Source organism: Hyperoodon ampullatus (assembly GCF_949752795.1).
Source record: "Hyperoodon ampullatus genome assembly, chromosome: 17".
NCBI lineage: Eukaryota > Metazoa > Chordata > Mammalia > Artiodactyla > Ziphiidae > Hyperoodon > Hyperoodon ampullatus.
Window position 1 is genome coordinate 57,041,862 of NC_136930.1, and position 72,089 is coordinate 57,113,950.

A 72,089-nucleotide genomic window follows, 5' to 3' on the forward strand; every position below is an offset into this window, starting at 1 on the left:
ATTCTGGAATCTAGTCCCCAAATTTGGATATGTAAAACTTTGTCTTATGGGTTTTGGTTCTTTCCTTTAAATTTTTCCATTCTCCTATACTTTCATTATTCCTTCTCTACTTCACATGAAGAGACACCAGCCCAGATTTGCATGACTCTGATGTGGTCAGTGGAGGAACCAGGAGTTTATGCCACCAATATTCATTTCTACATCTGGAGTCTTAGATAACATGTATATTTTAGGAATTTCTTTTCAACTCAAAAAAATTCCCCAAATGCTGGTATAACTGGAGATGCACATGGAAAACTAGTGCCATCAATGGGGTGACATTATGGAGAGGAATGACTTCTATCACAGTGGTTCTTGAGGCTTGGGAAGCCAATGTGGCTAGGATGCTGGGAAGTGCAAAGCTTCCTGCTCCAGATTTTGCCAGGTGGTTGTGCCCTCTTTTAATTTCAACTGCAATTATAGGATGATAAAATGGAAAAACAAATATTTGTGCAATGAATGGGAAAAGCCAATTAGTTCTGCACCAATGAGAAATAACGCAGAACTCCTCGCGTCTTATAATAAAATTGGCTCTTTCCACATACATTTTTTAAATGCATATATACTGTCCAAATGTACTTAGAAATTTAAATAGCACTGGGATAAAATATATTCTGCAAGTTTTTTTGTTTTTTTGTTTTTGCGGTACGCAGGCCTCTCACTGTTGTGGCCTCTCCCATTGTGGAGCACAGGCTCCGGACACGCAGGCTTGGTGGCCATGGCTCACGGGCCCAGCCGCTCCACGGCATGTGGGATCTTCCCGGACCGGGGCACGAACCCCTGTCCCCTGAATTGGCAGGTGGACTCTCAACCACTGTGCCACCAGGGAAGCCCCTGCAAGTTTTATTAAAAGAAATCAGCAATAAAGTTTCTGAATTTTAAGAAGAAAAATAATTATAATAGGATCTAGGTGTATAATAATTTAGTAAATGTCAGAGTTGTGTTTTTTTGCTTCCATAGTACGTTCTCACATGATCTTCTCTTCCCTCTTGCTGTCTCCACCCGCATCCAAAGGAAGCATAGATATATCTAAGACTTAACCAGTTAGCAGTGCAATTTCAAGCTTAATACCCCTGCCAGCTCCATTTTTTTTTTTTTTTGGTGGTACGCGGGCCTCTCACTGTTGTGGCCTCTCCCATTGCAGAGCACAGGCTCTGGACGCGCAGGCTCAGCGGCCATGGCTCACGGGCCCAGCCGCTCCGCGGCATGTGGGATCTTCCTGGACTGGGGCACGAACCCGTGTCCCCCGCATTGGCAGGCGGACTCTCAACCACTGCACCACCAGGGAAACCCTCCAATTTTTTTTTTTAAGGTAGAGAAGTCCAGTCTATTATAGCTTTTTCTCCGACTTAGTTGAAACTTGACAACTAGATCTGAAAGTACTTTGTGGTTTTTTTTCATATTTGATAAGACAAAAATTTCCTATGTGACTACAGGCTGGTTTTATATTTGAAGTATTAATGTGGATATCCTTTATTTACTAAGCAGTTACTATTAGCTTTATATGTGAAATTCATTTTATATAAATTATTGCATTTAATCTTTATAACAGTTCTATGAGAAAAATCTAATTATCCCCAATTTACAGATAACAAAACAGGTTCAGAAATGTTATGATAACCCAGCTACTGAGGAGAGAGATACACAAGTCTACATGAGTGCAAAAGGTTTACTCTGAATCACTAGTACGTACATTACTCTGAATGTAATTCTTACTAGTATCTTCTATCCACCCATCCATCCAATCATCCATTCAATCATTCCTTCATTTATTAATTTCTAAAAATTGTATTATTCACCCATGATATACCAGATACTGTGTACCAAGAACTGGGGATACAACAGTGTGAAACAGCAAAGCCCCTTCCCCCAAGAGCTTACATTCTTATAGGAATAGGTGAGGCCAGAAACAAAAAACAAAGAAGGTAACACAGATAGTGATAAGGGCTCTGAAGGGAATGAAGAGTGCACTGTGGAGGAGAGAAACTGGATACGGCTGAGACCCCGCTGCTTTTCACAAAAAGATCTGAGAAGGACTCTCTGAGGAGGGGATATCTGAGCTGAGACCCTCAAGATGAGAAGGTGGCATCCACATTCAGGGCCAGAAGGAGGAGTGTCCCAAGAAGAGGATACAGTCTCGGGGAGGTGCCTAAGAGGGCCAATTCCAGGTAATGGAAGCTTCTCTTTTAAGCGCCTATTTAAAAAACCAGGTAACTAGTTCAGTGGAAATGATCCACAATCAATACCACACCATGCTGCTTTCTAGAAGAGAGGTCACTGGACTAGTCCTCTGGTTTCTGTTGATTACATTAAGGCCAGTATTACATCTTCAGGTGTTCATTTTAGATAACTCTCAAGTCTATTTATTGTATGTACCACATTTGTTTTTGAAACTTAGGAGAAAGGAGTCTCATGTGGAAGTTCTTGGGGAAAATGATGGGCAAGTCACACTTCTAATTAGTCTTTTCACATTACTTAATGTCTTAGTTAAATTACTTTTTTTTGGTATCCTTCCCATTTCCTCTCATCTACTGAATAATAATTTGCTGAGTGTTTGTAAACACTATGCTGAAGAGTAATAACTGAAATTCTCCATAAAAGAGATGTGCAATGTAGAGTGACAAGGATAATTTGGCCCTTAGGGTGTTGGAAGAGATATTATATCTTGTGCACTACCATTACTTCCGCAATAAGACTAAGCCAGACGAGATTCACCTTCTTGTGACATTTCCCTGAAAGACAGGAAAATATCTGGACTCATATGACAAAGTAAGCATTTCATTTTAAGTTGTCTAACTCTTCAGAACAATGTTATAAGCGTCAGTGTCTGTAATTTCAGGCTCCAGAGAGTGAGATTTTCTTTTAAAGCCGTGAGCAACTGTAAGATAACACATGATGTGTGATACTGTTTTTGATTGACAGAGCCAGATCTGATAATCCAAGGGGCTAAGATAGGAGTTCTAATTTTTAATGTTGGCATGGAAAGTGACTGGGGCTGGTGATATTCACCTTAATATTCACTCTGTTCAGGTTTTGTGAATAAATGCTATATATATTCTTCAAGTATAAATATGTTGGCAGTCCTGGGACATGTTTGCTGGTTTGTGATGACCTATAGTATATCACCCAGTACGGTACCGAATGGATTGCTTTGCAAAGGCAGTTCTACCCTCGATTATACATTCACAGAGAGTAGTAATTTGTCTGTATAATTCCCTAGAGCTTAGGATAAGCTTGGAGCTTAGCTATTAGCATCAGGAATTTCATCAAGGCTTGGGAGGAAGGGGAGGATGAGATGGATGCCAAATGTTGGGTTGAACAAAAAGCTGAGGTATCTCGGAGGGCTTTTTGTTTTCCTCTTTAACTTTCCTCCCAACGAAAAGCAACTGCTGGGAATTTTAGCCTGTTCAATTTGCTGTTAAACAAGACATGAGGTGGGGCATGGACCTGGACCTGCTGACTTGTGGAGGTCGTGGGACAGGAGCCACAACCATCGAATCATCTTGGTCCAGTAGGTGGAGGACAGGCCTGGCAGTCTCCCAGCAAGAGCAGAAGGAAGGAAAAGAGCTTTATTTTGATGCTACCTTAGGATTCACCAGACAGCAACCTCATAAAAATCGGGCAAATTTGGTGGATAGAGGTGTGTGTGAAAGAGTTTTTAGGTCAGTGAAACTACTGTGTATGTTACTGTAAGAGTGGACACATGTCCTTATACATCCGTCCAACAAGAAAGATACAACACCAAGAGCGAGCCCTAATGGAAACTATGGACTTTGGGTGTACTACAGATGTATCATTCTGGTGGGGATGTTGATAATGGGGGAGGCTACAGGTATGTGGGAGCAGGGGGTATATGGGAAATCTGTACCTTCCACTCAATTTCTCTGTGAACCTAAAACTGTTGTAGAAAAGAAAGTCTATTAATAAGTAAGAAATGACATGTAAATAATTAACTGTTGACAGGCTTATAAGTCATTCCTAAAATACACATTAAGTTGGACTGTAAAAAAAAAGCTCGTGCATGTCTGCCCATAAATGCACAAAGAATTCCATGAAGATATTCAGGATATTCTTAAAAATGGTTTATTCCCTGTATCTTAGCCTAGGATCTTAGGTAGGAGGACTTACTGTCCATGTCTACCTTCTTAAATTTTAAAGATATTTTGCTGTGGATATATGTTACTTTTTAAATTAAAAATAGGCTAAAATTTTTATGTAGGTGGTATTCACCTTAAGGTATGTTTCTTTGATGTTTTTTACATAAATGACTGCTCAATACTTAATGTGAGTATTTAACAATATTAAATACTTCGGAAGTGCTTTTTTATATCTGAAAGAGGATGGGGATTATTTTTACTCAGAAGAGTCTTCTGAAGTAGCTTAGTACTGTCATTCAACATTTTCTGGTTAAGAAATTGGGGAAGAAAGACGCAAACGTATTCATTGACACACTGAAAATTTGTAAAAAGGACAGAATTAGAACTCGCAGCAGCCAAATCACAAACTGGGCGCATTCAGCATGACAGCATGGTCAGTGTAGCAGCAGCATCAGTTAAAAACGGGCGGCTGGGCTGGATGCAGGTGTCAGATAAGCTAGCCCTGAGGGGCAATATCCTCAGACAAGAGTCCATCACAGGGAAGTATACCATGCTGTCTAAGCCATTAGGCAGAAATTACATAATTGCATCTTCTTAGCAAAGAGTTTGAATTAGTAACAAATGACCATGTGGATTAGAGTGGAATGCCTGAGGCCTGTAATCTGGCCAGCCAATAGTGGAAAGGGTATATTTGAGCAGACAATGAATCCAGTGTGTTCAAATATTAGGTCTAACCAGTCTACCTCAATTTAGTTGGGAGCCTGGTCTTTATTAAAAAGGAGAAATGACTATGTATGATAAAGCAGATTAAAAAGAACTATTCCTGATATATTTTGGATAGTAACCCCTTATTGGATATATCATTTGCAAATATCTTCTTCCATGTGGTAGGTTGTCTTTTTGTTTTATTGATGGTTCCCTAGGCTGTGCAAAAGTTTTTTAGTTTGATATAGTCCCATTTGTTTATTTTTGCTTTTGTTTCCCTTGCTTGAGGAGACATAGCTAGAAAGATATCGCTAAGACATGTCAAACGGCATACTGCTTGTGCTTTCTTCTAGAAGTTTTATGGTTTCAGGTCTTACTGTAGCAGTGTTTACAATAGCTAGGATATAGAAATAACCTAAGTGCTCATCAGTGGATGAATGGATAAAAAAGATGTGGTACATGTACACAATGGAATACTAAGCCATAAGAAGATGAAATCTTGCCATCTGTGACAACATGGATGGAAATAAGGGAAATAAGTCAGATGGAGAAAGGAAAATATTGTATGATTTCACTTTATATGGCATATAAGAAACAAGCAAGCAAACAAACAAATGAACAAACCAAACAAAAGCAAACATGTAAATACAGAGAACAGAGTACTGATTACCAGAAGGAAAAGGGGGCAAGTGGAGGATGGAATGGATAAACGGGAACCAACTATATGGTGCTGAATGGAAACTAAATTTTTGGTGGTAAGCATGCTATAGGGTATACAGAAATCAAAATATAATATTGTACACATAAAACTATATAATGTTTAAACCAATGTTACGTCAATGAAAAATAAATTGAAAAAAGAACTCTTCCCCATCTGCTGACAGCAACATCCATAATAACAAGGTTTCTAAGAAGTGGTGGAGAACTAGTACTCACTGGGACATTACATTAATCATAGAATGGATTTCTCCTTCTGTTTCCTTCAGCTGAAAATGGCCAAGGGGCATCTGAGTTTACTATTTACCAGCTTTCTTGGAAACTAGCTTGTGACTAGGAAATGCAGGTTATGACAAATCCCATTCTAGCGAACTTGTATCAAAAACTGTTCGTACTGTTTTGTCATGTTGATTTTTGTTGCATAAATAATATTTAAAATATAGGAGGACATTGACTGCCAGTGTCTGTGTCTTGGGGATCATTTTTGTAGCAGTTTAATCTGAATGTTTATACTGTTTAAAATGAAATGCTTATTCAGTGAATGATGAAGTATCACAATTCTGGTGAAGACTCAGAAAAATTTTAGTTTCAGATTCTGAAGGGTAAAGGGGAATATTAGGCACATAAAAAATCTGTTGCCAAATAGAATATTTTCAATGATGTGTTATGTGTTAGCTTGTTATAATTAAATATTTTTCTTCTCTTTCAGAGTTAGCTGACGGTGGAGCAAATGGAAATTCCCATCTTTTTCTCACTGACCAACATCTGGGTGACTGAGAGTCTTGGGGTGCAAAAGGTAATATGATGCCTCACTTGTCTTACTGGATGCAAGTTCAAAGAACTCATCCCCTGGTGGTGGTGGTGAAATTTGCTACAGTTGGATTAGCAGCATTTAAAAATGTGGACTCACTGGATGCAAATTCACTGATACCAAAAGAAGAGATGAGTTAGCTGTGATGTCTTGTGGTTGTGCTTCCAAGCAGAAAACCCTGCTGCTGTCCTCTGATGCACTTTGGGTTTGACATAAAAAGTGATGGCTCAGCCTTTCAGAGGAAAGCTTCGAGGCAGCTTTTGTCTTATCTCCTGGACTGTCTCCTGAGGCAGGCTTGTCAGCTTCGAGTCAAATAAATCCAGGCTTTGAGATTCAGAGGAGAAGACTGCTCTCTTGGCAGTCATCTGGGGACTTGCTGTGAAAATCCTTTGCCTAAGATGAATTATCAACCCCTCAAGACTTTCACTAAAGGAAAGTAAACTGTACTCATGAAAATTAAATGGTGGCATTCCAGATAATGACAAGAGGGTGCTCTCTCTCTCTCTCTTTTAAATTCAGGAATTCAGTGCTTTGGTTTTCAGTGATGCTCTGTGCATTTATAGATCAAGGAGCTGGAATATTAGGAAGAGTGTTTTTGTCTGCCTTTCTTATTCCAATGCCTTAAAATCATGGCTTAGGTCCTTGGAACCTTTTCCTGCTTGCCAATGTAAATAAAATAAAGAAGAGAGACACATACTGTGGTGAGAATATGGAGTCAGCAGAAAACTGCTTTGGAGTTTGCAAGACACAGTCAACTATATCTAGCTCAGAAGGTGCATTTAAGGGTTAATTAGTTTAAGTTGCAGAATATTTGGAAAAGGAAGCATGAGGCATGGAGACTAATCAATAAAATATACACTTCGTAAACATTTTAACCACCTAGCCCCAATATCTCTCCCCACCGAAACAGTTTATTTTTATATTATTTATTTGCATCTATCAGCCTTAATAAAATATTTCTTTTATTGATTTAGTATCGATATTTTATCAAGTCTTTCTTTTCTCAACAAATACAAGCTGTATTTGCACTGGAACATTTCTATAGATCGATCTCTTTAAAAATAAAAATGCCCCCCCCCCAAAAAAAGAGTTAGTGCCAATTTATCAAGAAGAAAATAAAACTCAGATGACTTTCAGTCCATTTTCAAGTAAAGTATGAAATATCAGGAGATGGTTTGTGTTTTATACATGTTCACTTTAGATTAAAATGAAATTTTCATAATGTTCTTTAAAATACAATCCAATTAAATTTCCAGTGTCTTTGTTTACAAGTTCCTAGATGGAACTTTTGAAAAGCTCATACTGTAGTAATAACCATAAAGCCACCTTGCTAAGAAAATGTTAACCAACTTAGAAATAACGTCTTTATAGTCTGTGTGGGAATACGTAAATCCAGAATCTTTAGTAGGTGGTTATACTGATTGAGTCTGCATTTTCTCTTCTGTTGTGTCCTCTTTATTGAGGACACATTCTGAATGTCACTCTACTACCAAGTGGGGAGCATAAGGCAGGCACAAATCTATTATTTGAGAAAGTTGAGCCCTGAGAATTTGAGGCAGCTACTCAAAGTCATACAGCTGATGGCGGGTTCAAGTTCCGAGGTCTTGTTTTCAGAAACCTCTACTTCTATTCCTTGAGTAATTCTTAGCCTCTACTAAGGCTGGGGTCAATTTCTCAGGGACAGCCAAGGTATTATACTTAGACTGGCCAAGTACATAGCAACTCACATCTAGATAAAATTGGTTACATGGCAGATACTATGCTGAGAACTTTTATACACAATATCTCTTCTACTCTTCACAAGAAGTCTGTAAGATGGATTCTATTAATGTCCCCATTTTACAGATGAGAAATTGAAAACAACAGAGGTCAGGCAGCTTGTTCAAGGTCATATATGTAAGAAAATGGCCAAACCAGAAACTGAAACTAAGTCTGTCTGTACATTTGAAAGTCCATACATTAAACCACTCTACTCCATGGCCTCTACACATAAACAAGAAAGATAGAAACAGTATGAAAATCCACATTTATTATTTAAAACAAGCACATTTTCAAATGTCTTTTTAAGGAATAGTCATATGCAAACAATGACAAGATGAAGTATTCCTGAAATACAAGTTTAAATTTTGGGAATGCAAACAGTGAGAACTCAGTACTTTAGTGTGTAGGGATGATTACAATGGTTCTGCATAAATACACACATCCTTTCCGCAAGTGAAATACCAAACTATGTGTAAGACGTGTGTAAATTATTCTTGCATACGTATTAGCTACCACTTGTAAAATCCTATTAAGAAATTGTTGTCGACAATAGCCAGCACTGGGGAGCAGAACAAGGTCTTTGGGTGTGTCAGTTATGTTCTCGTGGCTGACAGACTATTTATTCCCAGAGTTAACTGTTATAAATTGTATGTTGCCCCTTCAGTTGCTACAAGCTTGTGATGGAGAGTGGGCAGAGAGGACAACCTGTAATTCAGGATGGTCTGGAAGCTGGTTGCCTAGGAAACTGGGATGAGCAGCAAATGCCCACCAAAACTGACTTGTCAACAAGATAGGGGATTTTCTTTTTTTTTGATCTGCATTGCTTTCTGAATACATATTTTGTGACTCATGTGGAGTCTGATTTGGGCCATTAGCCCTTGGTGGGCTGTGTATGCCGAAGTGGGCCAAAGGTTAGTCAGGCAGGATGGGAAATTTTTCATAAACATTGTGCTGACAAAGTACTGGGGGGAAAGGGCATGATGGTGCAGTTAAAAAGGGGTTTAGGGGCTTCCCTGATGGCGCAGTGGTTGAACGTCCGCCTGCCGATGCGGGGGACACGGGTTCGTGCCCCGGTCCGGGAGGATCCCACATGCCGCGGAGCGGCTTCGCCCGTGGGTCATGGCCACTGAGCTTGCGCGTCCGGGGCCTGTGTTCCGCAGCGGGAGAGGCCCCAACAGTGAGAGGCCCGCATACCGCAAAAAAAAAAAACAAAACAAAACGGGGTTTACAAGATAAGCTAGTCAACTAGATGAATATTTTACATAACATGCTTACAATTCTTACCATAACTTTACATCTAAATTTGTAGTAACAAAACTTACTTTTCTTTAACATAAAAGTTTTATTTGTTGTAATCCACTGTTCCCTGCTCTTATACCAGAAGCTTTGATTTATAGTAAAGTAGTTACCTCCAAGGGTAGCATTTGGAAATTCACAAAGCTTTGAGGAAAACAGTATCTAATTTCCCTATAGTTTTAAAGCATGCACACTTTATTTTTAAATGTATCACACATGTACACATATACGTTTTATAAGTATGTATACAGGTGTGCATATATATTTAAGTAGAATCGTATGAAATTGCTGATTTTAGACTATATTGGGTCTACAAAAATGGCAATTATATATATATATATATATATATATATACACTTCAAATTATAAACAGGAGAGATCATAGAATACATTTTTTTTCTTGTCCTTTTTTGCTTGGGGTCCCATTTCCTCTTTTCCCAGCTCCACCTTACCCTGTCTATATCAGCCCTACCCTGCCCTTCTCATATATCCTCACTCTATCCTTGCCTCACAAACAATTCACATTAACAAACTATCCCTAGTATATATCTTCATAGTCATAGAATCATAAACATATGTGCAGCTATATACAGGCTAGCGACCAAACTTGTGGTGTGGAACCTCAAACTTCCAGATTGCTTTTCCCCTGTTGAAATCTATAGCCAAATATTCTCTTTCCTGCATTTAAATAATACTTATCTCCTCTGCTTCGCACTAATCTTTAATGGATTTCAGCCTGGTTTTACGTAGTTACTTCACTTTTTGACACTCATTCACTTGAATTCTTTTTCTATTATGTGCTAGAAACTACTCATAATTGATTCAAGCTGTAAAGTATGGCAACACATCACACGATAGATTAGTAATTGTTTTCTGGTTTCTTACTTTTGCCTCCACAGAACAACCTATTATTTTGCAAAGTTAACAGTAAGAATATAAGAGAAGGAAATACTTTACTAGACCCAGAATTTCTCCTGCAAAGAAAAATGGCCTCCCAGAGCCATTTCTACAGTTTCCATCTGTCAGAGCAAAGTTAATGACCAGGTAGGCAATGGGGACATATGAAAAGACCTTAGAATTTATGTTCCAGAGGAGAGTGTTTGAAATCTTAAAATCGACAAGAGGTACAGCTTCACGACGGATATGACAGAAGACCTGGCGTTCTCACGCTCAGCCAAAGGTGACTTCTCCCCTCACTGCCTACAGCCATTGCCAGGGAAGCCCACTTTCCTTCCAGGAGATAATATTTATTCTACTAGGTCATTGTGGGCGATCTCTGCTCAGCCGTATGGGCAGATTCCCAAGATGCTGAGCCACTGGACCACTCCAGGACTACGCCACTCTGAGTGCTCTCCCTAGGGAGTTAGTGTCAACAGGTGGAGAAGGAAAGGGGGACTCGAGGGGGAGGGTCTACGCCCTCGTCTCCTCTCTGCACTCGCCTGCCCCTGCGTGCATCTCTATAGGTCTTGGATGCTCTCTGGCCCACATGTAAATGCCTGCCGTGTGACGAGGCTGTTGTCCTTGGACTACAGTCCTTTCTCTTATTTGGAAAGGGAAGTTCTTTGTAAGGAAATAAAATTCATAGGAGTGTGGGGGTTGAAGGGCTCTTGGGATCAACTCAGAAGAGCCCATTTCTAAGAGTTGTGATGGGTTTGCCTGGTAGGGGCTCCTTGGGCTGGTCTTTTATCCTCAGCAGAGGGTACCCTGGCCAGGGAGAACACAGCTCATTCTGGCTCTTTTGTGCTTGAGGGCTGTTATTTATTTAGAAGCTGAGACCGCCCTTCTCCTGTCTGTCAAAAGGGTTTCAAAGCTGCTGCACCAGGAACTGTTTCAGATTAGAGACTTCAGTAACTAATGATCCATGTCCTCTTCACTAGTGAAATCCCCAAATGGTCCTAGGAGAAGAGAAGGAAATCTTGACAGCTGCTTAGAGGGCATTTTGGAATTAAATCCTAGGAGAAACGCTTTTAGGTTCAGAGACAGACCTCCCCACCCACTGCCAAAAAAAAATTAAAAAAAAAAGAAAGTTAAAGAGGAGGGAAAAGATATTAGTGTACAGAAAGGCAGCTGTTTGAGCTCGCCCAGGTGTGCTCTGAAGACCAAACCCCTACAGCAGCAATTAGCGGGTAACCCTTGAGCTCCTCTACCTCCTAGACAGCACAGTGGAATCAGATGGCGTGGGAAGTGTGCGCACATGTACACACACACGTCATGTGATCCTACCTGCAGGAAGGTAGTTTCTGTGGGTGAGAGAATGAAGCCAGGTAACATTCCAAACAGACTGTAGTTTTAGCAGATCTATCAAGAACATTGACGTGGGAGGCTTGTTATTGTAATCCCGGAAGGCTTTTCATTTTTTCTTTGGAAAGTGTGTGAATAATCGTAATGCTGTTTGCTTCCAAAACTGGACAGTTAGTTAAAGAGCAGCAGCCGTCGCCACAATAACAGCACCACCACCACCACCACCAAAATCTTTTATCCTGGCCACCATGGAGTTTCTTGAAAGAACTTATCTTGTGAATGACAAAGCCACCAAGATGTACGCCTTCACACTAGACAGGTAACAGACATCTGATACTGCTTCACAATTCTCTGTGTCTTGAGTATTCACTAAGTCCCTAGATCCTACTGCTTCAGAATTGGAAAGTTTTGCTGCTGCAACTTGGGGGCGTTTTGTAAAATTTTATAAACTGCTGGCCAAGTTATATAATTCTTATCCTGAAAAAGGCAATACTCTGTCTAGTTGATTTGCTTCCTTAAATATCCTGAGTGTACGAAGGACATATTTTATTAGTATATTTTTCATCTGTAGACTTTCTTCTAAAAAACAGACATACACAATCTGATGTGTTTACCTTTCTTTTTCTCAATTATTCACACTTTTAAGATAGATAGTAAATTTTATTAAATTATATTTAGAAAGAATTAAGGCTTTTCAACTATGTGGCAAATTCTGGTCACACTGATCTTAAGCTAATTGCTATTTTCTTAATTATATAATATCATTATCACATATACTCACCTATAATAAATATAGCTGAGCTTAATGTTCTACATAGCTCTAGTTCTTTTTACTATCTCCCACAGTTCCATGTGCAATATATTCATTCATTTCCCCCTTATTTAACAATAATTGATTGAACATGTGTATATATACTGGAGACTAAAATATTCCTAGTCCTATATCTCTGTCCTCTTGAAAGCCTGAGTCTAATGTGGAATGCATATATGAAACAGGCAATTACAAAATAGCATGTGTGTTATTCTGGGGGTATACAGTAAGAATTTCTCAAAGGAACCTAGGTCTTTGCTGGACTTTGGGAGTCAGAGAAAGCTGTTCAGAAGTGATAGGCTGAGAACTGAAAAAATAAAAAGGAGTTAGAGTACGGTTAGGGAAACCCTACATAGGAAGTAGGGTTTAGGAAAGTTTTCCTGACTGAGATAATTTCCTGGTAAAGGCAGAGACAAATAAGAACGAGACTTTGGTGCATTTGGGGAATTCAATCCAAGTGGGGAGCAAAGAGAAACACACTCAGAATACATAGATAAATGAATGAGAATCTGAAATAAATTCATATTAGAAGCAGAATTTAAGAGAATACTTACCCATTAATAATATGTGTAATGTTTTTGTGTGTTTCATGAAAACAAATTAATATTCCAAAGAGTAGCGGCATTGCGTTTGATAGCATCGAATGTTTAAGCAACTGCAAAGGGACTTTTTCTTAGGATATCTATAACTTTGCTTAAAAAATATATATGACAAAGAGTCTAGCACATCTATTATCTCACACTGTAAGAATTATTTTTCTAAGAAAATAATATTAGATGTGATTTATTGAGATCATAAATGACAAAGCCTCACATTAGGTCAGGCAGAAATTTTTTTTTTTTTTTAATGGCTCACGAGCCCAGCTGCTCCGCGGCATGTGGGATCTTCCCGGACCGGGGCAGGAACCCGCGTCCCCTGCATCGGCAGGCGGACTCTCAACCACTGCGCCACCAGGGAAGCCCCAGGCAGAAATTTTGAACAACAAATTGTTAACACTGTGGACACTATTAATAGAGCATCTCTACGTTATTAAAATAGCAGGATTTCCCTTCTCATGAAACTAGACCATTAGCACTCTGTTATGCAAATAAAGCCAACTGTTTATGGTTATAGGGTCTCATTCACCTCATGAATTGGTATGGTTTTCAGGATACAGTGATGATAAAAACTGTCAAACTAATTTTTATTTTTTTTCCAAATAAAAACAATTGAACCTAGATGAGATTATTTATCCTGATTCCTCATTTCACCAGTTAGGAAAGTGAATTCCAGAGAGACTAAATGCCACTTTAAAGGCTGGCTGTCTAATTATGGCAGAGTTGGGGTGTGGACCACGCCTCCTGTTTGTGAATTTTGCTCCCCTCCCCATCTCCTGCACACACACTTTCACCATGTGGCCTCCTGGGTCCTTAATCTCTTTCCTCCTGAGCTCATATGAACCTTGATCCCCTCACTAATTCACTTTTCCTCACCTCTCCCAATCTCCTTTCTCATATATTTTGTTCTATCTCTATTTCAGAGGTAACTTTGTCCCCTGAAGGTCCTTCTCTTTTCTCCTTCCTTCTCTTTTTTTTCTACTTATCATCAGCTTTCTATTTAAGTTGTTATCATCTGTTAAGAAACTTATCTAGAAGGAATCTGTATTCTCTAATTACACAACAAGAGTGCTTCAGTTATCTATTGTTGTGCAAGAAACTACCCCCAAAATGTAGTGGCTTAAACAACAATCATTTTATTAATCACAGTTCTCGCTCCACGTGGAGTTATCAAGGTTTGCTTGTGAGGCTGCATTCTGCTGGTGTCTGGGATGTGCTAGAAGGTCAAGGATGGCTTCACTTACTTGTCTGGGGTCTTTGTGTTGGCTTTCATTGGTCTTTGTTCTCCTTCCCATGGCTTCTCTCTCTGTGTGGTGTCTCATTTTATCAGATTAGCTTGGACTTTTTTATATGGCAGTTCAGGGGAGAAAGAGAGCAGCAGTGGAATCTGACAGGTGTTAGACAGCCTAAGACCAGAACTGGCACAGCACCATTTTTACCATATTTGATGGGTTAAAGCAAGTCCCAAGTCTGAGATTCAAGGGGTGGCACAGTGGATTCCATCTCTTGCTGGCAGGTGCATATAAGATGACAGGAATTGTTGGACATAATTTTAGAGACATGTTACCACAGGAAGTAGTAATATTAGGCCCTGTAGGTACTACTGTGTAATCTCTCCCCCACCAATCCCTCCAATTCCCTTTCCAGTGATGTGATTCCCTATGCTTGGGCTCATGGTAGCAAAGAGGTAGTTGTATAAAGTTGACCTACATACTCAATATGGTTTTCTTGGTACTGGAAACAAGCTTTTCTTTTTCCCAAGTGGTATATTAAAGAAGTGCAGGGAATGTGAGGGCAGGACCAGATGGTAGGGACAAAGTACTGGAATCTTTTCAATGTGAAGCCTTAAAGTGTGTGTGTGTGTGTGTGTGTGTGTGTGTTTGGGATGGCAGGACTTCTGGAATGGTGATGTAAGTAGCTCAACGGACCTCCTTCTCCAGTGAAACATTTTTACCATTTTACTGATAAGAATAATACTAAAAAAATTCCAACAGTTTAGTCTCTGGAAATTGTCTTAAGGGCATACAGCAAACTGAGATTTATTCAAGAAAATCTACTAAATCTCAGCAAAAAGCAAGAGTCTGTGGCATTTGAGCCATGATCTGCCCCACTAACCTCTTTCCCCTCCAAGCTTGTTGTGATGGAAGTTCTACTCTGGTTGGATGTGGCCAAAAGACAGGGATCTCTCTCCTCCCAGCTTCCAACTGGGGCTACAGTTCACCCCTAGAGCAAAGGGCTGCTGGAATCTCTAATTGCCCCAGCTCCATATTATAGAACCTGTATTCAATGCAGACATGGCCAAGAGGACTGGGGCCCCCTTCCTTCACCCAATCCCTACTCATAGTCCAGGAGCAGCAAGCTCCTGAACACCCCTGCCCTGGCTCACACATAGGGTGAGGTTCTTCACCACCCACTTATGGAGCAGAGGTGGCACTCCAGGATAAGTGGGTCACTGTTCCTTCTCTCAGTTTTGGGGCAGTGATGCAGAGGTTCTGCCCATGGGAGAATCAGGCTATAAGAACAGGGTGTTATGCATCTTTCCCTTAGAGGACTGATGATACATCAGCTAAAAGTTTATTTGGAACAGAACATGGGATATTTCAAGCATAAGGGCACTGTCAAAAACAATGAGGATTTTGCTGTTGAGCAATCAAGAGCAGGCTGGTTGCTTCATCAGAGCAATGAGCTAAATGGTAGACCAGTTAGAAGTTTAACAGAAACAGCTAGGGAAAGACACGTAAAAAGAGCCCTCCTGGAGTTGGCACAAGCCACAAAGATTAGCCTCAAATACTATCCCTGTAAGGAGGCTCTTATGGACTGAATGTTTTTGTCATTCCACAATTCATATACTAAAACCCTAGCTCCCATGTGACTATACTGGAAACAGGACCTTTAAGATGACTAAGGTTAAATGAGGTCATAGGGTGAAGTCCTGATAGATAGAACTGATATCTTTATAAAAGAGGAAGAGATACCAGAGAACTCTCTCTTTCTACCATGTGAGAACATAGCAAGAAGACAGCCATCTACAAGCCAGGACCACCAAAACCAGAAACCAAATTTTCCAGCACCTTAATAATGGATTTCTAGCCTCCAGAACTATGAAAAAATAAATTTCTGTTGTTTAAGCTACCCAGTCTGTCGTATTTTACTATAGAAGCTAGAGTAGACTAATACATGGCCCAACTTTAATTGGATAATATTGTAATTTATGCCTCAGGATACTGTTGAAAACATTAGAACAATCAGCAAGTGATTAAGGAGGACAAGAGCTGAGTGTGATACCAACACAGGCAGAGCAGCCAGAAGTTTAACAGTGATAGCATGGAAAAAGACAGTCAAAGCAAACATGATTAAAATGATCACCATCCCTGGGAAAGGGGGTAGGGGGAGGTAAGGATAACTGTGCACATGCCCAAGGCTGCACTCTCTGAGGAATGGCAACAGAGGCTACACAGCAGGGAAGGTCAAAGAATACACTCCAATGAACTAGACAAGCCAATTCACTAACCAAATAAAAAAGCAAACAAGTAAGCAGCAACAATAACAAGCCCACTGGGGATCAGTATTCAGAATTGCTACAATATATTACCTAAAACATCCAGTTTCCAGAAAAATATGACAACCTATGCAAGGAACAGGAAAGAATAACCTATAAACAGTATAAAGAGCAGGTAATAGAAACTGCCTTTGAAAGGGCCCCCATGTTGAACTTAGCATTCAAAGATTTAAAGCAGCTATTATAAATATGTTCAAAGAATTAAAGAAAATCATGTTTAAAGAATTAAAGAAAGGCATGATGACAATGTCTCATCACATAGAGAATAACAGTAATAATAGATAGAAATTATAAAAAGGGAGCAAATTCTGAAGTTGAAAAGTACAATAAATGGAACAAAGGGATTCAGCAGTAGATATGAGCTGGCAGAAGAAAGAATCAGTGACTGTGAAGACAGGTCAATAGTTATGCAACATAAAGTACACAGAGAAAACGGAATGAATACAAATTAACAGAGCCTCAGAGAAATGTGGTACATAGTTAAATGTCCTACCATATACATAATGGGAATACCAGAAAGAGAGGAGGCAGAAAAGGAGCAGAAAAGCATTCAAAGGAACACATTTCAAAATTTGGTGAAAATATTAATTTATACATCCATGAGAGTCAACAAACTCTAAGAAGAATCAAGGCAAACAGATCTATACTCTGACACACACATCATAGTTAAAATATTGAAAGCAAAACACACAGAAAAATCTTGAAAGCAGTAAGAGGAAAAAAGACTCATCGTGAGCAAGAGTTTCTCAGTAAGATTAACAGCTGAATTCTATCAGAAACAAAGGAGGCTGGAAGGCAGTGGGACAGCATATTTAAAGTACTGAAAGAAAAAACAAACCCTGCCAATCAATCTTTTATCCAACAGAACTATCTTTGTAAAATGAAGGTGAAAAAAAGAAATTCCCAAATGAATAAAAATTGAGGGGCTTCCCTGGTGGCGCAGTGGTTGAGAATCTGCCTGCCAATGCAGGGGACACAGGTTTGAGCCCTGGTCTGGGAGGATCCCACATGCCACGGAACAACTGGGCCTGTGAGTCACAACTACTGAGCCTGCGCATCTGGAGCCTGTGCTCCGTAACAGGAGAGGCCGCGATAGAGGCCCGCGCACCACGATGAAGAGTGGCCCCCACTCGCCGCAACTAGAGAAAGCCCTCGCATGGAAACAAAGACCCAACACAGCCAAAAATAAATATAAAAATAAATTTTAAAAAAATTGAGAGAACTTTTTGCTAGCAGATTCATTTTACAAGTAATAGTAAAGGAAATTCTTCAGGCTTAAAACAAATGACACCAGCCATGAACTGGAGTCAACACACAAAAAATCAAACAGCATCAGTAAAGGTAATTATGTAGATAAGTATAAAAGACAGAATATTTACTCTCCTTTTTTCTCTTAATTGATTTAAAGATAAATCACATAAAATAAAATGCATGTAATCTTTGATGAAATGGAAAACTTCATAGAAAGGTATCAGCTACCAAACTCGAGAGGAAATAGAAATCTGAGTAGACCAATAACAAGTAAAGAGATTGTATTAGCTTCACACAAAGAAAGCCCAGATGTCTCACTGATGACTTCTACCAAAGATGTAAAATAGAATTAATATCAATTCTTCCAAAAAATAAAAGAGTGAACATTTTCCAACTTATTCTATGAGTTCAATATTCCACAGATAGAAAAACAATAGAAATGAAAACATAAAATAGAAATGAAAACATACTTCCACAAAACCTTGTATACAAATTTTCAAAGCAGCATTATTCATAACAGATGAAAAAATGTAAACAACCTAAATGTCCATCAGATGTATATCCATACAACTGAGTACTATCTGGAAATAAAAAGCAATAAAGTACTGATGTACTGATATTTGCTATAACATGGATGAACCTTGAAAACACTATACTAAGTGAAAGAAGCCAGTCACAAAATCTAAATAATGTATGATTCCATTTATAGAAAATGTCCAGAATAGGCAAATTTATAAAGACAGAAATGAGATTTGCGATTTCCTGAGGTAGGATCGTGTGTAAGGTGACTGGGGATTTACTGGGTATGGAATTTCTTTTTGGGGTGATGAAAATGTTCTAAATTAGATTGTGGTGATGGTTGTATGACTTTGTAAATATGCTAAAACCCATTAATTGTATACATTCAATGGGTTTGTGGTATATGAATTATATTTTAATAAAGCTGTTTAAAAAAGGGTGGAGGGCTTCCCTGGTGGCGCAGTGGTTGGGAGTCCGCCTGCCAATGCAGGGGACACGGGTTTGTGCCCTGGTCCGGGAAGATCCCACATGCCACAGAGCAACTGGGCCTGTAAGCCATGGCCGCTGAGCCTGTGCGTCTGGAGCCTGTGCTCCGCAATGGGAGAGGCCACAACAGTGAGAGGCCTGCGTACCACAAAAAAAAAAAGGGGGTGGAACATTGGATAGTGGGTCTGGGACAAGAAATTACACCTGTTAGGTGAACATTTCTATTCCCCACTCCCTCATAACATTTAATCAAATAAACGGTCTCCATATTTTGCTCACTATACTCTAGCCTTCCAAGCAACAACCAAAATGATCATTTTAGAAATGTGAACCACGTAATGTTACTTCCCTAGTCAAAACTTTCCTACTTCCTCCTTTCACATTTTGAAGAAAATGAAACCCTTTACAATGGCCCACAGAGTTCTGCATGATCTGACTTCTGCCTACTTTGACTTCATCCAATTTCACTCTCTCTTCATGCTACAGTGGCCACTATGTAGTTTCCTTTCTGTTCAAGACAAGTTCTTTCTTGCCTTTGGGCTTTTGCACCAGCGATGCCCTCTGCTTGTGATGTTCCTCCTTCCTGTGGGTCTGCTCCTGGTTATCTTTTAAGTTACCGTTGAGATATCACCTACAGAGGTGCCTTCCCCTACCACTCTATTTCAGGTAGACTCACCTTTCCTCTCCCAGTCACTGTCCATGATACTACACAGCCTCTGTTACTATCAGCTGGTTCGCTATGTTCCCCTCTGCTAGGATATAAGCTTCTTAGGTCAAGAACTTTGCTTGTCTCAAAGGCATGGTATCATTAGCACCTCTGATGGTGCAGGCATACAACACATTTGTTGAATGAATGAATACATGAAGTGTTGGAAATGCATGGCGGGACCTAAGATTTTATCTCCTCTCCCAACAGGAGGAGTGATTTAAGGCTCTTGGGAAAGGTAATGTGAAAGTACAAAAACAAAGTGATTTTATATAGTCAACATGTGAAGTAAGAGTGTGAAAAATATTACCAGCTCCACTTAAGAGATATAGAACCAAAGGGGTTTGACTTCTACCAACAGACAAAAATAAGATACAAAATTTTTAAAAAAATGCTTCTCCAAGATCACAAAATAAAGCTCCATTTTCTAATTCTTATTTTAAGGGATGAACTCTAAGTTCTAGGCTATTGACATCAACTTTTGTAATATTTCCCTATTTTTCTTCTCTGTTTCTTCCCGTTTTTTCTTTTTTTTTTTTTTTTTTTGCGGTACGCGGGCCTCTCACTGCTGTGGCCTCTCCCATTGCGGAGCACAGGCTCCGGACGCGCAGGCCCAGCGGCCATGGCTCACGGGCCCAGCCGCTCCGCGGCATGTGGGATCCTCCCGGACCGGGGCACGAACCCGTGTCCCCTGCATCGGCAGGCGGACTCTCAACCACTGCGCCACCAGGGAAGCCCCCTTTTTTCTTTTTGATGCTACAGTAAGTTTCTTTGCTCAGTCGTATTGTTCCTACTCTTCGAAGCGTCAGCCATATTTGAATGTGTGGTGACCTCTGGTGATTTATTCTTTGAAAGTAAATTCACATTTCATATTTTGATGCATTCTAGCATTTGCTTTTTAGAACCTTCGTTTTAAAATTCTTCTTAGAATTTGCATCACTTTTCAGATCAAGAGCCTGTACTGCATCTAGAGACACTTAGACCACTTCGCTCTTATGAGATGATGAGGAATATATTTTAACTTCAGTTTTTTAACTTCTTTTGGAATCATAGACTCTTTGGGGAGCCCAGCGAAGATGGTGGACTCGCATCTCCCCTCATAAAACACATACATACACACGTGAACACACTGTATCCAATTTCAGTCCTGTTTTGGATTTCTGGCTTAGTGCTTCAAGGAACAATCTCAGCTCAAAATGTATCCAAACTGGTTAATCTTAGGTCTAGGACAAGGTAGCAGCATTTAAAAGTAAAAACTGGCCAGGTTTCTTGCACTTTTCCTCTTGTGGCATTGCTCACAGGCTGTTCCCCTGGTGGAATTCCTGCCTTGGTCTGCCTTCTAAACTGTTCCAGGATAAGTTCTCTCTCAGTCACTCACCACCTGGTTTTCTCTGCCCACAAGATTCACAAAAAATAGAAAATAAAGTAAAGCTTCATATGGCCAGCGTGGTCATATGAACAATGCCAGAATATTTGGTGACCCTGTTCTGCTCATACTGCCTTCTCAGCATAAGGAAAAAGGAAACCTCCACCATGTTTTCTTATTAGTTCTCTGGCTCCTCTGCGTCGATGACCATTGGTGACTAACACGACTACCTTATATGGCTGTTTATTATCAGGGTATGTATCACATTACAAAGGTGAACATTTATAGGTATGAGTACTCTATGTGCCTCTTGCCAAATAGTTCTTATTCCAATATGAAGATTACTTAGAATTGCTCAAAATCCTGGGTGCTATTAACATCATCGGCAAAAACATTCTGAAGCCAATTTGGCAATATACATCAAAATCCTTAAAAATGCAGATACTCTTTTTTTAAAAATAAATCTATTTATTTATTTATTTATTTTTGGCTGCATTGGGTCTTCGTTGCTGCACGAGGCCTTTCTCTAGTCATGGCGAGCAGGGACTACTTCTTTGTTGTGGTGCGTGGGCTTCTCACTGCAGTGGCTTCTCTTGTTGCAGAGCACAGGCTCTAGGTGCTTGGGCTTCAGTAGTTGCGGCACACCGGCTCAGTAGTTGTGGCTCACGGGCTCCAGAGCGCAGGCTCAGTAGTTGTGGCGCACGGGCTTAGTTGCTCCGCGGCATGTGGGATCTTCCCAGACCAGGGCTCGAGCCCATGTCCCCTGCATTGGCAGGCGGATTCTTAACCACTGTGCCACCAGGGAAGCCCAAAATGTAGATACTCTTTAGCCAAGTAATTCCCCTTTCAGGATTGCATTTTAAGGAGATAATAATATATTTAGCAAAGGATAACTATAAGGATATGAATCACAGTGGTGCCAAATAATTGGAAAAGAGTCAATTGTTCAATAATAGAAAATAGTTACTTATGTTGTGACATATCTATACTAAATATAATGCTCTCTGTATGTTAACCTAATAATATAGAATATTTAATAAGTTGAGAAAATGTTAACAATATATACAGCTAAAAATTAGGTTCCAAAGCTGTATCTTTGGTGGAACCCTACTGTGACACTGCCATTTAATCCACAATCTATTCCAGCCCATCCCCACTGAGTTGCAGTCATGTGATTTGGGTAGCATTTACCACCCTCTCAGCTCCAGGAGTCAGCGTTGTTGGGCTTAGCCAATCTTCTGGCTGTAACAAGGTCTAAGCCAATTAGCACATCCATAGTCCTCTGGCTACAGAGGCTGGCCAAATCAGCATGCAACTCAGGACTCCAGTTTTGCAGTTGGGAGAATGAACACTCTTTCTCGCTGTATAAGAAAAAACAAGTACACAGTCCTGATTAACTTGGGCAACTATTCCACTACATGAGGAAAACCAGCCTGAGGCTGAAGAGCAGTTGAGAACTGCAGAATAATGGATCTGGAGCTTTGATAAATCAGGCTGAAGCCTAATACTTCTAGATGTTTTCAGGTGCAGAACCAATAATTCCCATTTGTTAATTTATCTAGCATGAGCTTTGTTTTCTGTACTTGCTATCAAAAAATCCTAATTAATATGGACTCTAAGTAAAAACAGTATTTATTTATTACAAAGCTAAACAAAAAACTATCAATAATAGTTGTCTCTTGGTGGTAATTTATTACTGATTTTTTTCCCTCTGCTTTGTGCCTTTCTGTAATTCTAGGTTTTCTATAATGAATATGTATGTTATTTTATTCAGGAAACCCCCCCAAATATAAGGATAATTAGAATTGTAATAATAATCATCATTTAAGCCAAAACCATCAGATCTTTTTGTGGATGGTGATAAGACAAAGTAACTCTTCAAGTGGAGGAAAATAATTTATTCCCATTTTTATACCTTTCAGAGTCATGAATGTAAAGTTCTTATTCCTAAGAATCTTATTAATGTCTTCTAATAAGTTTATTAAAAAATACAAATCTAATTAGTTCAAGATCATGGCATCAGTAAAAATTGGTTTTAGGTGTACTGATGTTCAGATAGAGAGGCAGTGTGGGCATAGTGGAAAAAACACTAGGCTTGGAGTCCCAGCTCTCCCATTTCCTGGCTATTTGACCTCAGGCAATTACTTAACCTCTCTGAATCTTAATTACTTCAAGTGGGTTGGACTAAATGTTATCTACAATCTTTGCATTTGTGAAATTCTATATTTCTATAAATGGCTCTATATTTCTATAAATGTTTTATATTTGAATAGAACTGATAGGCACTGCCTGCTTTGGGAAGTATAAGTAGGTTTAACTCTCATTACAACTTTGATAGATTGGTAGAGATTTCTGCAAAGCTGTGTTAAGAAGGTTTCTGAGGGTTCATATGGAGTCAGCAGGAAAAAGTGCTATGATCTATTAACACTGTTGCTGTGCAGAAGAAAGGGAGAGTGTTGCCATGCAATAGTGAGTGTCTGAATCACCAGGCTGGCTCATACGCACATTACTTGTTAATAATAATAACCTCATTACTGCTCCTTTAAAAATTTATAGCAGTGTCCAAAATGTTTTCAAAGTGAAGTGACTGTGAAGGAAAGGCACCAAAATGTATCTGCTTCCTTTCTCCTTTTCCTTTACTTTCTTTTAATCACTGGTAGCATAGACTGAATAAGAGCTTGCCTAAATAAAAGCAAAACTCTTTTTGTAGTTGAGAATTCAGAAGGAAATTTCTCGCTTGGTTCCTTACATTTGATATTTCTTGTAGAAGGAGCCATGAATTATAAGTTGCTAGCTAGTCAGCAAATGTCCTCATAGCAGTCCTGATAATGGGTAGGGCTGTCAGTGAGAGGTTTATTTGCAACCATGTTCACTTCTTGCTTCTGTTAAACTCATCCTCAGCATGGAACTCCAGCAGAAACCCTTGAATAAAGATCAGCGTCCTGGAGAGAAGCCAGAGGAGCCAGAGTCAGGAGCCATGTATCACTGCCACAGCAACTCCAAGGCCACAGAGAACAGGGCAAAGGAGCAAGCCTATGCCAAGTGGAAACTCTGTGCTGCTTCAGCAACATGCTTAGTTTTCATGATTGCAGAAGTCATTGGTGAGTATTTCTTAAGACTTCTCTGATTAAACAAGCAAACAAACAAAACCCTGCATCATTACAGGAGAGTCGCCTAAGTTCTTTTAAAAAAAAGACTGAATATTTTCTGTAAATATAAAGTAACAATATGCTCATTTTAGATAAGTTGGAAGGCAGAAGGAAACAAAATAAAATTAATTACAATCCTACTTTTGAGTGATAATCTTCAGTAACATTATGGAGTATTTTTCTACAGTATATTTTCTATTCATAGCTCACAATTTTTTTTTAACATAACTGAGAGCACACAATGCTTTCGGCCATGCCATCAAATACTCTTCAAAAACATTTCTAAGCCTGAACAATATTCTATAATATGCTCTACTGTGATTTACATAACCATCTCTCTATTGTTAGAAATTTAGGGAGTTTTTTCCTGCTTATGGACAATGCTGCAATGAAAAATCTGGAACAAAACTCTGCTTGCTTTTCTGGATAATTCCTTCAAAGAGATTCCTAAAAGTGGAAATAACTAGTTGAAGGACATGAATAGTTTTATTATTTCTTTATGCACATTGCCAAACTGATATCCAGAAAGCTTGAAACAATTCCTATGTCTGCCAGCTCTACATGAGAATGATTCTCTCTCCAAATCTTTCCCAGAACTTATTTTAATCTTTCAAAAATCTTTGCTAATGTATAGATGAATATGCTTTATTTTAATATGCATTCCTTTGTTACTATTAATATTATTTGCATGTTTATTAACGATCTGTATTTCCCTCTGTTAATGCATTTCCTATTTGCCTCTTAATACCTGTGGCTCACTTGTTTTTTCAGATAATTTGTAATTCTTTATATTGATCTCTGGGAGCTCTTTATATAGTTATTAAACTTTTGTTATATCTGTTATAAGTACTATTCTAGTTTGTTGTTTACTTTTTAGTTTTTAATTTTTGGTTTGACTTAGAGAAGTTTCAAATTTTATAGAGGTAATTGTATCAAACATTTCATTTTGAGCTGATTTCTTTTACTACTCTTTCACTATTTTAGTGCTTAGTAAGCCTTTCCTATCTACTGAGAAGATAAATATCATTTTGTTGTAGTTCAAATTTTTGCATTTAATTTTAAATCAATGTGAAATTATCTATGCTCTTAGCATTGAAATTCTCTTTCTAAAGAGCTAACAAAGATTTACACATCATTTATGGAATAATTCATTATTTCTTCCATTGATTTTTCTCCATATTACTTTTATCATTTATCAATTTTTTTGTGTGTGTGTGGTACGCGGGCCTCTCACTGTTGTGGCCTCTCCCGTTTTGGAGCACAGGCTCCGGACGCGCAGGCTTAGCGGCCATGGCTCACGGGCCCAGCCGCTCCGCGGCATGTGGGATCCTCCCAGACCGGGGCACGAACCCGCGTCCCCTGCATGGGCAGGCAGACTTTCAACCACTGCGCCACCAGGGAAGCCCACTTTTATAGCTTTTGAAAACTGGAAGAGAGCTTAGACCCAATCCAGTCCAAGATGAATCCAGAGTTGGTAAATAACCTTCCAGTTAACATTAAAAAAAAAAATTGATACCACAGAATTTCTAGAGCCAGGGTGAGTCTTTTGAATGAATGACTTAATAGCTTGATAGAGCTGCAAAGAATTTACTTTTAGCAGCTCCAATCTGGAAAACTCCCTCTGGAAATCCATTGATACCTATACTAGAGGGGCATTCTTTTTTATTATTGAAAGTCACGAGACTATGGACAATTTTCAGTTGCTCACGTAAGAGATCAACAAAACGGAAAATCTAAAAAACATAATCTATTTGAAACATGATTTGAAAAGCTGATGTTCTGGACATTCATAGCCTTCCAAATAAAGTACTGGCACAACCCCATGCAAACACAGGTCAGCAGGATGTATAAACTGGCTTGTTTTCTGCACAATTTTCTTCTCTTGCTTTTCCCGGAAATCATGTGGATGCTGAGAATAGACGCATATTCTCCCCAGCTGATATCTAATTAATATTCTGAAACGAGATGGCCTCCCATTCACAAAACTCAGTTTTCTCCTTGTACGTCTCCTTATGACCTGTCAGTTTGTTTCTAAAATTTTTAGAGGGGAAATGGGAAGCTATTCACTTGGAGTGAGTAAATCAATCTCCTCCTTTCCTTCTCATTCCTAATAATTAGTCTATGAGTTCAAAACTGGCTTTAGGGTCAGAAGAAAGTGATGTTGTCAGTAAAGGAATTAAGTGGATACTGACAGAAAATCATTTGGAATTTGAGCTGTATTGATGTTGAGCTAATTTTCCTAAAACATTGCTCTCATCATGTTAATTCTGTTTTCAAAATTCTTCAGTGGCTCACCTTCGCCATTTCAGTCCTTCACAGCCTTTTCCCCATCACGTCAAGCATAGGAAATTTTACTGAGCACAGCGGCAAACTGACAAGTATTCTTGTAGCAGAAAGAGGCTGGTTCAGGGGCCCTCTCTGTGGTAGGCCCTACTCAGCTGCACCAAGTGAAGAGAGATCAACATATTGGAAAACTCTGGCATCCTGCACAAAATGAAAAATTCTTACTTTGGCTTTCAAGTTATTCCACCATTTGCCTGCCAAACTGACTATCAATCTTTTTTTTTTGCGGTACGCGGGCCTCTCACTGTTGTGGCCTCTCCCGTTGCAGAGCACAGGCTCCGGATGCGTAGGCTCAGTGGCCATAGCTCATGGGCCTAGCTGCTCCGTGGCATGTGGGATCTTCCTGGACCGGGGCACGAACCCATGTCCCCTGCATCGGCAGGCAGACTCTCAACCACTGCGCCACCAGGGAAGCCCCAATCTTTTTCTTTTACTACTTCCCTATATGACTCTTCTTCTGTTTCAGCTACTTATTCATTCTATGCAAAATAATCATTGCACTTTAAGGTCTCTGTAACTTTTGCTTATGCCTTTTGATTTACATGGAAAACCCTCTCATTCTCCATGGTCATCAAAACCCTAACCATCATTCAAGACCCCAACCCACAACTCACCTCCTTCCTAAAACCATTTTTGACCATGTCAGAGAAAGCAGGTAGTATTCTCAGATGACTTTTGGGAATTTGGGAGGTCCTCCTGCAGGATATGGGATCTGAGCAAAGCCTTGAAGGATGAGTAGGAATGGACAGGTGACTAAGAGGGAGATGAGAAGGGCCTTTCAGATGGAAGGGCTTGAATGCAGTCCAGGAGTTAGAACATATCAGCCTTACCTGGAAAGATTTTTGAGTTCTTAGGTCAGCAATAGGACAAGAAATCTGTATTCTTAGAAGGAAAAGCCTAAATACAGATCTGAACATGTCACAACCTTGCCTCAAAATCACAAAAAGATCCCTTTGTCCCACAGGATAACATTCAAATCCTTTAGCATTACGTGTGACACCGTACACAAGGGTCCCCAAGCCACCTTTCCAGTCTCATTTTCCGTTATTTCTCCAACACACCACACCTCCTACTTTTCCACAAAGGTGCCCTGTTCTTTCACTTCTCTCTGTTTTTGTTCTTGCTCTTATCTCTTTCTGAAAAACTCTTCCTTTCTAGCTAATTCTTACCCCTCCCTCCTGTGCAAAGTTCTTCAGGGCTCCCAGTGAGAGTGGCTTTCTGATCCCGTAGCCCATGATGCCTGTTTTCTATACAGTGAGTGTTAGACAATGGGATCATTGAAGAGAAGAACTGTGCTTTGTTTAACTTTGTTTATTTTTGTATACCCTATCCCTGTGATGTGCACAGTAAGGTCTCAATACATCCTGGCTGGATGATTGAATTAACTGTCGATAATACCCCATGCTTTCAGAAGCAAATGCAAATTCAGTCACAGACTACCTCTTACAAACAGTTTACTCCATAGGATTCAGCATGATTCCCACAGTGTTTTGGATTGTTCTTATAAGCAGCTTGGATGGTTGCAGAATGCTTCTCAGTTCCCGGGTCTCCATATAAACATGCTTCTTCCAAAGCAAGCCCTTTTTCTTTCCCAGTTACCTCCTGACTCAGCTGAGCCTGTTGAAGAACCCCTGTAAGATTTCATTTCCTTGACTTAAGCTACAATTTTAGCCCAGCATACCATCATCCATCACCATCATTCACTGCTAAGATTGCGGCATGCTGCTTATCTGCATGCAGTCATTCCCTGGGCAAGAAATAATGCATTATTAACACAGCTTTATTATCAGGCCCAAGTTTGGCAGACAGAGCAACATTAGAGGATAATTGGAAGGACAGCTGATTTGTTAGCAAAATGTTGCTTTTTGGCTAATGAATCATTCTGATTTTTGCCCTGACAGCTCAGTAACAAGCTTGAAGACTACTTTGCTTCAGACCATTAAACTTTGACAAACCAGATATTAACTATAGCTGGAGCCAGCGATCTATGGGGCTTATTGCAATTATGAACCTTATATGCAATTTTTAAAAATCATTAGTTGAGACAAGGTGAGTCTGATGATGGAGGGGCTGATGACTGACAGTCTCCGTCGCTTTGCTGCACACAAGGCGATAAACAGCTTCTGGGAGGACTAATCAGTCAGTGGAAGCTCTTTGCTGGGAAGATGTAGTAACAACAATAAAGGTTATTGCACTCAAACAACAAGCCCTGTTCAAGAGGGAAAAGACAAGCTTGTCCTTTTGGCTTCTATTTTAGAGGCTGGAGGTCTTTTCACAAAGGAGAACTAGACAGAAGTACAGGGAACACACCAGATGGAGAGAAAAACAAGGCAGGTGTCCTATGGCTTGGGTTCTCTTCCTGTGCTTTATTGGACTGTTGGTGCATTCAAGATTATCATACTAAGTGAAGTAGGTCAGACAGAGAAAGACAAATATCATATGATATCGCTTATATGTGGAATCTAAAAAAAATGATACAAATGAACTTATTTACTAAACAGAAACAGATTCACAGACGTAGAAAATAAATTTATGGTTACCAAAGGGAAACAGGGTGGGATAAATTAGGAGTATGGGGTTAACATATACACACTACTATATATAACATATACACCCTACTATATATAACATATACACCCTACTATATATAACATATACACACTAATATATATAAAATAGATAATTAACCAGGGCCTACTGTATAACACAGGGAATGTTACTCAGTACTCTGCAATAACCTATATGGAAAAATAATCTGAAAAAGAATAGATACATGTATATGTACAACTAAATCACTTTGCTGTACACCTGAAGCTAATGCAACATTGTAAATCAACTCTACTCTAATATAAAATAGAGATTTAAAAAAAAGAATCTCATTGGAAGGTACCTGCCCTTTCTTCTTACTCCTTCCCACTATTCATAACAGCGATCTCAAAACCAGGTGGATAACATAAATTAGCAGAGCAGAAGGAAGTGGTAAAGACTATGGTAAAATTACAAGTCAAATAACAGCACATCAGTGGGCCAGATTGTGTCATTTGGTTTACAGACCAAAGTCTAGGTCCTCAGTCTGGAGACCCTTTCAATCTGGCCTGCACCTCTCCAGCCTCCTCTTTTTATATTTCTTTTGAATCCTCATGCCCCAGTCTAACTGGGATGTTCTTCAAATGTTCCCCACATTTTCTTATCTCTGTACCCTAGCTCTCCCAGGAATGGCCTCTCTTGTGCAATTCACTTCTACATGTTCAAAGCCTAACCACTCTCTGGATGTTGGTTTCTTTACTTGTCAAATTGGGGAAAAGAGGTGGATTAAATCAAAGTTAAGACCCTTTCTCGTCTTCAGTTCTGTGAGTCTGTGGCATTTTCACCAACTGCGGTTAGTATGTATGCGATCTAGTTGCACGCTGGGGCCCTAACCCCATATCCTATTCTGCATCCCCTAGGTGGATACATTGCTGGGAGTCTTGCTGTCATCACAGACGCAGCCCATCTCTTAACTGACCTGACCAGTTTCCTGCTCAGTCTCTTCTCCTTGTGGTTGTCATCGAAACCCCCCTCCAAGCGGCTAACATTTGGATGGCACCGAGCAGGTACAGTTCATCAACTGAGCATTGACACAGAGTAATGCTGCAGAGTCAAACCGAGGATAAAAATGGAAGCGGCCGTGCAAAGCCTTGTTTGAAAATCCCTTAGAGGCACATCTCTGGTTCACAGAGTGAAAGAGATGTGTACGTGGTAATGTGTGTTCTCAATGCTAATTCCGCTAACAGCCAGATCAATGGTGCTACCTCTACTCCAATGGGACAACAGGAACACATACATCACTTTAGCAACCACCCCAGTCCAAGAATCTCAGTGTGTGGTAACAGCCATGATACTATTCATTAAATGACTCGGCATCTGGGAGAGAGGGTGGGTGAAGCTTCTACCATTTTTGCAAAGTAAAGCACAGAGAGCCCAAGAGAGTTGGAGAGATTGAAGAACTTCTTATAGGGGGGTTGGGAATAGAATATGGACTTTCCTGCTCACACAGCATTTAGCCATTCAGTGAATGGCTCAGCTGGATATCTTGTTCAATCAGCCATCAACAACAACAAGAAAAGGAGAAGGAAGAGAAAGAAGAGGAAATGAAAATTTATTTTTCCTCTTTCCTAGATCTGGTTCTTTGATGAGTGATGGCTTGCTCTTGTCTAGGAATAGGCCCAGGTATGATGAGGGTTTACTACCTGGGAAGCTTTTACTTTGGCTCATTTTTACAATCCACCCCTCTCTCCAACACATACTGTCACTCCACTTCTCCTCCTCTGTATTATTCCTTATAGCAGCTGGAGGAGCTACTGGCTGAATGTACAAATCATGTGTACAAAGAGTTACAATTCCCTATTTTCACACCAGTTGAGAAAATCATTGTGGAGGAGATCTGAGGGCAGAGCTTTGGGCAACATGCTAATACGGCCAGCCTTCACTGAAAAGTGCCAACAGACAGAGACCACAGCTTGTAGGCTGACAATTGTGGATTGTGGTTTTTCAAGTTTAGAATGATAGGAAGTTCTAATTTCATGTCAAACAACTTATCAACACAGGTGTTTTGGATTGCCTTTCCTTTAATACTGAGTGAGTGAGAGAGAGAGAGAGAGAGAGAGAGAGAGAGAGAGAGAGAGAGAGAGAGAGGTGAGGCAATAAACATCAATAAAAAGACTTGGTGACAATGTGATTTAAGATGCTTTTCAGTCCCTGAATAGGGCTACACTTGGAAAACATGTACCTTTGGCTGAGCACCCATCATTTATCTGCATAAATTTTTACGTGTATTTTACCCTTTCTGATACCATTGGTCAAAGCTGCTTTGTAAACACAGGGAAGACTCAGAATTTAGATTGCTGCTTGAACTCTCTCATCCTGGTGATGGAAGTCCATGAGCATTGACACTGTAGAAGACCAGGGCTGTTCAATAGGGCTTTCTGCTTCAAGGGAAATGTTGTATAATAGATAATACAATGTGGTCATGGAGCACTTTAGATGTGGCTAGTTCTACTGGAGAACTGGATTTTTAATTTTACTTATTTTAAATTTAAATAGCCACATGTGATTGATGGCTACCATATTAGGCAACACCTCCATAGACATATAGGTGAAAATCAACTAGCACAAATCAACTAGCACATGTTTGTTTACATCAAACATGTAAATTCATGGATAACTTTGTTTAAGAAGAAGCTAAGTACAGAAAGTGAGTTTATGTAAAGATAATGGTAATACATGCACCCCAGGGTTCATAGCAACATTATTTACAATTTCCAAGATATGGAAGTAACCTAACTGCCCACCAACAGCTGAGGGGATAAAGATGTAGTATATATATACATATATATACATACGTATACATACACATACAATGGAATCCTACTCAGCCATAACAAGAATGAAATTTTGCCATTTGCAACAACATGGATGGACTTAGAGGGCATTATGCTAAGTGAAATAAGTCAGAAAGAGAAAGACAAATACTATGTGATATCACTTATATATGGAATCTAAAAATTACAACAAACTAGTAAATATAACAAAATAGAAGCAGACTCACAGATGTAGAGAACAAACTAGTGGTTACCAGTGGGGAGAGGGAAGCGGGGAGGGGCATGATAGGGGTAGGGGATTAAGAGCTACAAGCTATTATATATAAAATAAATAAGCTACAAGGATATATTGTACAACACAGGGAATCTAGCCAATATTTTATAATAACTATAAATGGAATTTAAAAATTTTGAATCACTATCTCATACACCTGAAATTTATATAACATTGTACATCAACCACACCTCAATAAAAAAAAAATAGAGTGTTAAGTGGCCAATGAGACAGGGGGCATGTGAATATGGTAAAAATCATGAAAGTGTATGTAAATGACTGAAGTCTGAGAAATAATATGTTACATTGCTCTGCTTTAAAAGGGGGAAGGTCGGAATTATGAAATGTGCCTGACCACTGACTCACAGAATGTTTCTAGAGCCTTGTAGGCTTTTAGAACCTATTTACAAGGTTAAGTGAAAGATCCAGGTGAGGTGTAAGGAACTTCTAAGTGAGCAAACATACTTCACTTAGAGGGAAGCTTGAACACTATCTTATTTTAAATGTTCATGTAAATGTCTCCACTCTGACACTTCTTTTCCTTACTCTTGCTTGTAAAATGCAGTTAGAGTGTTGATATACCTTGGAGTTTGCCTCTGTGTTTACAATATGTTGGGTTGGCATATGAAACTCATTTTCATTAAGTCTCTGAAGGCTTCCCTTTTTACTATTTTACAGTGCTGGCAAGTTGTAAACATTTTATGGCAAAATTAAGAGTTTCTAAACACATTTTACTCTTTGTGTCCCAATATTTCATCTCCTAATAAGTTTCAATCATTTTAGCACCTGTTTAAATTAAAATCTCTCAGGAAAATAGCAAGGGCAGGCAGCCATTAATATGCTTTAAAAATTCACTGAAAATTACTTAGTAATATGGAGCATAATGAACTCAGATACTGGTGTTTTATGAATACAACATTAAAGTGTCTTATCTTAGTGCTAAAAATCCATCCACACTTTTGCTCTGCAAATCACCAAGTGAGCTAGTGTGAAGCCTCTCTTTTTTTTTGGGGGGGATGGAGCATTAAAATCTTATGACTCTTGGGGAGGTTAAGGTGATTCACAAATTCTTTGTGTATGCATGTCTGTGTGCTTGAATCCCTAGAGATCCTTGGTGCCCTGCTGTCCATCCTATGTATCTGGGTGGTGACTGGTGTGTTGGTGTACCTAGCGTGTGAACGCCTGCTGTACTCCAATTACCAGATCCAGGCGACCGTGATGATCATTGTTGCGAGCTGTGCGGTGGCGGCAAACATTATGTAAGTCACCCCACACACTGCCCATGAAGCTTGTCTGGACATAGATTTGTGGGTTTGTTGCTGTTGTTATTGTTTGTTTTTAATTCCTCCACTTGTGAGGATGGTAGAGACCTGAGAGAGTGTTCAAATGGCTCTAAGACTGAAAATAGGGCTGGTTGTGCTAGCTTAAGTTACAGTGTGTTTTAATATTGGCTTCTAATAGCTACCATTTTGAATGCTTCCTATGTGTCAGAGACTGTGCTGAGATTTTCTGATCTATTTACGTTATCAAGCTCAATGTTCACAACACTCATACCATATAGATTAGGAAAATTGAAGCTCGGTGAGGTTAAATAAACTGCCAATGAGGCAGTGCAGAGCAGGATTTGAAAACAGACCCACCAAACCCAGAATTGAGCTTCTAGCCATTCTACTCTCTCACACAAATTGATGGTTCCACGTGGGATGTGACTTACTCCTATTCTTTTTGTTACATGAACACATTACGAGTTCCCAGAAACCTGGGTTGGAAGAGACCATGAATTTTATTTACTTCACTTCCCTTTCTACTTTTGAATTCTCTTTTGCAATATCCCCATAAAGTGGTCATTAGTTTCATATATTTTAACAGAATAATAGTGAATTTATTTCTCTCAAAAGCAGTCTATCTTATCTTTGCATCATTATGATTGCATGAAAACTCTTAAGCTGTGCTAGCTAAACTCTCTCTTTAGTTTCCATCTCTTGGTCCATTCTCTCATCCAGGCAGTCTTAAATCATTCTTAAAGGAAATGTGATCATGCCCTGCTGGACAGGTGATCATTGCCATACTGGTCTGGTCTTCCCAAATGAACTATTTGATTGCTCATGATAATGCGGAGCTGAAGCCAGGGCTTTGATCCTTTTGGGTTGATTTAATCTTTCCTATTTGATAGTCTGATTTTGGGCAACCTTACTTAAAACTCTATCTATCTATCTATCCATCCATCCATCCATCCATCCATCCATCCATCCATCTACCTACCTACCTATCATCTGTGGTAGACACAATAATGGCCCCTCAAAGATTTCCACATTCTAATCCTTGGAACCTCTGAATATGTCAACTTACATGGTACGAGGAACTTTGCAAGTGTGGTTAAGGATGGATCTTGAGAAGGGGAGACTATCCTGAATTATCCAGATAGGCCCAATGTAGCCACAAAAGTCCTTATAAGAGGGGAGTATGAGGTCAGAGGGAAGAGAAGATGCTGCATTGCCGGCTTTGAAGATGGAGGAACGGGCCTGGAGCCAAGTAATGTAAGTGACCTCTAGAAGCTGGAAAAGGTAAGAAAATGAATTCTCCCCTAGAGCCTCCAGAAGGAATGCAGTCCTGCACACTCATTTTAGACTTCTGACTTCCAGAATTATAAGATAATAAATTTATGTTGTTCTAAGCCACAAAGGCTTTGTGGTAATTTGTTACAGCAGCAATAGAAAACCATCTATGTATCACCTGTCTATCTTGCAACGTAACATGATACATTCAAGGAGGTAGGTTCACGAATGGAAGTGAAGAAGACAGTGATGAAGAATGGCATTTTACACAGCGTTTTTTTGTTTTTGTTTTTTGAGAGCGGGCACAAAGGAATCCCTGGAATTAGAGGGTAGTCTGAGCGTGTGTACTTTGAGTAAGTTCCTCCAGGTGCTTTCATGTCCTTAGCTTGTACCTGCCTCAGTTCCTCATCCCTTAGTTTGGGACCCATTGCTCAAAATCTCTAAGCTAAACAATTAGAAGAGTGGTATCTGATCTGCTGTCACTGACTAGATCACTATTTCTACCCAGTTAACTTGAAAATGTGTTTCATATTGGCCCTGGGAGAAAAAGTATGGGAAGATCAATGCAAATCTATCACTACTAGGAGACAAATAAGCCAGACCACATGTCCTGCTGACTGGGAGTCAATATCATCATCTTTGCATAAGAAGAACAATATGTCCCCAGGGCAGCAGGAACAATAAAAATGTTAATAATTTCCCGAGTCATATGTCACATAGGTTGTGTGTATGCTGCATAAAGATGAAGAATGCACCCAGTTAACTTCCACATAAATCTGGCACCTTGATGACCAAGTGTGACTTTCTAAATAGATACCATCCAAATTTTCTTTTTACTGCAACTGCTTTTGAACTTCGACCCTAATATTGCATGTGCTTTTCATGCTTACAAAGACCAGGGAATTGAAAAGCATTGACTTCCCTGTGCAAGCAGGCAGTTATTTATGGATAAGGATACTGAGTGACTAAAATGTTTACTCCCAGAACTGGGATTACAGGTTTCAAGTTCTGCTAGATGCTGTATTGTCTGACCACAGAGATATCAGAACCATAATTTGGGAATAAATCTATTCCTTGGGAGCCCAAAATCAAGGTAGAAAGTTCTAACAGAAGTTGCTCAGGGATTCTCGGATGAAGATTATTGGCAGCGCCTTAAGGCTAAGTTTTTCTCTGCCTGCAACATTTCCTAGCCTATTTAACTAGCCTATTTAACTCTAGTATAACCTTTCAAATCCAACTCAATTGCCTTGTCTGTCTAACTAAGAGTCCCCTGTTGTACTATCTGTAGCACCAGTTCTTAATAGACTTAGTATAATTAGAATTTTCCATTTATGTGTGTCTTTCTAAAATCTCTGCCATCTCCATCATACTTAAAGCTACAATGGGGGAGGGACTACATCTATTTTCACCTTTATGCCCCAAGCATTTAATACTGCCTGGCATATAAGAATCCCTAAGTAAGTTTTTTTTTAATATAAAATGGGTAAAAGAATCAATAACAATGTGATGAGCATACATGGCAGACTTAGAAAGAAAGTCTATTAACTTCTTTCTAGGTCTGCCATGTATGCTAGGCATGTTAGGTTGTCTGAAGAACTTTAAATGGTAACTCCTAATTGAGGGTGAATTTCTGCCCAAACACTGACAATCTAAAAACTGTAAATTATGTAATGTTCACATCTTGGTGGATAGCAGTCTCTCCGCTTTGTGATGATGGCCTGAGATTTAACAGACACTTTACCTGCAAATAGACTGGGATACATGGTACTGAAAAATTATTTTTTTAAACCTTTGTTCCAAAATGTACAGAAAGTGTTTCTAGGCAAAACATAAGAGATATTACTCCTAAAGTTGTGGATAAATAGAATCAGGTACATAATATATAGGGCCCACTATTAGTCTCTTTGACTTGGATTGGAGCTGTTAAATTTTGCAATATGTTATATATACATATAACATTTATATACATTATAATACATTAATATACTTCAGTCTCTTGATAAAGAGCTACATATGCATAAGCACAGTACTCTCATCATTGGCCATTAGGGAATTATTCAAATTTCCAATTCTCATGGAAATGAACAAAATTAAGTCAAATAAAAGATTAAAAAATCCAACTTCGATGAAATTCACTACTTATTTTGTTTTATTGTTTTCTGCTACTTTTTTGCATTTGAAACCAGCACATTTAATGAAGCTCCCACCAAAGCTCAGCTTTAAGCCTAGCTCAGTGTCTGACATTCAGTAGACCCTCAATAAATGATATTTCCCCTCCTCATTGTCAAATACTTGGCATTTACCTAAGAGGTGATGATTTCCAGTTTTAAAATGAAACAGAGTAGCATTAATTAGATGGAAAAGAAAAGTGGGGTGAATCTTCATTGTCTATCCTTGTGTGAAATATTTTAAATTCCATGATACCCTTGTGTTCAAAATTAGTTCAAAATAGTCCACCATAAAGCAATAATGTTTCAACTCTTTGCCATTTTGGGTCATACATGCTGTCGTCAACTCCCCCGTTATGCTGCATAGATTTTTAAGGGTTAATCTCATGGGCCAAGGACATTGTTTTTTCTTCCAGACTAAGTGTGATTTTGCACCAGAGACACCCTGGCCACAATCACAAAGAAGTGCAAGCTAATGCCAGTGTCAGAGCTGCTTTTGTACATGCCCTTGGAGATCTATTTCAGAGCATCAGTGTGTTAACCAGTGCACTTATTATCTACTTTAAGGTGAGTATGTTTGAGTTTACTCACTGTCTTAGTGATTTTATAGATTAGGTGGTACAGAAGCTGACCCTCCATTATTAACTTAAATGAGGGTGGACAGCCAGTTTGCCTACACAAACTACTTTACAAGGTTTAAACAAAGAAATGTTCAAAGCTTGAAACCTTAGACTTTCCAAATTCCTAAGAGCTATGTCTTTAACTGTAGGGCTGCCAGTCTTTTAAGAAAGTAGTTCCTTCTGTTCTGCGGTTAAGATGGATTACAATGGAACCATGAATAACTTAGGGTTCTTGGGTTGTAATCAACAGAAAAGATCTGTAGCTCACTTAAGCAAAAAGTAGACTCATTGGCTGAAATTTATTGGATGTACTCCTCTACAGAAATCAAGGTAGAATAAAGAGCAAATTTTGGTATCTAGATTTCAGAAACTATCCAACTTCTGTCCGAGGCACCATGCTGAAATGAATGTGACTCAACTAATTTCTTTCCTGTTCTTGTCACTCTGCTGAAGATTCATATTTCTGGGAAATGGAGCCCAACTGACCTAGGTTGGGTCTTGTATCTGCTGTTTGGCTGGGGAGGGTACAGCACCTGACTGACTCTCCCACCATGGGAGACAGGTAACTTATTTCCAAAAAGTCAGGGTGTCAATTGAAACTTGGAATAGATCCTGAGTGGGCCTCTGACCCCAAACAAATATTCACTACAAATCTCTATTTGGTAATACCAAGAACCAACAGAGCTGGGTAAGCGTGGAGGTAGGGGGGTCACGGAGGAGAGGAACGTATAGCTCTGTCTGTTCGCGTCACGACTGCCCAGTTAGCAACAACTCTATTATTTTTACTGGAAAATGAAAACATGTAAATAAAAAATTACAAAGACATGTTTGAATTCAATTGAGCAAATCCTCACTAAAAGCTTTAAGTTTAAGACAAAATCGTTCAAAATTGTAGGGTGAGTGAAGTTTGAGAGTACTCTTACCAAGGTTATTCTTGCCGGGTGTCTTAGAAGTAATGAGGCACAGATTTTTCTGTGGCACAAAACTTCATCAAGGGCAGAATAGCAGGTGTTTTACCCTGAGGCCAAGGGCTCCAGTGGTGAGAAAGCACGAGAATGAGGCCTCAGTACATATCCTTTGGACTGTATCAAAGATGCCTGCCTTGACTATGTGTCATATTTAAGAGAGAAAGAAGTAAACTAACCCAGTCTGCCAAGACCAAGCTCTGGCTATACCTTGGTTACATGCAACCTCTGCACAAAAGATATCCTTTCTTTTCATCATAATTAAGGTTGAAAAGTCATTGACTGTCGTACAAATGTGTGCATATTTTCATCACATTCTCTGTACTTCTATTAATTTGAGAGAAGTTAAATCAGGCCTTTTGAGAGAGCACTGAAGGATATCTCTCTTTTTACTTCTTAAATTGTGGGGAGAGCATGTCCTATGGTCTCCCTTTCTTGAGTCACTGAGATTTGAAAGCTTAGAAGAAGGACTGGGTCTTTAGGAAGTCTTGCCTCTGAGTTGGATGTTTAGTGTCGGGAGGGTGAATGGGTGACAGGGCGGGAAGGAAGCGTGAAGCTTTACTTATTTTATCAATCAGACTTTCCGCATGGGAGGCTTGGATTCAATTAACTGAAATCCCCATATTTTCCAGCCAGACTATAAAATAGCTGACCCGATCTGTACATTTGTCTTTTCCATCCTGGTTCTGGTCAGCACCATCACTATCTTAAAGGACTTCTCCATCTTACTCATGGAAGGTAGGAATGATTTTCTTATTATTCCCAGCATCCGTGTTTTCTCTTCCTTATAATCACAAAAGGGAATGGCCTCAAGGCATGCTCACTGTGAGTTTGCATTATAGGGAAAATGTAAACTTACAAGAAATTTTTGTGAAAAAAATTATGTTTTTTATTCAAATGGGAATACATAAATAAAAAGGATTGGCTTCTGTTTTCTTCAGCAACTGTTAAATGATATGGCATAGTATAAAAACAATACGTACAAACACTAGAATGAGTGATTCAGTGAGGGAGATACAGCAAAAATATAAATTTATCCCTAAATATGTGGCAAATACCTAAGAAATATTGAATAAATCTATCCCTCAGGCAGCATTACAGCTACTATGAAGGACTTGCCTAAAATGCTCATTAGACTAGGCCAGCAGTTCTCAGACAGTGGCATCAGAGCCACTTGGAGGGTCTGTTAAAACACAGATTGCTGGGCCCACCCAACAGTTCCTGAGACAGTAGGCCTGTGGTGAGGCCTGAGAATCTGAATTTTAACAAGACGTTGTTCCTGCTGGGTGGAGGCCCGTACTTTGAGAACCACTGGACTAGTCTCTTCATACCCCTGAAAGGCGTTCTTCCATGAGGGCACTGGGAGCGGCGCTTAGAAAATTCAATCACAACCAGAGGTTTGCATCTTATCAAACATTCAGATGATCAAAAATAGCCATACGTCGGCTGAGCTTCTCTTTCCTGTCTGGCACATTTTGACCGAAGGTAGACACAGTCTCAGAGTACAGCTGCCTTCACGACAGCTCACCCTTCCCTAGCTTAGCATTCACTGCCCAGTACACGTTTAAAGGTTTTGTTCTCAGAGGGCATGATAATCGTTGGTAGGTGATAATGTTGATTGACCACAGGGAAACAGAAAACGGAGTCAGACATCACTGAGTAACAAGTGAATGTCCTCGCTCAGAAGGGGACAATATTTGGTTTGTCAGGTCACAGATGCATCCATTTCCTTTCCTGAGGGCCAAGTGCTGAGCTGCAGCTGTTACTGCTGTTACGGAACTTACTGACTTGACGGTGGAGAAAAGACAAATGTGTGTACAATGTGAGATGACTATATTCCACTTTATCTCTCAGTACAGACCTTCTCTCATGATTATCTTTTTTTTTATTTAAGGAAAAATGTAGCTAATTATTGAAACTGGCAGGTAACTCCTATCTGGAAGATGCTTAATTTTTAAATTAGGTTTTCAAATTAGGTTAGCATAAAATAATACTTGTACTTGGTAAAATTTTTTTAAAAAGATGGAAAGGTATAAAATGATAAGAAAAAGTCTCTCCATTTTTCCACCTTTGAATTCTCAGTCCCATTATTCAGGAGTAACACCTACTAATAAGTTGACATATATCTTTCCAAAAATATCTATGCTTTTACATATATATATGTACATGTAATATACATATATACATGTGTGTATATGTGTGTATATATATATAGTGCGTGTGTGTATGTGTTTTTTATACAAACTGGGATTACATACATATTTTGTTCTGCACCTTGCTTTTTTCAACTGGAGATCTTTCCATATTAGTACGTACATAGATACACCTCATTCTTTTTCATGGATACAAAGTATTCTATTCTACTGCAAGCATGTATCGCAACACCTGCTTATTGACAGACATTACAAATAATGCTGCAATTATATTTTTAGCACTTGTATATCTGTGGAATAATTCCTAGAAGTGTATTGCTGTTTCAGAAGTTATGTGCATTTAAAAATTTGATAGATATTGCCCTTTCTACCAAAGATACCATATCAATTTCTTTCTTACCAACAGCCTATGAGAGTGCTCATTTCCTCACATCCTCACCATCACTGGGTATTGTCAAACTGTTGATTCTCTTCTAATCTGATAGGTGAATATTATCTTATTGATTCCATACACAAGTCTTTAATTATGAAGACTACTGAGTGATTTTTCATATGCTTATTAGCCTGGGTAATTATCTTTTTGAAAACGAATCTGGGTATTTTCCTGGATGCATTAATATTTTTGCAGGCTCTCCCCCAGAAAGAAAAAGCTTTCTAAGGTGTGATGAAACATTGAGGCCAATGGGAACATATCCTTTTGCTTGTCAATATTATTTCATAGAGTAAAATAAGTAACAGTGGACTTGCATTCTCCATAAAAGTCAAGTGATCAAGGAGGCAAGAGAAAAAGAGGTCGTGGGATCATGACTTCATCTCAAGGGTCCTAGATGAATGACAGCAGGTCTTCAAAGGGTCAAATGAAACTCTCCAGAGATGACACATTGGGCATAATAGTCAACTTTGGGTTACAGTATGTGGAGTCTAGCATTTGCATGACACTCCACACCCAGAGCACGAACCTAGAATCTGACATCCCACCTACCTATGTGGCCTTAGCAATTCTTCTTAACCTCTCTGACTCCCACTTTCTTCTCCAAACAGGAGTTGTAACGCTCATTAACTAGTTCTTAAAGTTCTTACAACTATTAAATAAAATAATTATTATAAATAAAGTGCTCAATACAAACCTTGACATGTAGCTTCTCAATAAAGGTGTTATTATGATGATGATGTAACATTTTCACCCATGACTCCATGCACATTCTCTGGCTAATCTGAGACAAGAACTTCTTTGTTTCTAGTATCCTGAGCTTTGTGCAGCTCACAGAGAAAAAAAACCATGGTGACAAGTTCTATGAAATATGAAGTGGGACTAAACTAAACTCAAACTGTAGTGAATTTTAAGTTAGCCTCAAGGAGGAAATCCTCATGAGCAAGGTTCTTAAATCCTGAAAAAGGAGAGTTAAGGATTCCCTATTCCTTTTAAGTAAGTGGTTCTCTACTAGCTGCTCATTACAGTCATCTGGGAAGCTTTTAAAAAATACTTATACCCAGGCCCTCGACCCAGAGATTTTGATTTAATAGGGGCTGGCTTTGATGTTCTTTAACATGCAACCAAGCTTGAGAACCACTGCAAGGTAGAGCTGCCCAGTAGCTGGTAAATATTAGTGTAATGGTCCTCTACCTTGACTCAGTTAGAATCACCAAATGAGCTAAGCAAATACTGATGCTGGGTCTTATCCCCAGAGAATCTGACTTAATTGGTCTTGGGTGTAACCCAACAAATCATTTTAGAAATTTCTAAATTTCCTGATCATTTTAGAAATCATCAGGATTTCTAAAAGCCCCAGTGACACTAATGTGCATCCAAGGTCAAGAACCACTATGAAAGCATATAGATTTCAGAGCCTCATCCATAGAAATTTTCTTCAGGAGCATTTTAATGGAGCCAAGGCATATTTATTTTTAACAAACACACCAGGTGTTTGTGATGTATGTATACAATTGAAGTGGAAGCTAAAAAGTGTTTATCCTTAGAAATCTCTTCTACAGCATCCTCTTTGCATCACTTTTAGTTGACAAGGATTCACCTAAAGCATCAAATGGCTTTACCACGTTTGTACTAGTTGAGTTGATTTTTTTTAAATTCTTATATCAAACTGATGTCTTCTATGATTTTAACCAACCATTGACTCAGGCCCTTACACTTTCATATCCTGTCATCTTCTATGTGACAATCCTTGCAATGTTTGAAAACAGTGATCCTACTTCCCTTAGCCTTCTCATCTCGAGGCTAGAGACACCCCAGTTCCTTCAGCCCCAAAGAATAGCTGATTGGCTGCCAGACTTCCTACCTTCCTGTGTGTCCCACACTGTTCTTTTAGAAACAAGGATGAAAGTCAAACTACTACATTCTGTGGCCCTAATATTAAACCCTAAGATACCTAAAATAGCAGAAATTCTACAGACTGAATAATGAGATGGTATTACAACATTAGGATCCCCTATTAACACCGCTCACTAAGTGACCTGTTGGATAACGAACACTTGTATAGCAGTAGAGTTTACAAAGGACAGATATGTTCTGAGGTATTTTCAGAGTCCCCAAAGGACTCTGTTAACTACATATTTTTCTTACCATCCCTATTTTACTACAAATGTTCTAAGGATTAGACACGTTCCAAGAGTTGGGTAAATTCACAATAGTTGTCGTCAGAATGCCAACCCGCAATAATCTGATACCAAATCCCATGTGATTTCCTTTTGCTTCCCAGATAATTTCAAAGATAACTGGGTAAACCATACACTCTGAAAATGAAGGGTGATGACTGTTGTTGATGATTGCCTAGTAAGATCTGCAAATATTCTTTGTGAACCTGTGATTGATGGTAAAACCTCTGAAATAGTCAGGTGAATCTGCTTTGTAAATATTTGAAATAAGAAACCATAAATGGAGAGGGCAAGTTAATATTTTACTAAGGATTTTGCGTCCTCAATTGGCCATTGCACTGAGCTGTATTTATTGAAATAACAACAGCCTCCCACTCTGTCCTCTTGGCAGGTGTGCCAAAGAACCTGAGTTACAATGGTGTGAAGGAGCTCATTTTAGCGGTGGAAGGGGTGGTGTCTGTGCACAGCTTGCACGTCTGGTCGCTAACAATGAACCAAGTGATTCTCTCAGCTCACGTTACTGCAGGTCAGTGAGTTTTGTAAACACTCTGGATGAAACTCAGTCCTTGTCCTATAAAGTCCGTAGTTTCCCTCCTTTTGGTAGAGGAGCCCTGAGTGTCTGTTGCCCCTGCCCAAACAACTGTAAAGTGTTTTGTGGGACCAAGGGCCTTTGGAAAGCGTCCCCCTTGCCAGTGTCATCATGGCAACACTGATACTTATGACAACCCTGGAGGCCGGCTGCAGAGGGTTAGAGAGTAGGACAAAAGGCTAAAATGCCACTCAAACTTCAAGGCCTTAAACTCTGTTTGACTTGATGTCCCATCAGTTAAATAAGAGGAAGAATTTAAGAAGAAATCTTCATTGAGTATCTTTGGTGTGTAAGATGCTTTGCCTATCACCAAAGAGAGAAAGATGGTCCCATCCTTAAGGTTCTAAAAAGTTAAAAGATATTCTAGTCAGAATTAATGGTGGTTCCTTTCCTGAATGGTTAGAAATTCTGTAACCATGTGAGATAACTCTTAGGATTTGGGGTTTATCCTAAAAACTACTTTTTCAAGTAGAAGGTGACTTTGTTCATGATATATCCTAGGGCTGAGAAAATGGGCACTGCCTCAGGAGACAGCTCAGGCTAAGGATGACATATTAGGCTGCTAAGAAATAACTCATGAAGTTACTTAGAGGCAGGGAACGGAAGAGTCATTTGAGGACTGTGCTTTCTCAGACATCCTCATCTTTGCTGAGAAGCATGGATCTGGCTGCAGGGAATTTACAGCCTCTACTACACCAATATTTCACTGCAAATGGAGGAATCTAGTAAACAATCAGGTTACTGTGGAGGGAACGTTACAGCCTCCTGATACCTTTTGGGACAAGAGAAAAGATGGCAGTGAGGTCTGCTGCTCTAAATGCTTCCTGGCTCTTGTCACTATCCTTGATATAAATTCTGATTAGCTATAAGGGTGGCAACCCAGAGAACCCAGGGAACTGGTGAGCAGGGCTGTATAAGAAATAATAGTTTTGACTTGGCTTTTTCATGGCTTATCTCCACTTTCATACTCAGCTCCTAGGAGCGCCAGACTCCAGAGAGGCTGTGGGCGAGAAGAGTTCCCATAGTGACAGGGTGCTTTGCAGCACGAGGATGTCCCCTGTCTTGTCTGTGTGAATGTAGCTGATTGTCAGAGCCATCATGGCTCCTTCTGAGTGCACTGCCTGTGCCCCACCCCACCAGGTCAAAGACAAAAGCTGGAGATGAGACGTCACCCCTGTGTGTACAAATCAGTGCCAATCTCACTGTGGTTTTTTATCAACAGCAGCCAGCCGGGACAGCCAGGTGGTTCGGAGAGAAATTGCGAAAGCCCTCAGCAATAGCTTTCCTGTGCACTCACTCACCATTCAGATGGAACCTCTAGCCGACCAAGACCCCGACTGCCTTTTCTGTGAAGATCCCCGGGACTAGCTCAGTCGCACTGCCAGCTCCCCACGTTTGACGTGCTGCTCTGCAGTTTCTAAGAAACCAAAGGAAGAAGTTTGAGAAATTCATGATACAGTTCAATGCACATTTTATCCTTCTTTATTTAGCTCCATCCACCATGAATGAAAATGCATTTAGATTCATCAGTCCATTGGATGATCAACCCATCAGTAGCTGTGTTCAATTCCAGGAATGTGTGTATAGATTATTCCTGACTGGGGCTGAAATAACAGCTGTTTGTAACCACAGGTGATAAAAAGTTCACCTCCTTTCAATAATGCATCCCGAGGCTGAGTGGGTAAAGTTGAACTCACGAAAGTCTTATCAGGAATCAGTGGCAAGGAAAGAGTCACAAATTTTTTCCGAAACACGAAAAGCAAAAATGACAGGAGCCGGGCTTCCCTGGTGGCGCAGTGGTTGAGAGTCCGCCTGCCGATGCAGGGGACATGGGTTCGTGCCCCGGTCCGGGAAGATCCCACATGCCGTGGAGCGGCTGGGCCCGTGAGCCGTGGCCACTGGGCCTGCGCGTCCAAAGCCTGTGCTCCGCAACGGGAGAGGCCACAACAGTGAGAGGCCCGCGTACCGCAAAAAAAAAAAAAAAAAAAATGACAGGAGTCAAGTCAGGGGTAAAAGGGAATGTGGAGGTCTAGTACTCCCTTAGAGCTTGACTTTCCCCCTAAGCTGTAATATAATTGGGGGCATTATCTTTCTACTCCTTATCAATATCACTATTCACTAAATGGGATAGAATTCCCTCTCTTTATCTTGCTTGCACACTATGTTGTGATATGTCTGAAACTGCTGAATTATATTTTACTTCCCTGTATAAAAGGCACCTGTACAAATGAAAAGTGATGAAACTGCTGCTTTTTGAGTGTTTTCATATGGTGTGGCCTAATAATAAAAGGAAACGAGGAGGCACAGAGAGGCAGGGTATTTACCCCAAGTCACATGGAAAATAATTTAGTCAAAGAATTAAGATAAGAGCCCCCAGGTCTTGAATAATACTTACGGAGCACCAATTATTGTCCTAGTTGGCTCTTATCTTATACTGGGCTCTTTAGATTTGTCCTCTTATTTCATTCTAATGATACCTTTAAAAAGTTCAAATTAATACCATCATTGTCTAGATACGGGTGTAAACGTTAAGTAAAGTAACCAATGTCATTTATTCATTCATTTAAAAATACTTTTTTGATGCAGGCTATGGGCTGAGCATTGGTTAAACCAAGCTGACATGGCCTTTGCCCTCATAGAACTCTTTCCCCTATGCGGGGAGCCGGGCATTATACTAATAAACACCACCTAGAATGTACTACAAATAGCAGCAAGTGATATGAAAGAAGAGGCTGATTGAGATTGGGGGAGGTCACTGGAGGGCCTCTCTGAAGAAATGGCATCCAAGTTGAGACTTGAACGAAAAGACAGGTGATAGCCAAATGCATTGCAGAGGGAAGCACATTCTAGAAGAAGCCAGAGAACGAGTGGACACCCTGAAGAAAGAACTGGGTGCATTTGAGGAATTGAGGAAGGTCCCTGTGGCTGGAGCGTACTAAGTGAAGGATGAGTTAGAGGCTAGGAAGGACCAGAGCAGGAGGAATAAGCAAGTCCAAGTGAGAAAGTAGCTGAAACCAGATCTAATTTGGCCACAATCCCATCTACACTTTCTCTTTGAACACTTTTTTTTTGACCAAATCTGCATTGACAATCAACCATTATTTCAGAAGTGCCTGCTAAAGACGAGTCTACATTCCTCCAAGAATGGGATGAATAAATTGCTGAGTTTAAAAGTAAAGGCATGACAATGCTTCTGTAATGTATCCTATCTTAGGCAGCACTAAATTTGTATCTTGTCTACACAAAAGTCTGGCGAAAGAAAGAGGAAACCTAAACTAATGGAAGTGGTTGTAGGTTGACCTACCAAAAGACCTTGCCCCAGAGACCCTGAATTATACCAGTAACAATGGGGACATGAAAGGGAGAGAGGAGTGACATGGTGGGAACAGGGGACTCTGTGGTGGAGGAATGAACGTGAGAGGGAATTAGAAACCCTGGTGTGAGTGCCTTTCTGCTGCCTTCCAGATCTGTGACCTTCAGGGGCTACTCCATTTCTCTGAGCTTTTGATTCTTCATCTGAAAATGGGGATTATATTTTCATCAATGGGTTTCTGTTAGAATTACATGGGATAATTTCTGTTAGAATTACATGGGATAATGTAAAGAACAAGGTTCCTGGGACTTCCCTGGTGGTCCAGTGGTTAAGACTCCGAGCTCCCAATGCAAGGGGCCCGGGTTCAATCCCTGGTCAGGGAACTAGATCCCACGTGCCGCAACTAAGAAGCCTGCATGCCACAACTAAAAGATCCCACATGTGCCAACGAAGATCCCATGTGCTGCAACTAAGACCCGGCGCAGCCAAATAAATAAATAAATATTTAAAAAAAGAACACGGTTCTTTGTGTGGTAAAAAGTGAGTGCTCCATAGATATTCTTTCCAATCCAGGGTTTCTCAACCTTGGCATTATTGATATTTGGGGCTGGATCAACTCTTTGTTGTGGACGAACTGTTCCAACACAACAGCAAAAAGTTGTTTCTGTGCATCATAGGATGTTTAGCAGCATCCCTGAGCTCTACTCACTAGCTACTACTAGCACTCTCCAACACACACACACACACACACACACACACACACACACACACACACACACTTATAGACTAAAAGGGAAAATACAGCAGGTGAGTGGGGCATGGAGGTCTTGGCCCTCAGGATGGCTGCCTTTTGACAAGAAGCCAATGGGATAAGAGGAAGTAATTTGAGGCTGCTCCTTACATTCCAGGTCCACTTCTGTTCATTTTCCAGATCCTCCAACAAGGGGACAGGAGTATTTAACATGATTTGTCTGAGACTAGGACGTTCTTTGGACTGTGGTTTTCTCCTAGACAGGGTTACTGTGTCTTAGAGCCAGGGACACATGATCTCATTTTTCCTCTCCTTGCCTCATGGTAAATAAACCCAGGCACAGTGTGTCTCCTTGGTCCAGACCAGGCATGCTTCTCTTCTTTTCTTTTCCAACTCCCCTGAGCAGAGAGCTGAGTGGGTAAGTTAGGCCAAGGCCTTTTGTGCAGATCTGGCCATCCATCTGTCCTTCCCACCCCGTCTTTGCACAGGGGGAATTGAATGTGCTGGTCTCAAGATTTAGATGTAAGTAGTAGGAAGGAAATGGAAGGCCCACTTCAGCCTCTAGCTGGAGCACTGTGTTCTGAGTGTGGAAACATTTTACTGGGTTATTGGATCTTGCCTCAGATATTAAGGACGTACTCTTTTGATTTGTATTCTGCTATTATTCTTCGTGTGGCTCTCACCTGTGGAGAGTAAAATAAAGATGTGCAGGCCTCAGTGGGTCTGGTTTGGAACCTGAACTTCTGTATTTTTTAACATACCTGGAGATGATTCTAAAGAACAGCCAGAGTCTAGAAGAACCTCAGCCAAAGGAGGTCACTAAGTGGGGGATTCAGACACATACCCAGATACCTATAATTTCTTAAGTTGCAGCCATGTGGATGGGGTACGAAGGGAGCACAGAGTGGTGGGGATTGCAGTGTGGACATGGCCATTGAGACTTCATGCCACTGAGCTGACAGCCATGCTAGACTTTGAGTTATATATGGAGGTCCTCCAGGCAGATGAATAAAAGAGCATTTGAGACAAAGGGAAGACTATGTGTAAGTCATGCTTGTGTTTCTCTGCTGGTTTTTAATTTGAAAAGCAGAATATATGTGGCAAAGAAAACAATCAACTCTGTGATGTTTAAAATGATGTAATTTTTGCTACTTTGTCATTATTAATATTGAGGAGAACAGGAGTTCTGCCTTTGATGATTTTTATGTCACTGTCAGCATCTAGCAGGGTGCTGGAAACCTAGCAGTCATTAATAAGTGCTGAGGCAATGACTCTGGGGCTATATGTGGGCCTTGTCATTATTTTTCATTTACATTTGTATTTTTCTGAAACTTTGAGGGCCAAGAAAACATTGACTTTGACTGAGGAGGTCACATCTGTGCCATCTCTGCAAATCAGTCAGCACCACTGAAAGAGCTACTTAGCATTCTGCTGACGGCTCGCCCTCCTCAGTGGAGACAAACAGACATGTCCCACACCCCAGGAAGCACGCTTAGGCAACCAGAATGAGGGGCACTCAGGTTCCTAGTGGCTCCTGCCTCAGCTGGTTCTCGGAACAGAAGGGATGGTTCACGCCAACTCATGTCTCCTGTCTGAAGGGCCGCTGAATGGTTTTGCTTTTCTATATTTTGTACAGGACAGACTTCTAAAGGACAGATGGCCTGGCAAACACACAAGTTCTAGTGGCATTGTCTGCTCTGCTTTTTTTCTGAAATCGTGTTAATCTTCGATTTTATGTCAGAGACACATTGAATGCCAGGTAATCATAAGGGAGATGGACTTGTATGTCAACCAAAGGAATGGCCCATGGCTCCAAGCCATTTCTACTATTCCCCTGAAATTCTACTTCTTTAGTTGACTAGATTGAAAACTCTGGATGGTAGATGTTTTTGTGTTAAAGTCAAGACAATCTGCAATGGGGATTTTAAGGATTTGAGATGAAAGAGCAGCTGCCACCAAAGGACTTCACGTGCCAGGCATCACTGTTGAAGGTCTGTTGCTCCCTTTTCCCCCTCCTTGGCATGGTCAGAACTCCAGGCCATTGAAGTTACTGGAATAGTGTAGTAGAATTCTTTACTTCGTGGCATTGTATTCTCTCTGGCTCTTGAAACATTAATGATCTTTCATGACTTTCAAAGCAACATGCTTTGTTCAGCAGAATACTAAAATCAGGCCAATTGTACTGCCACCCCCCTCCATCCTTAATATGCTTCACTGTCATCCAGTACCTGGTCACGATTTCTCTAGGACTCTATGGTGATGTTAGGGCCCCTAAAAGAAATGTATGGGTTCCACATGTTTGGTTAGAGATGGAAAATGGGAATGTTGAAGGACACGAAGGAAAGAATGCTTATCCTTTGAACAGCAGTTCCGTCAACTGCCTGAGTTTGAATCTTAGTTCTTCCCTTTATTAGCTCTGTGACCTCAAGCTAGTTACTTAAATGCTCTGTCCCTGTTTCCTGATCAGCAAAACTTCCCTATTCAGAGGCATGAGAATTTAATAAATGAGGACACTTAGGAAGTTGCATTTGAGCATAGCAGGTAGTTAGCACTCAGTAAATCTTAACTGTTATTTATTGTTATGTACAAAACGAGTATGTATGCATGTGTGCACAGAGATTTTTTTAAACATCTTTATTGGAGTATGATTGCTTTACAATGGTGTGTTAGTTTCTGTTTTATAACAAAGTGAATCAGCTATGCATATACATATATCCCCGTATCTCCTATATCATGCCAACTTTTAAAAGGTTTTGAGTCGTCAACACACTCCCACAAGAGAATGGCCAAATTACTGGTGAGAATTAAACAGGGCTTTCTCTCACAGGGGAGCGACTGAGGCTTGCTGAGATGAAGCCTTGTCTGAGAGAGTGTTACCTAGTAAGGGAGTCCTGGATTCATTAAAATAGTTAAGTGCCTTTCTGACATGCTTTGAAAACTTCTACTTTTATCTTTGAAGTAAAAGCTGAATGAGTCACTCAAAGTGCGTTTGTTAGCAAAGTCTACCTGTCCAGTTCAATGAAGGCAGAGTCATAGACCCCCTAGACCTTGTACCCTGTTCCTATGAAACATCACTTCCTTGGTTTCTTGGTGTCTCTTTCTCTCATGGAGTTGAGACTTGCTCTAACCAGGTGCATTTCCTTCTGCTGGTCTCTAAATTGTCATTGCCATATTCAGAGCATTTACTTACCTGTTAAATTTTGCAAGCCAACAAAGGCCTTTAGCACTCTGGTGTCAAAAAAAAAAAAAGTGCTCCTGGGCATATACATTTTCTAGGTTCTTGGAGAATGTTGCTCTCCTGTGCCACCCCCACCCAATGAAATGGAAGCCAGAGAACCCTGCAAAGAGACAGACCTCATTTTCTGCAATTAGCTTTCAAGTACCTTAAGGAAATGATTTTCTCAGCTCATCTCCCTGTACTCCCTGTTTGGGATCACAGGGCAAACTGCTTAAATGACTAATTACAGAAATCATTAAAGGCACCAAGCAAATGTTGTCTTTGAATACCCACCTCCCCAGTTTTACAAGTCCTGCTTGGCCTGAAAGTGATGAAACCACTTAATAGTCCAGCGCAGGCGGATGTTAAGAAAAAACCGGTGACCATATGTGGTTCAGTTTCCTAACTTTCAGATTTCACACTTCATGTTTGTCATTCTGTTACTGGGCATCTGTTTAAATTCTATTTTAAAATGTTAATATATGTTTAAAACAAAATGAGGAAAAAGAGAATTTGGGTTAAGTCATTATCTTTTGATCACTAAAATCATGACAGAAAATGTTTCTCATGACACCAATCAGGACTGTATTGAGAATACACACATCCACTCTCAGTCTTTTATTGGAGGGAAGAACCCATTTGAGGAGCAGATTAGTCTAAGAGAGATCAAAGGTGACCTAAGAATCAGAGGCACTTCTGAAATCATCCTGGTCATTGCTATGAAACCCCAGTGGGGGAAGAGGATGGTGGTCAGAGGTTATGGTAGCCCTTGACAGTTGTAAAAAATCAAACACACTTGTGCTTCTTTAACCATAAAGGCCAGGAAGTGATGAGAGATGTCAAACTGAATTGCACCCTTTTCAGGTATGTCAAGCAAGACCCAGGAGATAATGTATCAATATAATTGCCCTATATTTCCTTTCTTCAAAGGGGTACCCATTCACTGAAAACATAATTGTCCTATTTGCAGCCATTAAAACCACGTGGTTGATGTACACAGTCCAATGGCACTGTCACATGCTATTTCCCTAGACCTGTAGAGTCTAGGAGTGTTTGGGGGTACTACAGAAGAAGAAAGGGTGCCAGCTGCACAGAAGATATTGTAAACCATGGTGAGTTAACCTGTACAATGGAATCAGCTTCAGATGTGACCCTGGGGTCTTCTTTGAAGTTGAACCGAATTCTTCAAATGGGATTCAGCAGGAACTTCATAAACTAATACGCTGTTTCTTTTCCATCCCCTCCCCTATTTTTTTTTTTACAGAGATGAATAGGGGATTTTCTTTGGCCTCTACATGGGATTTACCAACAAGAATTTCTTTTACTGTCCCATTCTCCACTCCAAATGTGTCTCTGACATGGCAGAAGCCACAACCAGAAAAATATGAGTACTCTGTGTTGACGTTTCTTTAGAGCAATACCTTCTATGAGTAATTAATAGCCCAGAAAGATGAAGTCTCCTTTTTTGGTTTCCACTTTCTCATAGAGTTCAGCACCTTGTATGAATCTGGATGAAGAAAGGACAGTTCAGATTTCCCTGGCTCAGTAAGCCCTGAATTCATAAATAAGACGCAGGTTCTTTTTCCATTCAATCTCTAATCCTTTATAAACAGCAAACCATGGAGAAGGTTTCTCAGGATCCTGGATGAGATCATCTTTAATGTTGACTAAAGACAAAATTCTGAACGAGGCACGATGATCAAACATACCTGATGAGAATATGCAATTATTTTCCTTCTCCTTCTCTCCTTCTCCTTCTTCTCATAATTAAAATTATTTTGATAGCTTTTAAACACCCTAGACTTTACCGCTTATACCCAACTATGCAGGATGTTTTACCTGGGTATAAATATTTGCACAATATATACTGCAGTATATAGATTTTTAAAGAAAACTTCTAATTCCTTACCCTGAAACTTTTCATTAACTCATTAATTCATGTAATTCATTTTTTCAACTGATTTTACTAATACTTATTGATCAAACACATGTCAGGCACAGTGTAAGGGAGTACGATATTGGTCAGATACATTTACATTAGTCTAGAAGACTTTTATTTATATCAAACATTAAGAAATGACTGAATAACTAAACCCTGGAGGTCCTGAAAAAATCCTAATACTCATATGCTAGACATCAACTCTGCATTGCTTCGCCCTTAAAAAATGTATTTTATGAAGATATCGCTCAGGTGCAATCAAATCATGAAATTAGTCACATTTCCTAATGAAATTTTACTGACAGTTCTAAAACTTGGTGAAGTATTTCACTTCACTTCCTTCTCCAATTACTGAGATGTCAGTGTCTCTCACTGTACAATAGCAATTATTGGGCAATGACTTGAGGGTTAGATAGGCTTGGAATGTTAGTGCTGGAATAAACAATAATGAAACACTTAGGAATAAATTTAACCAAGCAGGTGAAAAAATCTGTACATTGAAAACCATAAGACACTGATGAAAGAAACTGAAGAAGACACAAATAAATGGAAAGATATCATGTGTTCATATATTGGAAGAATTAACACTGTTAAAATATCTATACTACCCAAAGTTATCTACAGATTCAATGTAACTAATATAAAAATTCCATTGCAATTTATCACAGAAATAGAAAAAGCAATCCTAAAATTCATATGGAACCACAAAAGAGCCTAAAGAGCTGAACTAATCTTGAGCAAAACAAAGCTGTAGGCATTACACTTCCTGATTTCAAAATATATCACAAAGCAACAGGAATCAACAGTATGGTACTGGCATAAAAACAGACATTTGACCAATGCAATAGAATAGAGACCTCCAAAATAAATCCATGCATTTATGGTCAACTGATCTTCAGAAAGGTACCAAGAACACACAATTTGGAAAGGATAGTCTCTTTAATGATACTGGGAAAACTGCAGATTCACATGCAGCAAAATAAAACTGTAACTTTATCTCACAGTGTGTACAAAAGTCAACTCAAAATGGATTACAGACTTAGAGGTAAGACCGGAAGTTGTAAAACTACTTGAAGAAAACATAGGGAAAAGGATTGACATTGGTTTGGGCAATAACTTTTTTGGATATAACCTCAAAACGAATTATAATGCAAATCTGTAGGACCTGACAATATTTGGAAGGTATTTAAGGCAAATTGCATTGAGATAATGCATCTAAAATGCTCAGCACAGTGCCTGTTTTGCTAGGGCACTAGCCCAGATAATAAGATAAGTATAAATTACTTTCCTACTGTGCACAGAAATAGAATAAACTGGGAAAGTGGAGATATGCGGTGGAGAATGGGATATGGTAGAGAGAACGGTAAGAGGTTGAGGATAATAGAGTAAAACTGATTCATAAGTTACACATATCCTGGATGGAGGACATCAAAATAATGTGACTGAAGTGTAATAAAAGACGGCTGTTTCCCTCCATTCTTAGCAAAGTCAAATAGAAATTGGGGTATTTTAAATACTAATGCCAAGGTAGGGCAGAATTTAAGTCACCTAAAACCGCCTTTGCTTTTTCATCCACTTGTTTATTTAATGAGATTTTAAGGGTTAATATGTGCCAGGCTCTGTGACAGACATGGGGATCCAGGAGGGACGATGATACATTCTAGTAGGGGATATGGACAATAAAGAAATAAACAAAGACCTAAATAAGACATTTTTCAGATAGGGGTAAGTAGTAAGAAGAAAATGAAAGCAGATGATATGGTAATGACCGGTGTGGGATAGAGGGGGGCGGTTATCTATACAGGGTAATCATGTAGGTCCTTTATGAGTAGATGACATCTGGATTGAGCCCGGATGTTAGGACTGAGCCAGCCATGCAAAGTGGTGGAGGAAAGGGGAGGGCAGCATGTGCAAAGGCCCGAGGCAGGAAGAACTTGGCACGTTTGAAGAAAAGAAGTCAGTGCGCCTGAGCACATGAGCAAGGCCAGGGAAAGAGGGACATGCTGGGCTGGGCTGTCAAGGAAAAAAGCTGGAATTTAGGAAATGCAAAGATCTCCACTGGATGGAAGGGGGAACTACACCAGAAACTTGGTCTGCTACAGCTCTGTAGCTTTGCGTTTTGTGTTTTGCAAACTACATTTTCAGACAAAGTCATCAAACATTTACCAAGTATCAAAAAATCCTTTGTAAAGAAATGCTTCATTTTTAAACACACACACACACACACACGGAGAAAGTGAAACACTACACTCAGGGAAATACACCCCATGATCAGTGTGAGGAGAATCATCAGGTGGAAGGAGGAGACAGGATGACTAGATGACTAGTAAAACTCCACGCTCCAGGGATGCATCTCTCCTTTGGAGTTTTTCTCCTATCTGCCTTCACCAACATTTAAACAAGATTATGATAAAATAAACCCAAAGTTGGTTTTCTTTTTCTCTTTGTTTTGATTTGTTTTGGCTTTTAAGGCATGAATTCCTCCTCTGGGTCTGTAGGATCTGTCCCTTTCCTTCATGCAGCCACCAAGGAAAAGGCACGGTACCCAGACAATCCCCACCATTGACTTCAAGGCCCATACCTTATCCATACCTGATCTGGGACAATCTTGGCCTTTCTCCAGAGAAGGTATTTTAAAGTTTATTATTTACAAACCTTGTTGCCTTTTAAACAATTATGTTCTGAACATATACATCATACACAAGGTTAAAAGCTAGACTGCTCAGTTGAGGTCATCTGGCCTGATTTCACCTTCCAGTTTCATCTATGATCACTGTTCACAAGTATCCTATACTGAGAGTCTCACCTGTTCACAAGCAGGCTTTCACAGTTCACAGCTCTATGCTTTGGCTCATTTCCCTTCCTGAGCTGCCCTCTCTTCCTTTTTCCCTCCTCCACAAAAATCTCATAGTCTACAGATTTCCAGTTATAAGACAAATAAGTTCTGGGGAAGTAATGTACAGTAGGGTGACTATAGTTAACAATACTGTATTGTACATTTGAAATCTGCTAAAAGAGTAGATCTTAAAAGTTCTCATTACAAGAAAATGTGACGATGTTGATGTTAACTAAACTTATTGTGGTGATCATTTTGCAACATATACATATATCAAATCATTATGTTATACACCTCAAACTTATAAAATACGGTATGTCAATTACACCTCATAAAACTGGAAGAAAACCACCACAAGAAAAACTCTCCTATTCATCCTCCAAAGTCTTGCCAAAGATTGACTCTGAAGTTTCTCTGCCTTCCTCCTTCAGACGTTAGTTCCTCCATCTTCCTTGTTTATTCAACACTTTGTAGGAACGTATCACATTCCACAAAAAATATTTATTTACATAAATATTTAAATATTTAAATTTTGACTTTCCCAGTTAGATTTTGAGCCCCTCAAAAGCAGTGATCTTTACCTTATTTAGCTTTTTATCCTCCCCTAGAAACTGTCATTGTGCTTAGTTATCATCTAAGTAATTGTGGGATAGCCTATCAAATGAATAATAATGGAATATATCAACTTCTGAAATGTAGGAGCAGCTCAGGATCTCTGATCAAGCCCTTAAGGAGGTGCAGTGTAGGAAGCAGATGAGAATAGGTGACAGGAAGTGTAAGAGGACAGGTGTCAACAGAGCCAGTTCTGTCCTTGTACATTAATCACAGCTGACTCTGGAGTTCTGTCTCCCCACAAGTAAAATGGGAATAAGAATCTCCCTTCAGTCATTACAGAGACCAAATGGGATAGTGTAGGCGAAAGCACTTTATGAACTGTAAACCATCATATAATCAGCAGATATTCTTCTTCTTATTATTCTTACTAACTGCAGTGGTTACTGCATGACACTCTATTGTAGAAAGTATACAATAGATTTACCTGTGTCCACAAGGGTATAGCTGCCTCCCCTCCCCAACCTTCAACTACCGAAAACACACACACTCACGTACACACTTTTTGCTTGTCTGAGTTGTGGAGAATCGCTTATTGAGATCTTCCTGTAAGACTACTTGACTGAGGGGCTGCAAATACAAATCCATGGACGCTGAGAAATAATTCTTCTGGTAGTAACTGTTGTTCTCATTTCAGCAAACACGGACCGAGCAGCTTTATACGCCTGGCACTGTATCTGGGGAACTAAAGGTAATTCAATGGAAAATAAGGCAGAGTCATCTCAAGTCCCCCGGCTTCTGCCCCAGCACTGTAGGCCAACTTTATAATACAGGGTTTTAATGTGAAGGTCCTGCTTAACTTTTTGTGAGCATGTTGGCACAATTAGACTTCTCTGAATGCCATTTACCTGGCTGAAGCAGGTAATGAAGTAAAGAAAGCAATTACAGGATGCATTTTGTGACTTAGAATAGAATCTTATCACTAATAAACATGATAGAGGAGACAGCTTCTGTACTACTGTTATGTTGAAATTCAGGACACCCTTGGCCTTCAGACAATTTTTAGAAGTGTTGGAAGTCGAGAGCTGGGTGGTTCTAGAAGGTACGACTGGTTCAAAAGCCCTGACCACTTTCCTAACAAGAAAAGGAATCTGGCATCTGTTCCAGGAGAAGTATTATTGGAGTGACAAAGCCATAAACCGCCAAACGCGTCTCTTAAAGTGAGAGTTCGGCAGTGGTGTTTATTCAAATTAGGGTTTTGCTTTATTATAAAGGAAAAGTCTCTGTTTTCCAGTGGATCAATCCAGCTGACAGGAGTGAGATGAAGCAGAAGAAAAACCAGCATCCTGATTGATGTGCACGTCTATATACCACATACCTCTTTAGGAGGAATTAGCATCTTAGACAGGAGGGCTGGGGGAATGTTAATGTTAAGTTGATTAGAAGCCAAATAACTTGGCTTAGTCAGAGCCCCTACAGGTTTCCTGAGAGCCCTGACTGCACTGGTCCAGATGGTCTTTTTTGGCTGTGCTACCCTCAACCACACATCCAGCCAGCTTCATGCTCCCAGCTCAACTCAGAGCAGGAGAGGCTGCCCCTACCTCCTCATGTGCCCCACAAATGCTGCACCATCTCAGTGCTCAGTGAATATTAAATAATGAAAGTAGCAATAACAGCCCAAACTTGGCATATCCCTTCAAAAGTCTCGGACAGGGGACAGGAGATACTGAATTGACAGCTGGAAGGAGAGAATAGGGTCCAACCTTTTCCTCATTATAAAGGATAATCATAATAGTGATATACTGTTGATATAATATCGATAATGACATTAATAGTGCCTGGCAAGGTGTCAGGTACTGGGCTAAGAAATTAAATACATTTTCTTATTTGACCCTTAACCAGATTTCATGATGCATGTATGATAACCTCCACGTTACAGATGGGAAACAGCCCAAACTGTATGAGTGACCTTCCCAAACCTAACATGTAATAGAACTAAGATGCAAACCCAGGTTTGTGACATTCCAAAACACATGCTCTGAAACTTTACTTTATAACCCTCCCCCTGCCCCAGCTCATTATGGCTACATGAATAACATGAAAAATGACTTGAGGGTCAAGAGGGGGCCTTCAATTCCCTCATTTGTCACCAAAGGAGCAAAATTTCTCGGTGAGGTGACGAGATGGGGACTGAAGTGAGCAGACTAGAAGCGAAGAAAGTCAAGTGATGCTATTTTTTTTTTTTTTTTTTTGCATTCTGTCTCTTGGACCCACTACCCTGAGGGGTAGTGAATTTTGCCTCATTTGAGAATGGCAATTATACTAATCATAATGGCAACGATGATGACCACATAGTTTCAGAGAAAATTTTCTCAGCTGTCGAATAGTACTCAAAAGATTATCAAAGTTCATTAGCTATAGAATTATAAATGCAACTCACACATGCAATGTCCTGAGAACATTGAATGTCCTAAGAAACCAGCTGATCTTGAATATGCCTCAATTTTTCTATTTAAAGAATGAGGAACTAGAATTTTGTTTATGTACATATGTATTTGGATATAAATATATACGTATAATGTTTCAGTGAGATGGGTGGGAAATTGTGTTTGTGTGAATATATTACTTATTTAAAAATAAACATTGAAAACCAGTCACTCTCAATAGTTTGAAGTGCTAAATTAAAATACACTTACATCTGTAGAGTTCTACATCTATAGTCTGTCGACTTTCTGTATACAAAAATACACAAAACAAAATTAAATGATTAGCTTTTTCTACTATTATATTCCCCTTGTTTCTCATACTCAGGGATTGGGTGGGACAGAGTTTTACCTAGAATTTCAGAAAAGGCACATTTGCCTGTGAGAGTGATTATCACTGCTGTATTGCACAGTTCATTTTGGGGAAAAGAAAAGCTCAAAACTTTCAATATTTTCTAGCCTTCAATAAAGATTGGGTACAGTTGCTCAATGATTCACAATCACCCAAGGGCCCAAGATGTGGGTTTGACCTTGTGCATCTCACATTAAAATTATTAGACTGTGATAGGAGTAGAATGCAGGATGGTGGCGCAGCTGAGAGGGGAAAACTCTTACTGAGTGAAAAAGATCTTATTAATCCAAGGTCTGCGATAAGGCGGGGAATGCAGGGAAGGTATATGACAGCTTAATGGAAGTTGCTGAAATATGGATTCTACCTCTCCTTTTTGCAGAGCCTCTTAAGTGCAAAATGTCTAATAGGCGCAGAAAGTACTTGTGCTAGTGATGGTTGCATTTGTCAAAAGGCCTCCTGCAGCTGTATGTACCCAAGGCAGAAAGATGACCAGTGATTTCTTCTTGAAATCTTAGTCTACTCTTGTTCGCTCATGTATCCCACTGATATGACTGATGAATGGAACACACTTACCGATGACTCCCCTCTGAAACACAAAGCTAATCATTAGAGGCCGTGTCAGGTAACAATTCAGCTGGGCTCTAGAGCTAGACTGCCTTGGTGTGAATCCAAGTTCTCTCTGAAATTCTCTAAGGCTGAGCTTCCCCAGGTATAAAAGATAGAAGATCAGATTTCCACCTGTAGAGTCAACGTATATAAAGTGTCCTTAGAATAAAGTCCTATGTCCATCATAGAATAAACTACGGTTGCCAATGTCTTCCATGACCCATATCTTCAGCCTCAACTGGCACCTCTTTTCTTTCCCTCTCTCCAGCCATATTTCTACTCATCCCAGTTTTCTCCTTCAGGGACTTTGCATATTCTATTCCTTTGCCTGGAAGATTCCTACCTTCTTTCTTACAAAAAAGGGCTAAATTCTCATCCAAGTCTTGATTTAAATGACACACAATTAGGCCTGGTATAGATCCCCCGCACTACCTTCCCATAGCATCCTGAACTTCTCCTTTGCGGCACTAATCACATCTATAATTAAACACAGACTTTTAAAATGTCTGTTTCCTGCCACCCTATGTTGACTGTAAGTATACACCAGTGACGAACACAGTATCTGACATTTAACAGAGGCTTGAGAAATATGTATTGGCTGAATAAATAAATGCTATTTGGCTATGGTTGGTGTTATGCAATAATAAATATGGTTCCCAGTCTATCAATATGGACCTGTTATTACAAGTATTTGGAGAAAGTTTTTGAGATTATAGATAGCTTTACTACATAAATTGTGGTGATAGTTTCTTCGGTGGACACTTATCTCCCAACTCACCAGGTCGTATCCATTAAATATGTACACCTATTCGTTATGTCAACCATAACTCAAGAACGTGGTTCTTAAAAATTCAACTACAATACCTCTACCATGCTTTATAGATCCCAGTAGTTGTTTATGTGTCTAACTCCCCAGTAGATTCTATAGTCTTCAAAGACAGAAGCCAGTGGTGGAAACATATTGAATCTAACATAAAGTATGCAAGAAGTATTTAATGAAAAATAACAAAAGGGTTGGTTATGCTTTGTTCTACACAGCCACCTGGCCTAGTGAACAACAATCACAGCTATGAATGCATGTCTAATATGCATGATCTCAATTAGAAGTTGACACTTCGGGGGTGTTGTGACTTACAATGATCTGAGCGCTGATAGCACCCAAGGCGAAGAGTGTGGCACCTGACCTACCTACACCACATTTCCGATAAGCAGCCATGGCTGCTGTGGCATGTCACCTGTCACTTTGTTCTGCTCCTTTGCCCAAGTAGCTGTGAAAATGCTTTCCACTCAGAGTCAGCCTGGCTCAAGTTTCCACACACTTCAATGTGTCTTTCTGCCCAGGCATGATCTATGCTCCATTATGGGGCTTCCTGCCAGGTGTGTGGCTCTCCTTTATCCGTGTTCGGCCTGTCCTGCCAGGTGTGTGGCTCTCCTTTATCCGTGTTCGGCCTGTCCTGCCAGGTGTGTGGCTCTCCTTTATCCGTGTTCGGCCTGTCCTGCCAGGTGTGTGGCTCTCCTTTATCCGTGTTCGGCCTGTCCTGCCAGGTGCGTGGCTCTCCTTTATCCATGTTCGGCCTGCCCTTGTGTCCTTTCTGTTCCCTATGAGCCACAGCTTGAGCATCTTTAGGTAAAGCCGCCAATAATCTTGGTCCAGTATGTCAGCCTAGCACTTGCGCAAATGCAAACTAGCATGATTTTTGTCTCTCTAGGAACAATACAGAGAAGGAGTTAAGAGCGTGAGATGAACCTGGGTTCGATTCTGCCTCTGCCACGTGTTAGCTCTATGGTTTTGAAAAACCAGAGCCAGTTTCCTCGGCTTTTAAAAGAGCTATCTTACGGCTTGTCAAAAGCATTTAGTGAGATAATGTGTATAAAGGGATCAAGATGGTGGTGAATGTTATTACTACTATTACTATTATTATTACCCTTACTACTACTACTACCACCACTACTACTACTATTACTATGTACTATGATTATTATTATTTCAAGTTAATCCTGAGTTGATTGGATTCCACCAATTGATACGACATATGGCAGGTGTCCAGACACCATTATCCTACAGTTAAAAGTACCCTAAAATATCTGAATAGATGGTTCTGTACTCCTTAGGGAAGCCTTCAGGCAATTCCTCAGAAACTTCATGCTGATGGAAATGCTGTGGTTCAAATAACGTTGAAAGGAAGAAGGACAGATAAAAAGTGAGGACAGATGAAAGACTTGTAAATTGAAAGTTATACTTGAGAATAACACGGAAGCCCTTGCTGTCTATTTTGCAAATTACTTTGCTTTTTAAATTTCCAAAAAGCTTAGCTCCACCAACTAGCAAGTCAGCAGGAAGCAAGATTTTAGTGAATTTCTTATGGATACTGCAATTTCATAAATATATAAACACACATATGATATATCCTCCTGTATAAATATCAGTATATAGGCTTCTATATGGGGGTTGATTTTTAAAATTATCATTTGTTAGCACTAGATAACTTTGCCCCAAGGCTATTGGGGCCAGCGGAGAACAGAGACAGAGGCATGGTGGCCTTCTTTACATGTGGTTGTTACCCTCCCCTCCTGTCAACTCCCGACTTGTAGCTTTCAAATGGAGGACTTTCCTCTTGGTGACAGGGTAGGTCCGAGCAGCACTTTAGGCTCCTAGGCAAAGGAGCCACTAGTAAGGGTGTTTCTTGTGGAATTTCAAGATAGAGAGGCACATAGAGAATTTTCCATCTTGGATGGCTTGTTTGAAGCTTTAATCTGCTCAGTTGGGCATGAGTGTGATGGTAAAGTGACTGGCTCAAGGGCTGAATACCTACTCCAGATGTGAGACTCAGGTCAGGGTCAGGTTTACCTTATCAACCTGTGGGGCTTCCCTGCTAACCTTCCCACCATCATGCTGATTTGTACTTAAGCTTACAGATAACTTTTAAGTCAGGTTGTATTGTTATAAGCACTCTTGTTCAAGCACAGTAGTACTTGGAGGCTAGAAGCTGTTGGTTTGGTGGAGAAGTTCTCTCTCTTAAGGGCCCTGGCAGTCTGATCTACTGTGCTTCCTCTGAATCTTGCTTAGCACAATCACGATGCCCCACTCTGGGATCTAATAAAGTGTGAACCTTAGGGATTTGTTAAGTCCCATTCTGAAAAGTCACTCTGAAAGTCAAACTAAGCTAAAATGTTTCAATCTCTAAATAAAAGTTGGTTGTAAAGATGTCCAGTATACAAAAGGATAACATTACCAACTGTAGCAACTATCAATGGTCTATGATAACCATGCCCTTTGCAATGAATCTGTTCCAACTCTTCTGTGAAGAGGTGGAGTCTCTTCCCCCAGTCCTTGAAACTGGATTGACCCTATGACTTGATTTAGTCAACAGAATGTCCTGGAAATGTAAAAATGCTAGTTCCAAGTTTAGGCCTTAAAAGGTCTTGTGGATTTCTGCTCTCTTTCTTCTTCCTTTCCCCAGGCTAGTCTTTTAGAGGATGAGACACATGGAGCAGAACAGCCAACCTGGTTATCTCAGTGAAGCACTGATCACTTTAGAGAGACCATTCTAGATCAGAGGTCCCCAGACAATCTACCAGATAACTGCAGACTCAGGGTAAGGCCAACCACCATCAGCCAAGCCCAGAGAGAAATTCCCAGATGATCCATAAACTTGTGAGAAATAGTAATGCTTGTTTCGAGCTAGTAAGTTTTCTATATAGCATTATTGTGGCAATATTGATATATACAAGTGTATAGAAATTTGGAGAAGGAGCTATAAACAAGATAGAAAATATAATTGTCAGTGGGGTAGCTGATCATCAAAACCCTGTAATTTTCTACTATGTTGAATGTAAAACAAGAGAGGAATGTGGGTACCAATAACTAAAGTTAATTTTAAGTCCTACCACTTTCAAAAATGGGCTACTTGGAATATGATCCAACAATTCCATTCCTGGGTGTAAACTCAACGAAAATGAAAACACTGATTCGAAAAGATACATGCACCCCAAAGTTCATATTGACATTATTTACAATAGCCAAGATATGGAAGCAACCTAATTGTCTATCAACAGATGAATGGATAAAGAAGATGTGGTACATATATACAATGGAATATTATTCAGCTATAAAAAAGAATGAAATTTTGCCATTTGCAACAACATGGATGGACCTGGAGGGTATTATGCTTAGTGAAATAAGTCAGACAGAGAAAGACAAATACTTTGTTATCATTTATATGTGGAAACTAAAAAAATGAAACAAATGACTATAACAAAACAGAAAGAGGCTCACAGATATAGAGAACAAACAAGCGGTTACCAGTGGGGAGAAAGAAAGGGGAGGGGCAATATAGGAGTAGGGGTTGAAGAGGTACAAACTATCATGTACTGTATAAAATAAGCTACAGCGACTTCCCTGGTGATGCAGTGGTTAAGAATCCACCTGCCAATGCAGGGGACACGGGTTCAATCCCTGGTCCACAGAATAACCAAGGAAGATCCCACATGCCGCAGAACAACCAAGCCTGTGTGCCACAACTACTGAGCCTGTGTGTCGCAACTACTGAAGCCCATGCTTCTAGAGCCCGTGCTCCGCAAAAGAGAAGCCACCGCAATAAGAAGTCCGTGCATCGCAACGAAGAGTAGCCCCCACTCGCCGCAGCTAGAGAAAGCCCGCACACAGCAATGAAGACCCAACATAGCCAAAAATAAATAAATAAAATAAAGTAAGCTACAAGAATATATTGTACAGCACAGGAAATAGAGCCAACATTTTATAATAACTATAAATGGAGTATAACCTTTAAAAAATGTGAATCACTGTATTGTACAACTCTAACGTATAATATTGTATATCAATTATATTTCAATAAAATAAATGAATAAGTAAATAAGCTATAAGAATAGATTGTACAACACAGGGAACATAGTCAATATTTTATCATAACTTTGAATGAAGTATAATCTATAAAAATATTGAATTACTATGTTGTACTCCTGAAACTAACAATATTAACTATACTTCAATTTAAAAAATTACACAGGAAAATATACGTTAAAATACTAAGGAAAGTGAAAATATGACATGAAATTGCACATACAGTGTGCTCCTAATGGTGTAAAAATATGTAATATAATTAGTAAATTTTTACTGGTTGCTAAAAAAATAATAATAAAATTAAAATGAGCTACTTGGAGAAGCAATGTCTAATGTGTGCTCCATTCTGTGATTCTAAGAATTGTCTACGATTTGGTGTATGTACCTGTCCACTGTACAAAACTCAGACACTCTCAAAAATGTTCATGCTAGAGCACAGGCCATGAGAGTCTCATGGGGAAGTTAATGCGTGTTTGACCAATTGCTCAGAGGGATACATGATTCTGATGACTGAGAAGTTACTTTCTTGGAAGTCAGAGATTTCTGATACAGTGGAACACTCTTCACGTATAAAATAAACACCAAAGAGGTTATTTATTTATTACAAATTCAATAAAACATGGTTAAAACCATTTCAAACCAAGATGGGAAACAGAAGCTGCTACACACTGGATTAAGCCCACTGGGGCCTGGAGTCATTACAGCTTAGCAGTAATCCCAAAGCAAGCTCTAGACTCCCCACCCCACCATCATAACTAGGGAGATTCAGGCCTCCACTTTGCCCCTTGTCTCACAAATCCCACTTGGAGGCTGTCTGTGCCAGGGGCTGAGGACAAATGCAGTTTTTCTACTTCTTGCCTATAGGGTAGGAAAGTGATGTCTCCTAAGACTGCAAGATGTGTTCTCCATCCATTTCTTCCATCAAACTTCCTGGCCAATTCCGGGACTCTCAGCTATTTGTGACTATTAGGATTCTGCTTTTTCAACCTCAGAAGCCTTCTGTGGATTGATACTTAGAAGTTTTCGGCTCACTAAATATGACTTCTGCTGTCTTTGCTCTTTTGACAGCAAGCAAAGACAACGTGTTTCGGTCCAGATGGTGTCAGTTTACTCATTGGCACCTAATGTAGCATGATACACTAGTGTTGGCCCAATGTACATGATGGGTAATTTTCTCAGATTTTGCTTTGGAAAGGAGAATGCAGAACAGTTTGGAGAAAAAAAATACTTGTAGTAGTGTGAAAATCTGATCTAAGATTTTTATTTTACTTTTTTTTTTCTAAACTGGAATTAAATATACATATATTATTAATGTAATCATAGTATTAATCTTTTGTTAAAAACCTGAAATGTGCTATTAAATGTAATTGTTTATTTTATTTACTTTTAAAATTTTTATTTTTTTTTTTACAGCTTTATTGGCATAAACTTAAATATACAAAAAATTGCATATATTTAATATATACATATTGCTGAGTTCAGACATAAGCATACACCCATGATAACATTACCAAAATCAAGGTAATAAACATATCTATCACCTCCAAAAGACTTCTTGTGACCTCTTGCTTTTCTGGTTTTTTTTTTGTGTGTGTGTGTGTGTGTGTGTGTGTGTGTGAGACAATAGTACTTAACATAAGATTTACCTTCAACAAGTTTTTAAGTGCACAACACTGTATTGTTAACTACGGGCACCATGTTATAGGACAGCAGATTTCTTGAATTTTCCATCTTGTATAACTGTAAATAACTCTCCATTTCCAAACTCCTCCTGCCCCCATTCTATTCTTTGCTTCTATGAGTTTCTATTTTAGATACAAATGGGATCATGTAGTCGGCATTTTTCTGTGTTGGCTTGTTTCACTTAACATAATGTCTTCCAGTTCATCCGTGTTGTCACAAATGATAGGATTTCCTTCTTTTTTAAGGCTAAAAAATATTCCCACTATGTATACACCACACTTTCTTTATCCATTCATCTGTTGATAGACACTTAGGTTGTTTCCATGTCTTGGCTATTGTGAATAATGCTGCAATGAACATGAGAGTACAGATAACTCTTCAAGATCCTGATTTCAGTTTTTTTGGATATATATCCAGGAGTGGCATTGCTGGATCAACTGGTAGTTCTATTTTTAATTTTTTGAGGACCGCTATACTTGTTTCAAAAGTGGCTGTACCAACTCACATTCCTTCCAACAGTGTATAAGGGTTTCCTGTTTTCCACACCCTCGCCAACACTGATCTTTTGTTATTTTGATAATTGGCATCCTAACAGTGAGAGGTAATATCTCTTGTGTTTTTTGATTTGCACTTCTCTGATGATTAATGATGTTGAGCACTTTTTCATATACTTTACTGTATATGTCTAGGCCATTTGTATGTCTTCTTTTGAAAAATGTCTATTCAAGTCTTTTGCCCATTTTTTTTCAGTTGATCATTATTTTTTGAGTTGTAGTTTTTTATATATTTTGGAAATTAACTCCTTATGAGATATATGGTTTGCAAATATTTTCTCACATTCCGTCAGGTGCCTTTTCACTTTACTGATTGTTGCTCTTGCTGTGCAGAAGCTTTCTAGCTTGATGTAGTCCCAGTTGACCATATTTACTTTTGTTATCTGTGTTTTTGATGTCATACCCATAAAATCACTACCAAGACCAATGTCATGAAGCTTTTTCTCTATTTTCTTGTAGTAATTTCACATTTTCATGTCTTATGTTTAAGTCTTTAATCCATTTTGAGTTGATTTTTGTGTATATAGGGGTCCTATTTTCCTAACACTATTTGTTGAAGAAACTGTCTTTTCTCCATTGTGTGTTCTTGGCACCTTTATTAAAGATCAGTTGCCCATGTGTGTGTGGGTCTATGGACTCTCTATTCTGTTCCATTGGTCTATATGGCTGTTTTCATAGCAATACCATACTGTTTTGAATACTGTAGCTTTATAATATAGTTTGAAATCAGGAAGTGTAATGCCTCCAGCTTTGGGAGACAGTTAGTGTCTGCTGCAATAATCTCATCTCACACCACTCTCTGCCATGCTCCCCATGTTCTAGCCACACTGGTTTCCTTTGAGTTCCTTCAGCGTAGACAGTCCTTTTCTCCTCAGGGCATCTTTGGAATTACTGCCTTTTTTTTTTTTTTTTTTTTTTTTTGCTTAGAATATTCTTCCCCTCGCTCTTTTCCATGATTTGCTTCTTCACAGCTAAGCTCACACTAGGTAAAGTGGTGCCCCTCCTCCCACTCCTAAGTAGTTACTGTTGAGCATATCTTCTTGCTCATGGCTCTAGGCACCATCATAATTATTTACTTTCTTGCATGATATCTGATTGAAATTGAAATAAAAGCTCCATAAGGGTGGTTTAAAGCCTTTCTGTTGTTCATCACTGTGTCCCCAGCACCAACTATATCAGGTGCATAGCAGGCACTAAATAAACAGAAGTTGACTAAATGAGCATCTTACTTTGTTTAATATTCCCAGCAGCCCTAGAGGAGAGCCAGTCATTTTCTGTGGTTATAGAACTATTGAATGTGTCAGAGTCAGAATTCAAACCCATGTCTGCCTGGCTATCACACCATTTCTCTTTCCAGAAACACTGCTTCTCACAGAAGGAAGGCTCAGTTGGCTGTTCTCAGAAGTTCTCTCTATTTCAGGGCACAGAGGTCATGACCTGCATCAGGCTAAATGATCTGTTTGTCACTTCCACAGCAGCCAAGGATGACTGACATTAGCACTCCCCTGCAAAAGCCAGCTTTTCCATTTGATTCTCTCAAGAAAGCCAGAAACCAGGATGTTTGTCATTACCCTTGAGTGAATTCATCTTCAGTGATGAGAAATTAACTTCATTCTGCTGACCAGTAAATGGGAAACTCCAGCCCTTAAAATACTTACTAACAAAGTGTTTTCACTCCAGAGATAAGGGAGTTATTTTCCTCAGAGTGAGGACTCCCTCTAGACTCAAGTTAGTTGTTTCTAAGCATGATGTCTAAATTACAGCCAAAACCTGATTTGTATATAAATCTTGTTCATGAGACCCTCTCCTGATACAATTTGTATCAAAGAAACTCTTCACCTGGGTCTCTAGTCCTTAAAAGTGACTCAGACATCAGAAATGAATTAGCTGCCTATCTCACCCACTCAGCACTTCAAAACTTAGACCTCCTGCACACTAGAATATTCTCATCTGAGTGCTCTGATTGTGTTCTTTTTTCCTACTCAGGAAATTTCACTCTACATCTGGAAGGTTTTGTTGTTGCTGTTTGTTAATATGTTTGTCTGTTTCTCTGTCAGCCATGCTTCTCTCTTTGCTTCTGCATGAATTACCACTGGAAGCTTTTTCCTTTTGCCCTTTTTCTGTGTTAAGTTAATAGGGATTGTGGTTGGTTTGTCTCCATGACAAATGCTGTTGGTTTTCTTCCTCAGTTGTTAATCATGGATACTCAGAGAGAGCTATCCTCCACAAGAAGTGTTACTTTTTTGGCCTTAATTGTCGTGCCCTTCTAGTTTGGGTCAGGTGCCCCTCTTACGTGAGGTCACTGCACTATTTCTTTACCTCTGGTCTGCATCAGGTGAAATAAAACCCATATCACACTTGATCCACACTAGACAGTACTCTATCTCCTGCTCTCTATCTTGATCATATAAATAAATATTAGTGAAAATAAAAAATAGATGAATGGATTGCCAATATACTTGTCTTACCCCATAGAAAACTGGAAAAAGCGTACTTGACACAAAAATAGTATTCAATAAAACAGATAGCTTGCTTTGCATCATCTCTGGTGAATGAATCCTCATTTTTGCTACTTAATCCCCAGTTATTTTGTCTGTGGCCTTTATCTTTTCATCAGTCTTGAGATCTCAATGAGATCATTTAAAGGCCAGTGGGTAAATCAAATTTTTGTCTCCAGTTCAACTCATTGAGCACTTATTATTTTGTTAGACACTTAAGAGAATACATGGATGAGAAAGACGCAGTCCCTATCATTTAAAATCCAAAAGATTAGAACTAGACAGTCATATAGCAATGCAGGTGGAAATATAGTCAGTGCTATAAATCAAATAAAAACTAAGTAATAGGGGAGGAGAAAACTTCTTTTTCCTAGCTGTGGATTAGGAGAAATTTCTTTGGCTTTAAAGATAAATAAAATATGATTTCCCTTTTCAGAAAAGTTAAGATGAAAAAGGGTGGAATATGGTGGGCTAGTTTATCAGGCTGCCATGTGTTGACTGGATCTTTCTACTACACCCCAGCTCTAGTTAGGGGAGTCTCTATTCTACTCAGCACTGGTAACCACCACTCACCTGCTGGAGACTGGGACCGGTAATGGCTCCCCCCACTTGCTAGTCTTGGGATTCTATACTCTCCCTTCCTAACTTCCTATATTTTTACCCTCACCTTTGTGGTGTGTCCGATATTTAGACATTCCCCAGTGACTCAGTTTGATGTGCTACCTGTTTACTAACCGGGTAAAGCTGAAATAGTACTTTCAAAATGCCGGGCACTACACATTTTCTGATTTAATCTTCAAAACAAAATTGTGGGTAGGAATTACAATCACTGCTTTAAACATGAAAAATATTCATTTCTGAAATGCTAATTAACTTAGAAAGTAGCAGGGGGCCCAGGTAGCCTGACACCCTGTTTTGAATCCTTTATCTAACCTTTCTTTGCTTCTAACTATAAAAAGGTGACTGCAGCATATTTTCTTTCTTTCCTTTTATTTCAGTGCTCAAGGTTTATTCATTATTTTTCCTTCCAGGCTTTCCCACCCCTTAGTTATATACACTACGTATGTGCATTTGAGGGACTTTCCTGTCAACATTTTTATGAATAGTCTGTGAAAATGAAAGCACAGAGAAGGTCATTTCTCATCCACCCCAGGTATGTAAGAGCAAAAGAAAATAAAATTCAATTCTTGCAAGTGACAACCACAGATAATAGACACTATCAAGCCAGGAATTTGAGAGTGGGTTGTAAATCAAAACAATACAATATGCAATCAAACAGATGAGGAACAGGAGTGATGAGGGCTCTTTTCATCTATATATTTGTCCACTCTCAGTAAAAGGCTCTGGCTCTGGAGAACCTGAGCCCCTAGAAATGTCACTTCTCATTGCCAAGCAAGGTGGGACACTGACACATTACTGCACACATCAGGTTTCAAGCTGCCAGTGTGGTCTCCATGGCAGAATCTACCCAACACCAGAGAAGGCTGTGATGGAGGGGTGCACATTTTCAATAATGGCAAGAAAAATAATAAGGCCCCCAAATAGAAGCATCCACCAGAGTATAGGCTGACAGATGCCTTTGACAAGAAAGGGTTGAAGCTGCTTTACTGTAATATCATGAGAAGCTGGATGACACTTTTACACCATGATAGTGATAATGCCATTTAAAATTTACAAAGCCCTTTTCATTCTGAAGGAAACAGAGGGTGTGGAAAACCACAGAAAACACTTGAGTTTTGCTCATTTGGTGCTAGTTGCCCTGGCTACAAGACAGTCATGCTCTGAAGAATATAACAGGATTGTGTGGGGTATGTATCCTGCTTTTGGATTAGTCCTTTTCTGGTTCAGGAAAGATGGTAACAATCAATGGTATGGAGCAGACATTTGTTTTACAATATTCAGGCACTTGAAACACTTCACTGCTTTGTTTTCCAAAATCAAACTAAATCTGGTTCTGAGCACTCACAAAGCCACAATGGGATAGCCAATGTCTGTCATTATCGAGGAGCTTTTCTTTCTTATCTTGGCTGTTCTGGGTCTCAAATGGCTTATGCAATTCAATGAATCTGAGCAAAGGTGCACAGCATATAACTACTACCATACTCAAGACAAAGAACACTTAATCACTCCCCAAAGTTCCCTGGTACAGAGTTGCAGGGAATATACGCTCTATACTTCTTGCCCTAGGCAACCACTGATCTACTTTCTACTACTATACGTTAGTTTTCCTGTTCTAGAAATTCATACAAACGGAAAGAATATAGTATGTATTCATTTTTCTTTCTAACATCTTTATTGGAGTATAATTGCTTTACAATGGTGTGTTAGTTTCTGCTTTATAACAAAGTGAATCAGCTATTCATATACATATATCCCCATATCTCCTCCCTCTTGCATCTCCCTCCCACCCTGCCTATCCCACCCCTCTAGCTGGTCACAGAGCACCAAGCTGATCTCCCTGTGCTATGCTGCTGCTTCCCACTAGCTATCTATTTTACATTTGGTAGTGTATATAAATCCATGCCTCTCTCTCCCTTCGTCCCAGGTTACCCTTCCCCCTCCCCGTGTCCTCAAGTCCATTCTCTACATCTGTGTCTTTCTTCCTATCCTGCCCCTAGGTTCTTCAGAACCATGTTTTTCTTATTAGCTTCCATATATATGTGCTAGCATACGGTATTTGTTTTTCTCTTTCTGACT

General features: G+C 39.6%; 1 protein-coding gene across 1 annotated transcript; it reads left to right on the top strand.

Moving 5' to 3' along the window:
- Positions 1-11,915: 11,915 nt before the first annotated feature.
- SLC30A8 (solute carrier family 30 member 8) lies at positions 11,916-45,115 on the top strand (the record flags this gene model as incomplete). The annotated part of the gene is made up of 8 exons (XM_079722410.1): positions 11,916-11,986; positions 23,863-24,062; positions 29,900-30,046; positions 33,193-33,346; positions 37,227-37,377; positions 39,028-39,133; positions 43,550-43,684; positions 44,970-45,115. The coding sequence occupies 8 exons, from the start codon at positions 11,916-11,918 to the stop codon at positions 45,113-45,115; spliced, it is 1,110 nt and encodes a 369-aa protein (XP_079578536.1).
- Between the last annotated feature and the right edge of the window lie 26,974 nt (positions 45,116-72,089).